We start from the raw sequence: 58,316 nt of genomic DNA, 5'->3' as shown, positions 1-58,316 counted from the left end.
TTTAGAAAGAAGTCATGATTGAGAAATAATTCAAAGTGCGGGAAATAATTACAGTAGAATAATTCATAATGCAGCAAACTGTTCTAACAGGGAACTTAAATCCGTACCGAAGGATCTACCCTTGGATATCTTGTGGACAGATTTGAACAACAATGAAATCACAATATTGTTAAACAGTTCTTTTGAAAGATATTCGATGTTGTTAACAATAATTCTCGACAACAATAAATTATCTGTGATTGAAGCAACAGCTTTTTTTGGAATGGAAAGGTTGCTAAATCTTTCAATGGAAAAAAATAATTTTGACTTTTCTAAATTAAACACGAATGAAACATTTCGTTATCTTGCATCATTAGAACTCTTGAATGTCCGGCAAACTTTTAACGATTTACTACTATCACCATTGACATATCCATACATCGGACACTTGATTAATCTAAGATATTTATATATTGACTTGAGTAACAGCCCGAATTTTACCCTTAGTGATATTAAAAAATTAACAAAGCTGCATGTTATAAGATTTGAGAATTGCTATATATCAACAATGAAAAATACAACTTTTGAAAATTTTCCAGATAACGTCAAACAGATCTATTTTGGAAATGTTAGAGAAATAATTCCACGTATTTCACTAGTGGAGCTGAACTTTTTAAATCCATTCACACATCTTAAGGTGTTGAGTTTGACGAATTTGGATGGGAGACTTTCCGATGTTTTAACAATTTTACATCCTTTCAAACATAAGTCTATGAAAGCAGTGATAGTTAGAGGAATTGGCATACGGCTTGAAACTGTGGTTATACTTACAGAAACAATGGCATCATATTTAAAAACTGTATGTATTGATACGTTGATATTAGCTGAAATAATATTGTTGAAGTTGAACCGAACGCTCTGTCTTCTTTTCAATATGCTCATTGTTTTAATGTTATTGTATTGTCTGGGACACGTTTTCTTTAGTAACGAATCATAATTATGGACAGTTACTTCAATTGCTGCCTCAATTGACTAATCTTAAAAATTTTCGACTTTTCGTATAATCCTGTTAAAGACCAAACTATAAATTACTTGCACATTCAATATCTTAATGACGTAGCTCATTTTCAACCACCATTCCATGGAAGGATTATCTATGAATTACAATCGAAGAATTGGGTAAGTGGAAAACCAGATGGAAGTGACCACTATTTACAATCAAAACTAACCAAGAAAACTCAAGATCTTCCCACTTTAACTATAGCCTTTCCAAGCAAGTTAGAAACTTTAAGAGTGTCCTATTTTTTGTCTGCTGAAGGAGTCAACATCAAAAGAATAATTTTCAAAAATGTGTCTAATTTACGATATCTAGATTTTTCATACTTCCAAATGGATTTTTTAAAAGGGATTTCTTTGGATGGACAAGTAAATCTTGAACACTTAGATGTCTCGGGAATTGATTCTAATCTCCTTCTAGGAAATTCGTTTTTTCATTCTTTTACAAATGTAAGTACACTTATAATGAAAGATACCAATCTTGGTAAAACCTTTCGTGACAGCAATATCGTTTCTGATTTAATTTCAATTGTTAAAACATTTGATATTTCTGGAAACAATATTTGGTATATGAATGAATTTACTTTCAACAGGAGCAAAAATCTCATCAATCTTATATTGACAAACAATATCTTACTGGAAATACCCATTGCAGTTACATATATAGACACATTAGAAACATTAGATATGAGGTTTAATCAGTTGCAATCGGTAAATGAAACAATGCGATCATGGATGGAAAGTCAAAATCAACGAACAAAAAATAAATTCAAAATATATCTGGCGAACAATATGTTCCTTTGTAATTGTGACACAATGGAATTTATACAGTGGATCTTTGAATCAAAGCTAAACTTTGATAGTAAAACTAAGAATTATACTTGTCAACTAAGCAATGAAATTGAGAATGGAAATGGGGAATGTGTCAAAGAGACAACAACCCGACCAAATAAAAAACAACAGCAGAGGGTCACCAACAGGTCTTCAATGTAGCGAGAAATTCCCGCACCCGGAGGCGTCCCTCAGCTGGCCCCTAAACAAATATATACTAGTCCAGTGATAATGAACGCCATACTAATTTCCAAATTGTACACAAGAAACTAAAATTAAAATAATACAAGACTAACAAAGGCCAGAGGCTCCTGACTTGGGACAGGCGCAAAAATGCGGCGGGGTTAAACATGTTTGTGAGATCTCAACCCTCCCCCTATACCTCTAACCAATGTAGAAAAGTAAACGCATAACAATACGCATATTACAATTCAGTTCAAGAGAAGTCCGAGTCTGATGTCAGAAGATGTAACCAAAGAAAATAAACAAAATGACAATAATACATAAATAACAACAGACTACTAGCAGTTAACTGACATGCCAGCTCCAGACTTCAATTAAACTGACTGAAAGATTATGATTTCATCATATGAACATCAGGCACAATCCTTCCCATTAGGGGTTTAGTATCATACCATCATAACATATATGAGAAGAACATAACCCGTGTCATGCCAACAACTGTTTTTAGAATAAATGTGTTTAGTTCCGATGCAAATCCGGTATGTAATCACATAAGCAGCACTACGGGTGCCACATATGGAGCAGGATCTGCTTACCCTTCCGGAGCACCTGAGATCATCCCTAGTTTTTGGTGGGGTTCGTGTTGTTTATTCTTTAGTTTTCTATGTTGTGTCATGTTTACTATTGTTTTTCTGTTTGTCTTTTTCATTTTTAGCCATGGCGTTGTCAGTTTTTTTTAGATTTATGAGTTTGACTGTCCCTTTGGTATCTTTTGTCCCTCTTTTATATTGGCTAGTAACATCTTGCTGGATATACCCCTGGCAGTCACACATATAGACTCTTTAGAAATACTAGATGTAAGAGATAATCAGTTACAGTTGATAAACGAAACGATGCGATTTGGATGGAAAGTCAAAACCAGAGAATGAAAAATAAATTCAATCTCTGTCTTTCGAACAATATGTTCCTTTGTAATTGTGACACTACTGAATTTATACAGTGGATCTTTAGATCGAAGCTGAATTTCGATATTAAGTCTAGAAATTATACTTGTCAGCTAAGTAATGGAACTATTACTGATACAAAGACCGTTTACAACGACTTTCATCGGCTATTTGTTCACTGCAGTAATGGCATCTGGTTAAAGGTTGGTCTGTGGAGTCTTTTTACATTCATAACCATAACAATTATAGTAGCCGTTATTTTTAACTTTAAATGGCAAATCCTGTTTTGGATATATAGACAATTCAAAACAGTTATTCTGCGCCATAAATTTATGTTTTACATTTGTGTTTCGTATGCAGACGATAGTATAGATTGGATTGAAAACGAGTTGATTCCGAAAGTTGACAACTCTTGGCATTTGACAACTTGTGTCGAACATCGTGATATATTACTTGGTGATGCTCATGCTGATGCCCTGGCATATGCTATTGAAACGAGCAGACATGTAATCATAATTTTTTCCAAGAACTATAAGGATTACCCATGGGGAAGATTTGAAATCGAAAGAGCTAAATTGGAAAAATTTACAAAATATTTACAAAAAATAATAGTCATTATGAGAAATGCAAGTACGGAAGATATTCCCCTAGCAGAACTTACAAAATTCCAAAACGACATCACAATAATTGACTGGTGTGACATTGAAAGCACAAATGGATGGGATAAGCTACGATTGACACTGTTTACTGAATACTAAGTACTTCAAAGTTTTACCATTAGTTTTCACCATCATGTTTTAAACATAAAAGGAGTACAAGAAATAAAACAAAACCGTATTTTGTATAGGAATCTTTTGAATCAAAAATTAAATAAATCAAATCAAAATATCACATTGTTGCAACAACACATGTTAACATTATTATTAATAAATCAAAACTTATGGACAAAAGATTAGTGTCACTCTATATTCCATTTAATAGATCGAATAAAATAACACGTATGTTGCCATGATAATGTTTTTGCTTTGATTATTCCAGAATTCCTCTCAGCATATTAAGGACAGTCACAAAAGGGAATTATCGTGCCGCCAGTTTTCTCGTTTGATAGATTTCCATTTTTCTTTTCAGGCCTTTGATTTGCTTTCATGCGGTTTGTGTTTTGTTCATTGTTGAAGGCAGTTGTACGGTGACCTATAAATGTATACTTCAACGTCATTTGGTCTAAGGTGGTTATTTGGTAAACTGTTGATGTAAATATCTTTTGGTTTTATGAGTCTTTGTTTACTCCTTAATTTTGATTGTTATTGTCTTACACGTCTTTGTACTTTCATATTTAAACAGATCCTATATGAATTGCACTTTTCTAGATTTTTATACTATAGTTTAACACGGAATTTCTATACAAATAATTACGACAAAAGGACAAAAGAAAAAAAGGGTTTCCCCCTATTTCATTATCCACATCATTCGATATGAGTATAGATTCTGCGTACTGATGTTGTTTATCATCCTAACAACGTGTTTTATAGTTCTTTCATTTGTCTTTGTCCTATTATTAATATTACTTTAACTGTTGAATGGTTTTATATGATATCCGTTTGACGTGGCTCGGTACTTATACATCTCTTCAATGTGTTTGTATTATCTTTCATTTTTTGGTGGTATGTTTTGTATATGCAACTTTTTGTATTTCTTTGGTTCTTATCACGTGACTCTGTACTTTAAAAGATCCCGTCAGTATGATATTGTTCTATTTTATGTCATTATAATATATTTTTATTATGAATTACAAAATACGTTGATCGACAAACGTCAAAATCATTCAATCGCGTAGTGGAATTAACTATTTGTGGATTCTTATAAATTCTATATATAACTTTTGGACTATTTTATATCTCGGTCTTTTTCTGAAATTTATTCTTACATACTTTTGATTTTTTAACCCTGAATGCTTATATTGCCTATGTAAATTTTAAAATTGTTTATATGACGCCAGACAAACAAATCAATGAAAGATGTATTTGTGTTCTGTTAAATTGTTCCTTTCAAAATTGTTATACGATGATGACTGATGTACCCATATTTTGACTATTTTATTCATTGTGTCTGTTTAGTTAACACATCAAAGTAAATATAACGGAATTTGATGAGACTGTCACCAAAGTGAGAGGGTTAGCCTATAAAACCAGGTTTAATCTACCATTTTCTACATTTGAAAATGCCTGTACCAAGTCAGGAATATGACAGTTTTTGCCCATTCGTTTTTGATGCATATTGTTATATGATTTTGCCATGTGATTATGGACTTTCCGAATTGATTTTTTTCTAAGTTCATTTTTTTTGGGATTTTACTTTTTTCATATGTTTTTGTTGCTTTGTTCGTCAATCTTATCAGTCACGCCCTTTCATATTTAAATTTTACAGTTTATTTTATAGTGTGTTGTTACATCAATGTTCGGGATACATAAAGGATTAAGTGCATACAAACATTTTCAATCTCGCTGTATTCTATATGTATCTTCCCGAGTCTGAAGCGTGTAAATCAATGGTTATCGTTGTTTGTTTTTTGACATATTTGTTTTCCACTTATTGCACAAAAATATATCAGACCGTTGTTTTTCTAATCAAATCGTTAAAAATTTCATTATGCCCGGTATATGGTATAGAGTTTACTTAAAATAATTTGTGAATTTTTAAAGTGACCTATAGTTGTTGTCTCATTGGTGTCAATCATACAATATCGTCTACTTATCTCAATAAAAACTACTCGTCTTAATAAATTAGACTTTGTCAATTAAGACGCAAGTATTGTTTCTGTTTTCTTTAGACCCAGTTAAATCATCACTTGAAAGAAAGCTCCTTATTTGTTGTTGTCTTGCGGTTTTAACTACTTCATGAGTGGAAAAAAGCACGGACGTTTAGAGTCAACTTGTATCTGCTGACATTAATGATGTATGTACTCTGTATAATATACGATGTGATTGAAACAAATTATCTGGAGTCCAGGTTTCGCTCACAATGATAGCAGAATCCTCTGTATTTTAACCAGATTATATAACCATTGAGTCCAGGTTTCGCTCACAATGATAGCAGAATCCTCTGTATTTTAACCAGATTATATAACCATTGAGTCCAGGTTTCGCTCACAATGATAGCAGAATCCTCTGTATTTTAATTAGATTGTATAACCATTGAGTCCAGGTTTCGCTCACAATGATAGCAGAATCCTCTGTATTTTAACCAGATTATATAACCAATACACTACCTCACAATCTAATTAAACTGCGTGGATTTATTTAAGAAAAAAAAATCAGATTAAATTGAATAAATGATCTTTCAATAAAACTGGATGTCATAGTCGTTAAAATTGTTATTTCCCCAATAGACAATTAACACATTAATAAGACATGCATAGAAAATTTGATCTCTTCCTAACTTCAACGTTATCCCATTATTCTATTTTAAAATTTATTATGAACGACTTAAAACCAAATTTACCATCTGCAAATGTCTAGTGCTTCTGTACTTGTACATTTTTTAAAGATTTAAACTGGTACACTTTAATATCACTTTGGGTCTTTCGCTTCTCCTTGGCTTGATATTAATACATCCGTAATGGGTTTCAAATTTTTGAATTCGGTGTTTTAAGTTCCAGATCTGCATATTCAGGAGTGTAAAGAAAAAGAATAAGCTACGTTTCAACGTTAAATTGTCTTCGCTTATATTAATGATTTATCTATTTCTTATGACATAATCCTATCCAACTGAAATTAGTAACTGAAGATCTTTTTTGTTAATCAATATGTTTTTGACATATTAAACACCAGAAGCTTCCAACACATTTTAGAAACGATGTATAAAACATATTTATAAATATCATATAATTCAATGTTATGATTGTTTTTCGTTAGAAACATCAGTGTGCACAGATATGAACACTACTCTTTCCTTCCTTTTAATCTTGAAACTCGAATATTATTTGCAGATAGTATAAGTTGATAAATATTTACAGATACAATATTTGTGATATTTATTGGTAAGAGAAACTTTGAGGATCTTCCATTGTCATAATTCGTCCGAAGAATCTGTCAGCAAAACGATCTGATCGTTGTTTGTTGAAGTCTGAAAATGAAAAAGATAGCTTCAACTCAATACAGATGATTAAGTGATTGTTATAGAACTACCCCTTATTGTTGTAGTGTTTCTGAAAATATGTAAGAAAAATGTACGCACAAGAAATAATTCAATGGAGCAATATGTGCCGGTTTGATAACCTTCTTTTCGGGGATTTCATGTTACTCTGTAGTTTTGAGTTTAATGTTTTGCATATTTTGTTAATTTTTACTAATACATTATGTTTTATTGAATTTTAAAGTGATGTGTGTTTTGGTTTTTTTTTCTTTTGTTCATATAGAATCGTAAGAGAGATAACTCTACTTTAACATAAAAGAAATTATAAATCATGATGGAAAGAATTTTTCTACATAAAAAATAACTGTACCAAGTCAGGAATATGACAGTTGTTTTCCATTTCTTTGATAATTTTGAGCTTTTGATGTTGCCATTTAATAAGGGATCTTGTGTTTGAATTTTTCATGGAGTTCGGTATTTTTGTTATTTAACTTAATAATATGTGTATAAGAACGTCATTAAACAATTAAACTTTTGGGAAAATATCACTCTAAGAAAACATTTTATCCAACAAATAACGGTTTCTCTTTTCCTGACAAACATGCAATGCTGAATAATAAGTCTAACAAAATAAAATTCAACTTGAAATTTTTAGTGTCTAACAGATGAAATTCAGAAAGATATTTTGAAACTTTTTTTACCTAATTTTCTGAATTACATTTTGAATATTTACAATAACTTTTAAAACTATATTCTTACAAAGTTTTTTTTAATCCAAACAAAGATAAATCCTACACATGTTTTTGGAAAATTTAAAATAAACAAAAATAAGCAAAAATAAACAAAAATGACTGTTTTACTCCTAAATAGAATTATATTATTATATTATTATATACGATAATACTTCAGTTGATCTTCCTATCATACAAATTAAGGTGTACAAATAACAAGGAGAGACACACGTATTTTGACGTTTATTTTCTTATAGTATGCAGCTTTTGTTGCGAGCGAACGGTTATATTCAAATGAATGTTTGTACCATAGTTCCATTTTAGGTCCTCATCGATTAAGTCATGTCAATTTCATTTAAAATTATATTCAACGATTGTGAGGAGTGGGTGTATGTTAAGCATGACAAAACAATATTTGTACAGTGTAGAAAAACATGAAATCTATTGATAAAAAAGCTCGACATGCCAGGGTTTTCTCCTTTTCTAAAGCTCGGCAAGCAAGCAAATTATTATTTTAATGATTTTTCTTACACCGTACAAATATTATAGGTTTTATTGGTTCTGAATTACACCGGAACAAAGGATTTGGTAAGATCTTGGTGCAATCTGATCACAATCGCCGAAATAACAGAACTAAAAAATTTCACCAGATCATGCCCGTTCTACAGGACACCGTCCAGAAAAATAGAACATTGTAATGATTTTGAGTTGATAAAGCAGAATCTGTCAAAATTGTAATTTGAAATTGTTTAACATCTCACTCCTTACTATTGATTTTGTGCTTACATTGTGTCATCGATCAAATTTATTCGTTCAGTGTATGTTCACTTGTTTGTGTTAATATGTCTTTTAATTAAGTTAAATAATTTCAATTGATATTTTAAATATTAGATACTTTCCTTATCATTATCAATATCGTAAAAGTTTCATATGGCTTTAAACTAATATATATGCAAGTGTCTGCACATCAATACAACAGCAAATCGAATACAATACTGTAAGAAAATCAATCGATAACGAGTGAGAAAATATAAATGGCATTACTAAAGAACCCATCTATGTTTCCATCAATACAATTATTCATATGTTGGACCTGCTTCAATACTTCATAAAACATTATTTTTCCATATTTGTTTCTAGACATTTTTGTTGATTAGATACACATTTAATACGATAAAGTATTTGTTTAGGTACGGCTTTCTAGTTTTAAAGTTAATTCATTATTATTATTTCCGAAAGTAAACTTGGAATTTACAGACAAGTGCCGTGGAAAGCTTTTTTTAATTAAATAAAGCACTATTCAAATGGATTTTCAGTTCGCAACCACAATTATCTGCTACATTTTGAAGTGTTTTAAAACCAAGTTTCTATAAAATAATGATTATTACTTTTAATGGAAGTCACTATCTGCTTGAATGTGTTAGGGTACAGAATAATGAACTCAATACATAAAGTTCGTGACAAGACATTCCTTGTTTCTATTCACTAGCATTGCCGTGTTTCAAAATTTAATACTGCCCCCTTAACATAAACTAGAGGCTCTCACCTTGGTCTATGTGCATATTAAACAATGGACACAGATAAATTCATGACAAAATTGTGTTTTGGTGATCATAATGTGTTTGTAGATCTTACTTTACTGGACATTCTTCTTGCTACAATTATCTCTATCTATAATGAACTTGGCCCAGTAATTACAGTGGAAAATATATTCTAAAAATTTACAAAAAATTAACAAAAATTTAATGAAAATTGTAAAAAAAAAATGACTATAAAGGGCAATAACTCCTTAAGGGGTAAGCTGACAATTTTGGTGATGTTTGACTTATTTGTAGATCTTACTTTGCTGAACATTATTGCTGTTTACAGTTCATCTCTATCTATTATAATATTCAAGATAATAACCAAAAACTGCAAAATTTCCTTAAAATTACTAATTCTGGGGCAGCAACCCAACAACAGGTAGTCTGTTTGGTCTGAAAATTTCAGGGCAGATAGATGTTGACCTGATAAACAATTTTTTTCCTGTCAGATTTGCTCTAAATGCTTTGGTTTCAGAGATATAAGCCAAAATCTACATTTCGCCCCTATGTACTATTTTTAGCCATGGCGGCCATCTTGGTTGGTTTGCAGGGTCACGCCACACATTTTGAAAACTAGATACCCAAATGAAGATTGTGGCCAAGTTTGGTTAAATTTGGCCCAGTAATTTCAGAGCAGAATATTTTTAAAAAGAATACTAAAATTTTAGAAAAATGGTTAAAAATTAACTATAAAGAGCAAAAACTCCTTAATGGGTCCACTAACAATTTTGGTCATGTTGACTTATTTGTAGATTTTATTTTGCTGAACATTAGTGCTGTTTACAGTTTATCTCTATCTATTATAATATTCAAGATAATAACAAAAAACTGCAAAATTTCCTTAAAATTACTAATTCAGGGGCAGCAACCCAACAACGGGTCGTCCGATTTGTCTGAAAATTTCAGGGCATATAGATCTTGACCTAGAAGATTAGTTTACCCCTTGTCAGATTTGCTCTAAATGCTATTGTTTTAGAGTTATAAGCCAAAATCTACATTTTACCCCTATGTTCTATTTTTAGCCATCTTGGTTCGTTGGCAGGGTCACACCACAATTTTTTTAAACTAGATACCCCAATAATGATTGTGGCAAAGTTTGGATTAATTTGGCCCAGAAGTTTCAGAGGAGAAGATTTTTGTAAAAGATTACTAATAAAATTAACGGTACCAATTTTCTTGCACTAAGATTTACGAAAAATGGTTAAAAATTAACTATAAAGGACAATGACTCCTAAAGGGGTCAACTGACCATTTCGGTCATGTTGACTTTTTTGTAAATCTTACTTTGCTGAACATTATTGCTGTTTACAGTTTATCTCTATCTATAATAATATTAAAGATAATAACCAAATACAGTAAAATTTCCTTAGAATTACCAATTTAGGGGCAGCAACCCAACAACGGGTTGTCCGATTCATCTGAAAATTTCAGGGCAGATAGATCTTGACCTGATAAACATATTACCCGCCATGTCAGATTTGCTCTAAATGCTTTAGTTTTTGAGTTATAAGCCAAAAACTGCTTTTTACCCCTATGTTCTGTTTTTAGCCATGGCGGCCATCTTGGTTGGTTGGCTGGGTCACCGGACACATTTTTAAAACTAGATACCCCAACGATGATTGTGGCCAAGTTTGGTTAATTTGGTCCAGTAGTTTCAGAGGAGAAGATTTTTGTAAAAGTTAACGACGACGGACGACGGACGACGGACGACGACGACGACGACGGACGACGGACGACGACGACGACGGACACCGGACGCCAAGTGAGGAGAAAAGCTCACTTTGCCTTTTAGGCCAGGTGAACTAAAAAGAGCTATTAAAAATCAGGTGAAGTAGTTATCAAAGACACCAGGCTTATTTAATACACCAAAGCATTTTTCAAGTAATGGTTAGTCAATGCATGAACTATAAAAATGAAAAGAAATAATTAATCATTGTGAATGGACCAGTGATAGTTTGCAAATATTTGTGAAAAATAAGTCTTTTGTAGACGAAACGCTCGTCTGGTGCAAACATACAATTTCTATCCTGGTATCTATGATGAATTGGTTTACATCTACTGGGTCGATTCCTCTGATGGTGTAGTTTTTATTCCCCGATGGTATCACATGTATTATCATTGATATGGTCATAATTATAAATTGACTGTTAACAAAACTTAGATTTTTTTTAAAAACTATGGTTTTTCTACCTCAGGTATCGATTACTTTACCTGTATTTAGCAAAACTTTTCGGAATTTTTGGTCCTCAACGCTATTCATTTTCGTACTGTATTTAGCCTTTTTGACATTTTTGGATACGGGCGTCACTGATGGGTCTCTTTTAGACGGAACGCGCGTCTGGTGCAAATATAAAATTTTAATACTGATATCTATGATGAGTTATTTACATTTAAGATTAAAATTGTATCCATAACCAAATATAATGAAATAAAAAAATCATTATAATCTTAACATATACCTGTTCGATCATAGTCGATCGTATATCTCTTATTTTAGCTTCATATTTCTGACAATATCTGGCAGTATATGTCATTCCGATGATACAAGCAGCTCCTACTATTCCTATTACTATCGGTATCAGAACACTAATCAGATACTTTTTATCCTGTAAAAAACAATATCATGTTTAAATGTATATAACAATTTAAAAGGCAAACCAAAAGTTACAATATCTCATAAACAACAATACATGTCAATAACTCAATTCAAAGCTTTATATGACAAACTCCAAGGTATGAGTCTGTTGTGAATAGTTTTTTTTAGAAAGAACTAAGGTGTTCATATGATGAAATAATAAAACATGTTAATGTCTTTACATATTATATTAAGTGCAGCAAACGTGGCAGTCCCTTTTATCCTTAATTAATTAGATCGAAAGTAAGATCTTATTTGTATCTTCACAAAATTTGAAATTAAATACGTGTATAAAAATTGACTGTCCAAAGTAAAGAACGTCATTTGTGGTTGTCTTAGAACAAATTATGCAGTATTTGGAGAAAATAGTGACAATGGCAGATCTTTCATTGTTTTTGTTTAAAATATTTGAGACTTTTGTACACTGGACGATAAAAGACTTAACATCTGTTTGTTTGGTTCCTCAGAGCTCTTCAACTATGTACTTGTTTGGCTTTATAACTATTTTGATCTGAGCGTCACTGATGAGTCTAGACGAAACGCGCGTCTGGCGTATTAAATTATAATCCTGGTAGCTTTGATAACGATTTTGATGAAGACTGTTGTTTGCCCTCTTCAATTTGTTGGTGTTTTTGTGCCGTTGGGTTGCTATCCAATGGACATACACTAGTATCCAAGATATAGAATATTTCAAACCATTTACCGAGCATCTAAGTTCATCCCGTTTGCTTTATTATTAAGGTTGATAATATTCGTTTATGTAATTCTTTTTAAGCTTTCCTGATTGTGATGTTTCTTATATCATATGTATCAGACTTCTTAATCTCTAATTTTGAAGATAATAATATCTTAAGCACGAGATTTTATCATCAAATCTGGTATTCATAAAATTCTGCATGATATATGAACAGATATTATACCACTGGGTATGTGCCGATGTCGTTAGGGGGGACAGTCCCTTATCAAATATCCGCTCATCGTGCTTGAATATTGTCATGACACAAATGATACGATTATATTTATTAATTTCAGTTTATAGATTATTTTTGTTTATCTGTATAGACACCTTTTAGTTTCAATACTTCGGGTTTCTTATGTATTTGCACTAGAAATCCTTTGTCTCAAGGTATTGTGTCTTATGAGTTTATATCATATATTGCAAAATAATCTAAGACAGAATGCCAAACTGTGAAATTGTGATCAATTTGGATTTACAATAATTACTTGTCTGGCGTATTAAATTATAAGCCTGGTACCCTTAATACCTATTTACTCCACTAGGTCGATGTCACTGCTAGCGGACGTTTCGTCCCCGAGGGTATCACCAGCCCAGTAGTGAGTACTTCGGTGTTGGCATGAATATCAATGATATATCATTTTCATAAATCTACTGTTTGCAAAAGTATGAATTATTTAAGGATTTTCTAACCAAGGCATAGATAACCTTACCCGTATTGGCACAACTTTTTTGAATTCTAAGTAAACAATCCTCTCTAATTTTGTACTTGTTTGGCTTTTTAATTTTTTTGATCTGAGCGTCTATGATGACAATGTAGACGACCGCGCGTCTTGCGTTTCAAGTGATAACTATCTTATTTGAAATAGATTCAGCCTTTGATTGTCATACATACACTCACCTTCCATATCAGACTTCCAAAGGGTCCATCCTCTATAGGTACTGAAAAGACATATAAACATAAGAACTTGATTAAAAAAATGGAAAAAATTGTTCGTTTCAGTAGAAACATTAATTTCACGAAAAAGGTTGCAGCTTTAACCAATTGATACTATACAAATATTTCACATACAACATTTTAATCGGTTGATCTTTTTTTTTTTTTTAATTTTCATTTTTTTATTGAAATCTGTACATTTGTTAGTAATGAAAACATCGAATACCGGTACCTTATCCCGGCCTCGTTAATGTTAGCAATAGATCATGTAAATATATATGTGTTAGTATTTGTTAGTTCATTTTACAAAAAAAATATATCAGCTGTAGTTACAATATAATACAACATTTTTCATTTGCAATAAAAAATAACATAATAAAAGTTCAAAAATAAGGACCACAAATACATGAATTCATCATATTAGAATAATCATTTTAACAAACATACAGATATTCAAGATTTTTTCGTTTTTTTAAGAATGGAAAATTTGAGGTTAAATTAATAAATTTAAATTAATCAAAATTTAAAATAAAGAAAAAAAAAGAAAAAATTAATACAGAAAAAAAAATAAAATAAAAATAAATATAATTTTCTGATGAATATTTGATGTAGCTTTTTTGATAGTTCAAAAATTAACATTCTATCATTTTTTTCACATATGAATTGTAATAGGACTTTAATTACAATTGAAACAAATGAGTAAATAGAATCCACAATTTATTAAAACTCTCAAGTTTATTGTTTCTTACTGCTATACACTTCTCTAGATTATATAGATCTTTTAGTACTTTCTTCACAGCATGAATTGATAAAACTTTCTGGAAATATCTTGTATTATAAATATATTGTTTAAGACACAGAAAAATCAGGTTTGAAATTTCACCCTTGTATACATGTGAGACATCACCAAACAAAAAATTCTTTTTGGTGAATGAAATACTTATACCATTAGATAAAAACCATATATCTATTTCTTCTAATAAATTCTGGACATTTTCACAATTCCATAGTACATGTTCTATAGTTTCTATTTCTTCCTTACAAAAATTACATAGCTGGCTATTTATGACATTAATTTTACACAAAAATTTGTTTGTAGCTAATATTCTATGATTTACTCTAAACTGTAACCATTGTAATTTTGTGTTATTAGTAACTGCAAAAGGAAGTTTGAAAATTTCTCTCCATTTCAATTCATTAAGTTCCAAAATTTGATTCCACTTTTTCTCCCCATTAGGAACCACTTTAGGTATTAACATCCAATATATATCTTTAGTTCCCTTTTTCCTTTTTAAAATGGTTTGAACAAAAGAGGGAATAAAAGGTTCTGTGAGCTTATTATCTCCCCTTGAATACAGCTTCTTAGTCTTATTTAATGCTGAAATGATACTATTATACATCATTATATTCCCAGAAATATCAAATTTGTCTTTTATTTCCCCATATGAGAGAAACTTTCCACTATTACTAATCACATCATTTACAAAAACAATACCTTTATTATACCAACTTCTATAAAATACATGTTTATTGTTGATATTTATATTCTTATTCATCCATAATGGACTAGCAAGAAAATATTCCCATGTAGAATTTATATCTTTATCTGCAAAATATTGCCATGCTTTAAATACATCAATCCAAAATTTATTTTTGACATTTGAAATAGTATTTGTTGTGTAACTATTTCCTAGTTTAAACAATTTTTCTTTATCCATATTTGTAAATAAAATAGTTGACCATTTACAGTTAGAACTAAACAATTTTCTTATCCATGTACATTTTAAAGCTATCATAAATAGATGAATATTTATCATCTTTAAACCACCATTCTTATAATCCATGTGTAACACTTCTTTTTTAACTCTATGAACTGGTGAGTTCCATAAAAAATAATAAATAGCATCATTAATTTTCTTAATCATCTCAGCATTTGGGTTTGGTAATGTTAAAAAGAGATGATTAAGTATTGGAAGAATAAGAGTTTTAACCACAGATATTTTACCAATAACTGTTAAGTTTCTTTTAGACCATGTATTTATCAAATTTTTTATCTGATGATACCTATCAGTATAATTTAAGTTTAAAATTTTATCAAGATCAATATCAAAGTTTATCCCTAACAGCTTAAAAGAAGTTGACCCCCATGATAAATCTCTGTTCTGGCATAACATTTCTCTACTGTATTTTTTACTTCCTATCCATACTACTTGAGTTTTTGTAAAATTTATCCTTAGTCCAGAAAGTTTCGCATACCAATCTAGCTCTAATAAAGCTTCTTCCATAGATTCTTCACTTCCATCTAAAATCAGAGAAGTGTCATCTGCAAACTGAGATAGTTTATGTTCAACTTGAGAAATTTCTATACCCTGTATTTTCTTATTACCTCTAACCTTTATTGCCAAAATCTCTGCACATAATATGAAAAGGTACGGTGATAATGGGTCCCCCTGTCTACAGCCTCGTCCAATACCAAAGAACTCTGATAAATTTCCACCCTGAATGACTGAAGAGCTAATATTATTGTAAAGTACTTTTATCCAGTTGATTATGGAATTCCCAAAGTTGAAAAATGTCAGAACTGCTAAAAGAAAATCCCAGGATACTGTATCAAAAGCTTTTTCAAAGTCTATCAACAGTAATAAACCAGGTATATCTTTTTCCTCGGTATACTGCAAAATATCATATATAAGTCGGATATTATCTCCCATATAACGCCCACTTATAAAGCCAGTTTGATCTAAATTGATAAGTTTATCTAAAACTTTTTTAAATCTATTTGCGATCACCCCTGACCCAATTTTATAAACTGTATTTAATAATGAAATTGGGCGCCAGTTCGGTTGATCTTATGCCACTATAAAACTATTTCTTTTGGTCTATGAATGCGACGTATATATATATTAAAAGGAAGTAGTATACTTGCCAGTGAGACAACTTCCCAGTATATGAAAGCGAATGACATAAAAGGAACACATATATGTCAATGTACGGCCTTCAACAATGGGCAAAACACATACCACACAAAGACTATAAAATACCCCTAAATGACTCATGTACAACGTATCGGCTTAATTTGTTGCGATAAAATAAATGAAAAAAAGATTTGATAAATTACACAAACACACATGACATGAAGGCTCCTGAATAGAGAAACGCATACACAGAACGTGACGGTGTTAATCACATCCTCTAATATGGAACACTAGTATAGCAGAACAACATAAGAACAAACTATACAAATACATAATTTGTATAGTTTACTGTGTTTTGCACTGTTGTTTGTCTTTTCGTCATTTTTTTTAAATTTGAAAATGTTATTGTCTGTAAAATTACTTCTTTCTACCTTTATAGCATCTTATTTGATATGTTTTTTTGTATAAAAGTGACATACTGTGATACTTAATCAGCGACTCCAGCATAGCATGTGATCTCATTAGAAATAACACACGGAAACATCACCCAGAGACATGCTAACCATGTAATTTATGACCTAATGGTTCATCTTTCAAAGTCAATTAAGGGAAAACCAAGATTACTTTTGAAAAGTATAAGGAAAAATTAACTCAAAAGAACCGAAATATGAATTCAAGATGTGATGAATGTCTTAAAGTCACCGTACAATGTCTTATATTCCATTTGTCCATTAGTATCACTCGTACAAAAGAGAGTACGTTACAATTTATCAAATTGAATTAAAAACTGATACAAAATGGTTTTTCTATGGATTGTATCATTGTCTTTATATCAATTTCCGCCCTGTTGAGAACAAATTACTTAGAGTCGTGATGGAATTATACTGTCAGTGAAATGAAGCAAACAAATCAATTTCCGACTTACAAGTTATCTTTCCAAACCAGAAGGTGTAATTTTCATTTGATGTAAAAGTTATCAGTTGAAGAGAGGTTTGTTTTTAAATCTCTAAAACTAATTATTGCGATGCTAAGATGATGAAATACATGCTGAATACGATAACAAAAGTTTAATCTGCACATTACAACTACAAAAGTACAATCCTCAATTATAATCATTTGGCTTAAAGATAAGAAGAATAAATGTCATATGGTTTCTCCAGTGGATTGTCTTGATATGCAATAACACTCACATGTTCTATCTTGGCTGACTACGATACCCTGAGGATTGTAAAACCCAGAATGCCATCAACCGAAGAGGAAACAACTTTTTCATTGCTGTACTTCGCTTAAACTATGCCAACACAAAATTTAACGTGCACAAGTATTCATAAGTGTTCACGTTTATATCGCTTAAATGCAGATTTCTATTCAAAAATGGAAGCTGCTGTTGTTACGTTATATTTTGATGACTTTGATGAATAATGATTAAAACAAAATACATACATACTTTAGAGAAATATATAATGCAATTTAATAGAGACTTTGAAAGATCAGGCATCGACAACAAATTCATTAACGGTACAATAACATTAAGATAAATTAAAAGAGAATTGCTTACAAGACACAAGAACCTGTGGCAGAGTTAAAATCGTTTTTAGCACTCAAATCTTTCTCGTTTAATCGCGTTCAGTTGAATAAAAACTGCAACACAGAAACGCATTAGATAAAAATCAGTTCAGAAAAAAACATTCAGTTCCTATAATACTTTTATATAAGACAACATAAACACAGGCACCAGGAAAACAATTCTAATTTATTCTGCACTTAAGATTGCTCAAAGTCAATGAAAGGAATGCATAGCTTGTCGATTGTGAAATCACACTGTCGTTTACTCGATATCGGCGACTATATTCAATAGTCGATTTTATACAATTACGTCATTGACAGTATTAGGATTAACTATAGCTTGTGCAATGAAGTATCAAATGATAAAACTTTAGTGCTGTATATGAAAATATAGAGATATGATGTAGTTTGCACGAGACAGATATTCGTAAAAACACCATGGTACTACAATGTGAACAACAATAGTTCAACGTACGACCGTCAACAATGAACAAACCCCATACTGTATAGTAAGCCCGAATCACTTAATACGAAACAAGAAAAAAGGAATAATAACAGACTGATTGAAGCAAATCGCATTGAAAAGTATAATCACAAAAATACTGAACTCCGAGGAAAATTCAAAACGGAAAGACCCTATTTAAATGGCAAATTCAAATGATAAAACATATCAAATGAATGGACAATAATTTTCATATTCCTTTCTAGGTACAGGCATTTTCAAATGTAACAAATTAAACGATTATGGTAGTGATAAACCAGCGGTGTCAATCAGATAAGTATTCTTAAAAATTGAAAGATCTATTCCACAATCTTCAATCACAAAATTTATAATATTGCAGTTATATTGAAAACTTTGTTTTTCTATGCTTAATACTTCTTTTTTTCATGCTCATTTGGAATTTCGACTACATCATCTCATTAAAAAGAGCTTTTTCTACAAAAAATTTTGAAACAATTTCTTTATCAGGGATCATAAAAACTTTTCTTTCGTAAAAGCACACCGAATACCACAACACATCAACAAAAGGTATCATGAAAATGCTGTACGTTTTAATGGACAACATATTTAATGTGTTTGGTGGGTTGACATTTCAGCAAACAGTCTGTATTCTAATAAGTACTAATAATGAACAACTACTGGGCGATTTGTTTTTGATCTCATTCATGTAAGAAGCTGGATTCATAAAGAACTTTCTCAAAGATAACTTGTAGATGGTGGACTTTCAATACAAAAAAACTCATTTTAATTAGTGCTTGCATATCATATATCCCTGTGAACTCGATGTTGATGATACTTCCGAAAGAATGCCGCTTCATATCTCCATCTGATACCGAATGACATAGAAAGTAACAACTTCAAAATTATTTTTTTTCAAAATGGAAATGAAAATTGTAAAAGTTACGGTATATCGTGATAAAAAAGTTTACTCTTAATAAAATTTAAAACTTATATACCAATAATTCTTTGAAAAAAAGTCCTGAATCAACCGACTTTAAAAGTTTAAATTAATTTTCTCGAAAATTTATAATTTGACAGGCAATTATTGTTCTTTTTGAAGTACTCAGTTTGTACTAAAAAGTTACTGTCTACTGCAATTAGTTATCAAAGGTACCAGCCTTAATGTTTCAGTAACGATATTTTGTCATTTTAATATCTTGCATTTTCTTTTATAAATTGTCATCACGAATCATCACGAATTTAATCAACGAGTTCAAAGGACCATGTTGAAGTTAAGAATTATAACGCGATTGTTTTCTTTAGAGACTGGCATTTTAATCTAAAAGAGGATTTCCTATATGAAGTTCTGTCATGGCCGTATGACTGCTATCTCGCATACGATTGTTTAAATTGAATGAAAACATGATTTCATAATTCTAAAGTACACCTTATTTAAAAAAACAACAACATAAACTTTCTTTAAAAAATCGATGACAAAATACTAGTAGTTAGATGTCAATAACAAGTGTGGTTTGATCCTTACAAGTTACTTTTTTGCAATAAATGTATAAGATGAAGCTGTTTTATTATTATAATTATGTTCTCTATATTCAAATTTCTATTTAAGTATCTTTTAAAAATAGCTAACTCACTATATTAAATTTGATATTCATCAATTTTTATCAAAGAATCTTTCTCATATTCTGAGATTTTAAAGACATCCATAAAAATTAGATTTTTTTTTTGATTCTGAAAAAAAAGTAAAATCACAAAAATACTGAACTTAGAGGAAAATCAATTCGGAAAGTCCATAATCACATGGCAAAATCAAATAACAAAACGCATCAAAAACTAATGGACAAGAACTGTCATATTCCTGACTTGGTACAGGCATTTTCAAATGTAGAAAATGGTGGATTAAACCTGGTTTTATAGCGCTAACCCTCTCACTTTGATAACAGTCTCATCAATTTCCGTTATAATTACATTGATGCGTTAACTAAACACACAATAAATAAAATAGTCAGAATATGGGTACATCAGTCATCATCGTATAACAATTTTAAAAGGAACAATTTAGTAGGACACAAAAACATCTATCTACAAACACATTCATTGATTTGTGTGTCTGACGTCAGAAAATTTTGAATAATTCATTTTAAAGCAGAAAGATCATTTTGTCTTTTTGACTTTTTAGTTTCACAATTTCACGTATCACATTATGATTTATCTTTCCGTTAATAAAAAAAATCAAAGTCTTGGCATTTCAATTAAAATTACCTATACCATGTATACCATATATATTCTTGTTAAATTTTCATTCTTAATTTGTGTATCATTGCGCTCATGAAAATGCCGATATTTTCTAACAAATTGCTCTCAATTTGTATCCTAAATCTAAAATGTAAATCCAGTATAGTTTTTGGCCATAAATAAAGGCAACAGTAGTATTCCGATGTTCAAACTCATAAATCCATGGACAAAAAACAAAATCGGGGTAACAAACTAAAACTGAGGGAAACGCATTAAATATAAGAGGAGAACAACGACACAACACTACGATGTAACACACACAAAAACGGACTAAGCAACAGACAAAATCCCACGTGAATAACAAATATAACATCAAAACCAAATACATGAATTTGAGATCGACAAGTACCGTGACACGTCTTATCGCAATGTAAATTTACACTCAAAAATAAGAGAAAACAAACGACGCAACGTTAAAATGTAACACATACAAAAACGAACTATAATATAACAATGGCCATATTCCTGACTTGGTACAGGACATTTTTAAAGACAAAAATGGCGGGTTGAACCTGGTTTTGTGGCATGCCAAGCCTCGTACCTTTATGGCCATGTGAAATATAACATCAAAATGACAACACAGGACTACAATATAAATAAATTGGAGAACACAATTGACAAAGAATCACACGAACAACAGCCAACAAAAGGCAACAAGTTCAAAATTTTAATACGCCAGAAGTGCATTTTGTCCACACAAGACCTACGTGTGACGCCCAGATACAAAAGTTTGAAAGCCGAAACGAGTACAAAGTTGAACAGCATCGAGGACCAAAAGATCAAAAAAGTTGTGCCAAAAACGGCAAGGGTTTACTGTTAGTTACCAGAACATCCCTATTATTTAGAATAATTTATACTTTTGCAAATTCTATAAAATGAGTATTCAAAAGATGTACATGATAAAACTGAAGTATTTACTAATTATAGGAAACAACTGAAATACATTTACATAAGCAGACATTTGAAACTCAATAGTAGACACATCCGAATAAGTTTAAACCTGAACGCCAAGTGACGTCCTATTTGAAACTGAAAAATGACGAAAAAATGACGTCATTTGAATTTGTAAATAAAGGCAACAGTAGTATACCGCTGTTCAAAACTAATAAATCCATGGACAAAAAACAAAATCGGGTTAACAAACTAAAACCGAGGGAAATACAAATAAAATATACAAACTAAATGACAAATTGAAATCAAAATGTGTCGGTTACATTTGCGTTATTTTGCAAAGATTTGTATTAAGAGCCTACTATACAGTTACAGGGGAGGTCATGAGGTTGCTAACGTAAAATGTTATAATCGCGACGTCAAACTGTTTTTCGACTGTTTTTTTTTTTTTAATTTAAACTGATTAAACTTGAAAAAGAGTAAATGGACAGCTCTTTTTTAAATGGCATAAGGTTTGATTACGGATAAATTTTTTTATAAATTTGATAAAGAAAAAATATCGTTTTCCCCTAAACTCTAAAATTTTGTCAAAAATTAATTATTTCCAAAGAACTGTTGTATATATTAAGAGCATATTCTTCGAACTTAAGCTATTAACATTTTTTTCTAATTTACACACAAAAGGGAAAACTTGACCTCCTTTTTAACATAATCACAAAGTAGTTATAGTAATCTCAGCATTGCCATACTGAATACTTAAAAGCTATTACAATCAGGTTAGAGTAGCTAAACAAAATATGGAGATTACCGGAATTATAATAGTGGATGTTGCGTGGTAGTTTTCAGACAAATACCAATTTTCAAATAAGCTATATGTCAATCTGGGATAACTAGGAAGTAGGTATAACCGATATTTATTAATAAACAAGATCAAAAGTGAAAACGGATGTTTGGCATAACTCAGATAGAAATGAATAAACAAATGCAATTACGTTAACCATTGTACAATTCCCTATAGATAGGTCTTTTTAATTTGACTAGAAACATTTCGATTCTTTATTGTACTTATTTGTCAGTACCAAACAGCGATTTATGTCTTGTTGTTCTATTACAAAAGATACAATATGACACGAGTTGTCTTAATATGAAAAGACTAGCAATGAATCGAGTGTTAACTTAATAGATTTCGCCACAGATAAATCAACTCACATAAAGGAAGTTCTGACCATTTAATATGCATTGGATATCATATCATCTTTGGTAATATTGTGCAGACACGCAAAATGAATATCCTGTAGACGGATGAAAATAACTGATTTATTATGAGGAATGAATCGTTAAATTGCCTTGTCTAGCATTACTTTGTATAGTAATAACTCGTGAAATGTAAAGATGGAAAAACAAAAAATTATGTCGGAGGTTCCGGTCCCCCAAAAACTAAAACGTGGTCTTGATTTTCCCGTTAAAATGTATTGAAATAAAAAATTACCTATCTCCGATTGTTCTATATGATGTAACAGTCTAATCAATGACCAGTGCTGACATCTTAACAAACTTAATAGTAAAGGTAAAGATGTGGTAAGATTGTCACTAAGACAACTATCCAACAGTCTGAATAACGTATATTTAAGCAATTATATATTACCCTTTATCATATGTTTAGTAGTAAATACAGTAGTTTTGCATATGTGATAAATAGCCTGCTGTTTAATCCATATCGCGCAACTTTGATGCGCACCCTTTATCGCATACCCTTTATCGCATACCCTTTATCACACCCCTACTTTTTTTTTTCTTTTTTTACATAAAGTCAGTTTTGGTTTTTTTTTTGCTTAAGAAAAATTTTCCTCAAAATAGGTAAATTTTTTGAATGACGTTATTGTTTGGTATGTGACGTCACGAACGTCGAGTTTTCATATTGTATGTGACGTCACGAACGTCAAGTTTTCATATTTTTTGGCATACTACATGCAACTATATATGAAAAATACAAAACACACAAATTAATACAATAAGAAACAAAATATTTTTAAAACAACAGCACGCAAATTGTAAGGTAACCCAGGTGCTTCGGATAAGTAATTGAGCAGTTCTTTCAAGGCCTTTAATCAAGACAAAAGTAGAACTGAAGATAACCCAGTGCTATGGATCAGAAAACAGTTCATATTATATAATACTCTTCTGTTGAAATATATGATAAAATGTATAATACATGGCAAAATCCGTATCACATGCCGTATCACCCTCGACCAATATCATCCCTCGGGCCTAAAGGCCCTTGGGCTGATATTGATTTTTCGGGATCATACGACATATGATACGGATTTTGCCATGTATTATTCTCTATACAACCGCCATCGTAATACCTTCAACATAGAGCAAAATTCTTATCGTAAAGTCAGCTTAACGGGCCCGACATGACAAAATGTGAAACAATTAAAACAAGACAGCAGTTGTTATTACATTGTTCGTTTCTATAAACGTTGGCATGTTTTAATGTTGAACTTAAGTGTTTTTATTGTTCAGTTGTTTTCCTCTCATCGTTGATGTTTTTCCATCTGTTTTAGTTTGTAGCCTAGATTTGTTTACTCTCAATCGATTTATGCTTCTTTTTGTATCTGCGGTGTACTACTGTTACCTCTATTCGTCAACCTGATTTGGACAGGTTAATGAAAAGTCTTTTTAATTTTAATTTTTATTTTCGTTAAAAAGCATGTTACGAGATATGAACGTCACTTCTACTGGGCTTACAAAACAAATATTGTCTCGGGGTATGCTCAGCCAACAATAGTTAACAAACCCGTGCTGTTCATTAAATGTTAAATTTATAGAATACGAGATAAGATACGATATTTTATCTTCCAAATGAATTAAAAGGGGACATATACATGTCATCACCAAATCTGAAACATTCTTAACAAAATAAAAATATAGATTATATAGCTCAATAGAGGTTTTCATACAGTATCATCGCATGCTCTGTAATTTAACCGATTATGTCTTTTTCCCGGTTGTGACATTTTAACAACATGTAAATTTGCAAATCCACGCACCTGTTTATGATCTTTGAGGAAAACCCTCGTTTGTTTGTTACCTTTGTCTGTCAGATCTTAACATCCGTAGACTACTGTAGCCTTATTTAAATTTAATATGAGTATTAAATGGTCATTTACAGTCATGAACAGATGCAACAGTTTTAGTTTTTGAGAATAATGTAGATTTTAACTGTTTTGATATGAGCGTCACTGATGAGTCTTGTGTAGACGAAACGCGCGTCTGGCGTATCGAATTATAATCTTGGTACCTTTGATAACTATTTTACACCACTGGGTCGATGCCACTGCTGGTGGACGTGTCGTCCCCGAGGGTATCACCAGCCCAGTAGTCAGCACTTCTGTGTTGACGTGAATATCAATTATATGGTCATTTTCATAAATTTCATGTTTACAAAACTTTTTTTCGAATTTTGGCGTATTACATTATAATCTTGGTACCTTTGATAACTATTTTTCCTCACTGCAACCAAACGAAACACGAAAGCGTTTCAACAACGGGCATAAACGGATTTGGCAAACATCTAGAAAGAAATAACCTTGCTCAAGACAGGAGAAATAAATATTTTGCCAGGACAATGCCGGAAAAAACAAAAGGGAAGAAAACAAATGTTGCGCGAATTAAACAAAATCCTTGTTCTTTGTACTGAAAACAGGTGAACAAATATTCCATCTTACAAAAAATCCCCATTTCCCCGAGAACATGGTCGTCTCTTTAAAGAATTGGATTTTTGTGTTTTATTTAGAAGAAACAAGCGTTTCGTAAAAGTATAAGCCTGGTATAATATTGTCTTTAGTTTGTCCTTACGCGCCAAATTATAGAACAGATAGAAATTCTTTCTTAAAAAAAGTAAACAATTTTATAAAAGAAAATTCGATAGGCATTACTCTGTTTGCCGGCGATTTTAATGAAGCGTTAAAGACTTTAGCTAGGAAAAACTTAAATAAATATACAAGTTTTCTGAGCCTTTTAATAGTTTAAAAGTTCTTTTATAGACATTTGGCATTTGTTACATAAAAGCACACAACAGTTTACATGGAGAAGAAAGGAAAAGACACAAGCTAGTAGGATAGATTTAATTTTAATTCTCTCGTTGAATACTGTAAAATTAAACCGGCACTGATTTAAGTGACTGACCATCAAGGGGTAGTTTTAAACTTTAAAACAGGGGCTTCAAAAAGAAGCAATGGATACTGGAAACTAAATAATTCTATTTTAAAGGATATTGAATATAAAAGAACAATCAACAGAGTAATAAATAAGTTCGAAAATCGTATAATCAATAGTGACAGTAGCGATATCCGTCTACTTTGGGACAATCTAAAAATTGAAATTAGAGACGTATCTATTCTATACTGTAAAAGAAAATCGAAATTATCCAGGGAGACAACAAGAAAATTAGAAAGCGAATTAGAACACTTAATGACAATTAGAGATGAACAATTAAACGAAGATGAAACACTAACAAATAATATAAAACAATTAGAGTTACAATTAGACACAATTTATGAATATAAAGCAAAAGGGGCTAAAATTAGACCAAGGGAGAAATGGATAGAACTAGGGGAAAAGAATAATTCTCATTTTCTGGGATTAAAAAAACAGGTACAAGTCAAAAAATCTATTAACAAACTCAGAAATGAAAAAAAAACGAGGTAAAAACAAACCAAGAACAAATTTTAGAAATGATTAAAAACTATTATAAAATATTATATACAACCACGGCTCGAGATAAAGATCTACTGCATAAGTATGTAGGCGATACTGTTATGTAAAGGGAGATAAATGTAGATGACTTTAAAACTTGTGATGGGGAGGTTACTATAGATGAATGTACTAAAGCTATTAACACGATGAAGCTAAATAAATCACCTGGTCTAGATGGTTTAACATTAGAATTTTATAAGACGTTCTCGGAAAAATTAAAAACCATGTTAGTAAAAGTTCTAAATAAGGGACATGAGGAAAAACTTCTTTCATACACACAACGAACATGTGTTCTAACTTTATTATTACAAAAAATGATCCATTATCTTTAGACAATTATCGTCCAATATCATTATTAAATGTTGATTTGAAAATACTATCTCATGTTTTAGCACAGAGACTAAAAAAACTTCTTCCTAAGTTAATTAATGAAGATCAAACGGGATATGTAAAAAATAGTTTTATTGGATTTAATTTACGTCAAATCCAAGATATAATGGACTATGCAGAATCATACGGAATAGATGGGGCTATAATATTTGTTGATTTTACAAAAGCTTTTGATTATTTGGAATGGGAATTTATGTTAAGTGTTCTAAAACATTTTGGTTTTAATGAATCATTCATATCATGGGTGGGAACATTATATAAGGGAATACAGACGTGTCTAATAAATTATGGATGGGTATCCGAAATTTTTGAAAACTCTAGAGGAATCCGTCAAGGGTGTACTTTATCGGCTTTACTTTTTGTTTTATCGGTAGAAATTATGGCCGAGCGATTGAGGCAAACCTTAGACGTTAAATGTTTTCGTATTAATATAGATAATAAAACACACAGTATCAAAATATCACAATTAGCTGATGATACAACACTGTTTTGTAGTTTAAAATCATACATACATGTATCTAAAGCTATGAATATAATTGAAACATTTGTTTCTTTCTCAGGGTTGAAGTTAAACCGTAATAAAACAGAAGGAATTTGGATTGGGGCGCTTAAATACAGCGTAAATAAGATTGAGGGCATACGCTGGACAGACAAACCCGTCAAAGCTTTAGGCATTTATTTTGGTCACGATAGACTTCAATGTGAAAAGTTAAATTGGGAACCAAAAATAGATAACATGAAATCATTAATTAAAACTTGGGAAAAAAGAAAATTAACAATTGTTGGGAAAATATTGATCATAAAATCTTAAATATTACCAAAATTAACATTTTTGGCTTCTTCGTGCAAAGTTCCAAATATTTACTTGAAAGAAATTGATAGCTACTGTTTCAAATATAATTGGGAAGGAAAAAATGACAAAGTAAAAAGAAACACACTTATTGGCGAATACCAAAAAGGGGGGTTAAGAATGATTGATTTTGACAGTTATTTTACAGCACTAAAAGACTCATGGGTCTCCAAATTAACAACAACAAATCTGCCGAATTGGAAGATTATTCCTACCAAATATTTTAACAATCTTGGTAAAACCTTTCTTGTCTTTAAAACTTTAATTTAGATAATATTAAATCAATAGATGGACTTGGAAAATACCCGATTTTTATTTACAAGTAATTTCAAGTTGGTTTAAAACAGGAGGAGGTTTATCAACATTTTCTAATCACTTTTCTAATATTAGAAAACAGATTATTTTGGGGAAATAAATATATTAAATATCGCAACAAATGCTTGTCTTTCCCGAACTGGGTTAAAAGTGGATTGGTGTATATTAACGACATATTGGATCGTGAAGGAAATTTATCCGAAAGTTTTATTTAAAAAAAGTTAATTAATAAAACAAACTGGATTGCAGAGTTTAAGATGTTAAAATCCTGCATCCAAAAGAATGGATGCAAGTTTAAAAAAAAGAAAACTCCGTCAAGAGTATAATCAATATATGTAAGGTTAAATTAAGATGGCAAAATAAACAAATTGAAACAAAAGATATCAACAATAAAATACTCTATAAAACCCTAGTAGATAAAAAATATGCAAAGCCAATCGGTATCAACATTTGGACAAGATATTTAAAATTAGAATACGTACTACATATTATGTCATTTGTATACGATTTTATATTTAAAATTTTAATAGAAAATAAGTTAAGAATTTTTAGATGGAAACTGCTTCAGTATATTATTCCTACAAAGCAGCTACTATTAAATTGGAAAATATCTGAGAACGATAAATGCAATTTTTGTAATACAAAAGAAGAAAATTATTTGCATTTCTTTATTACATGTTCATTTTTGAAAGATTTTTGGGAGAAAGTACATTATCTTCTAGCAAAAATTAATTTTCAAAACAAGACATTAGCAAAACATATAGTATTTGGATACAAAATATCAGATCATGGGTATAACGATTTTAATTATTTCTTGACAATTATAGGTTTTTGTATTTACAAGTCGTACTATGTATCCGAGCAAAAACTGAAATTTTTAGATGTGTATGCTATGTTTATAAAGGAGCTAAGAAGGTTTATGAATGATACCAAAACAGTATCTCAAAATGTATTTTTCATAAAGTTAAAAAGATTGATATAATTGATGGGAAAAAAAATAACGTTTATATTTTATTATATTCTGTGTATTTTCATGGATACTCAGAAAGTATTTCACAGGGATACTTTACTGAAGCTTGGACAATGAAGTAAAGTTGTAACAAGCAATTTGAAGAATAAAGAATATTTATTTGTTGAAAAAAAAAAGAAAACAAAAGTCTGGTATATTGCATGCTTCAAAATATTTATATTTTGAGCCTCAACGTGGGTTTGAATACAAATGAATTATCAAATAATATCAAGTGATTAAGCATAGTGAATTTCTAAACATGTTAAATAAGATAGATTATAAATGAATCAGTATCAAGATTGCAATACATTTACCAACCTAAGCTTAAGTGGTGCATTGGATGGCGATGCTGTACTCGGATTGGAGATTGATGCACAGAGTACTTCATTGTAGCTGTTGAGTGTCTTTCGTCGTGAATAGTAGTTCCCATCTGACTAAAATTTAGCGTCTTATCTTCTTTGTTTAATGTAATTACTTTCGTTACATTTTGATAATGTTCTTCAGATAATGTTGTAAATTCAGATGAGTTTTGCTTCTGTTCAGTGCTTTCTGTATAAGTCCGAACAGAAGTAAAATTTGATTTAAGAAAATTCTTTATTGTAGTCATCATATCCGTTTGATTGACTATAAAATGTTCCTTAGACCGATTAGTTTGTGTATATGTTCCTAGAGGAACTGTATAATTCATTTGATTATTTTTCTCCGTCTGGATCGTCGTTTCGGTTCCTGATTCAGAATCAGATAATGACAAAGATGCCATGGTGTGTACTGGTGTTTCTGTATTAGTTCTTCCTATATTATTAGTTGATTTATTTTTATCACTAAACATATCAAGTTTGTCTAAATCATTCAATGGTTCTTTCACGTAACCGGTATTTCTTTCTGTGTCTGAGTCATCAGTTTTGAATATATTTTCTGTTGTATTCGAGGCGTAAAAACTTTCCCCATTTGACACGTTTCGATCAGATACAGTAGACAATTTTCCTACATGTGACAACACTCCCCGTTCAGTTCTATTTGTATCTGTAATATTCAACAGCTGATACAAGTAAACGTCAGTGTCGTTCAATAACGAAACATTAGACACGAAAATAGTCAGGCATATGAACAAACTAAAATCAATTATTCTTGACATGATAGCTTTCACTTCCATTTCAGGTCCATTGCTCTGAAAATTAAAACAAACTCAGTAAGTACATGTTGTTTTCTGAAACAAAACGAAGTGTAAAGTACACGGTCATAAACAGATAACAACGGTATTACATTTATTATGAATATGAATATTATGTATACGAAGTTAACCCGGAGAAAAATCAGACTAAGCCCAGCTTTATTACGGTTTTGAGTATTTCCAACTAACGTTTATTTGTTCCGACAACATACATATATAATTTAAATCGTGCAATTTAAGAATGACACTGAAATGTATGGTAGTTTATTCCCTATAGTGAAGAAAACTGCTTAATGTAGACCACAAGGAATACACTATTTAAAGCGATAATGTGAGATTTTATCAAATATATTTATTCTGACGTGTGTGACTAATGGATGCAAATTTATTTTTCATTGATTCAAATATTCTATAAATATAAAATCGCAGTGTCAATACTTAAAAATAATACTGGATATCTTTTAAAACAAAGATCCCCATGAAAGTCATGCAGCTTATTTCAAATTGGAGCCATTACAAGAATCCGCTCAATGAGGACATACATTCAGGGTCTTGTGCACTAAACTATCATGGATTCATTTATTTGTAGAATTATCCTTTAGAACTAATCTAATTGTACATTCGTATTTATATTACGCTCGTCTGTAGTATGCTTGTCTTAATCACGCACGCTACGAGTGGGAGGTTATTGTTTCTATACCCAGTCATCCCTAAAAGAAAAAGGAATACCCTTCAATTGTCATTCCCTGCATTCCGTCCATAACATTTAGGAGTAAACTGAAAGTCCGACCTCAGATTACTTTAGAAAATAGTATGCCAGAAAAAGGTGACATGTCTTCAGGGGGCACGATAAATTTGTGAGATAGGAAAGTCCGCTGTTTTTACAAAGCTTCATATCCTATCAATCATATTTTCCTGAATATTTATGATATATATATATTTGCCGATTGATGTAATTCATAGGTTAATAATCTATATCTATTTTAATCACACGAAGATGAGGCCGAAGGGATTGAATAATAAATACGTGTTTATGTCGCCACATATTCAGGTGGCTGTCCCAGTTTAGATACATTGACATTCTACGTCATTGGTAATATCTTAATTTTTTTTCTTTTCTTAAAAATAGCTTGGTGTTTATATAATAATATCATTTGTAGAAGTATCTTTTTGAATATATTGTTAATTTGTTCCAGCTTCGGGCGACAGAAAGTCTACTTAATCATAAATGAGCATTGTGCATGCCAGTCAGAAAAACTCTTTTTAAATTTGATATTATGTGGGTTTTATTCTTTTTTTCATTAACTCAAATCTCCTTCAATATATATATATACTTATAACACTTTGACAAACAATTTGAAACCTAAGCTAAATTAAGTTTCAAATTAAATGCATAAATGCATGTGTAATGGATCGTAATTTTTTTTGATTTGCAGAAAGACGAAAAAATACTATAAATCTGACGCGTCCGAAACTCTGTTCTGGATTTCATTCATCTGGAATGATCAAAGACAAATAAATAAAAGCCAAGTATGTATACGTTCCAAAACACATGAAAAGCTAAATTACCAAAAGAGACCCATACAAATAATAGCCAAACCTATCAATTATAATCTGCATTATTTGCCTAATTATTGTACGTATAATAATTAAAGAAAATATCAAAATCATTAAGGCAATGAGGACATCAACCCTCTCTTATTGTATTTACTGCATATTGCAGTGTTTGACTGACTTTCCATTCTCTGACTTCTACTATTGTAATTTATTCTGATAAACCAAGAACTCAACTTTTATACATGTAGGCGGAAGTTGGAATTTCATGATCTAAAATGTATTCTCACTGTAATTGGAAGTTTTGTGAATATTTTGATACTAATCCATTTTACGTAACAAAATTGATACACAGTTAAAGTAATGTCTGATTCATATCTTTAAATGTTTTGTCTATGTCGAGAAATGGACAAAGATGATAGTTTGAGAATCATTATTTGCGATTAAAGGAACAATTTCAATTTTCCAATTGCGTTTTCATTTCTATGTAGCATCATTCCAGCAATTATGTGTGTGGAATATATTTTATTTTGATATTTTGGCGCATGTTTTTCCTGTCACGATTTTCTTTCTCAAAGTCATCTTTTCAAATTATTTACGGACGCCATCACTTTTTTCACTGATGCCACAAGTATTGTCCAAGTGTCGTAGAAACAATCTAAATCTTTTGTTTCTTTGATGACTTTACCGAGTCCGACAAATCATTGGACTTTTAATTAAAAGGACCAATTCGATGAAAATTTGAAATACTAAGGCTTTTGTAACTAAGGAATATATTACCTTAGCTGTATTTGAAAAAAAACTTTTAAAATTTGTGGTCCTCAATTGTCTTATCTTCGTACTATATCTTGTGCAAATACATAATTTTAAACCTGGTATCTATGATAAGTTCATTCACTAGAACAGCACAATATTTAAACCCGATCACTGAGTTTAACCCATGATTTAAGTAGGGTATAAATCATTTAGAATTTTGTGGTTATTGATCGCATTGGCAATCCTACCACATCTTATTTTGTATGTATATACTCTGTCTGTTTTATAAGATAATTCCTTTTACTCTGGTAAATAACACATCAGACTGCTATTTGACTCGAATTTTCAATATATATTTTTTTAATTAACCGGTCCATGTCTTTCATTTACACATAATTTTTGCAGAGACCCGCCAAACTATTTGAATGTCATCAAGTTATGCATAACGAGCGATCTCTATTTCCAATTTGAAAGAAGTACATAGGGTTTTATTGTACATTTGAAAAGCTAGTTTCGTAGTTAACAATCGATGTTTTGCCAGTTTTACTTTGTAATCTACCTTGCAGCTTACATTGTAATGGAAATTATTTCCGGGAATTCATGATTAGTATTTTACTTGGTAATACATTTCGTTGTGTAATTACACTAATGCTTAAATGTACAGTCTTAATTAAAGAACATGCTTTCTATTGGAATGTTAAATAATTACAATTTGACATGTTCTCTTGATTGAACTAATCCATTATGTTATATAACCGAAGACTATAAAGGCATGGTACTAAAAGTATGAATTCCTGTGAGAATAGGCTTTGTTCACAAATAATTTAGAAAAAGATATATTATAATGTTGCCATCAAGCTATATTTTTGTGATATACACATGTATTGTCTAAATAATATCTTTAAACGCGCCATTTTCCTCGAAGCACGTGGGTGTTTCGACAATAAATCTCACTTCTGTAATGCTAGTGATCAAACTTTGTCAAAATACAAAACCTAATATAAACGCTGAAGAGAACCAAATAGACCACAAATTAAAGATAAACCCGGACTTTAGAATTAAAGATATGCATGAGTAAAATACTTTCACCAATTAAGAATAGTTTTTAACAATTTTACAGCAATTTTTGTTAAAATAAATTAGCGATTTCATGGCGTTGTCGTCAGTTTACTAGTATTTATGAGTTTGAGTATCCATTTAGTATCTTTCGCTCTCTTTATGAATAATATATAGATTAATGCAGCGTCCACACATTCCCGATTATGGCTCATGTTTGATATTGCACAGTGCTAAGACTCAAAAAGTGTCGCAGTCGTATACATTCGTAATAGATTCATACGGTACGAAAATGGTCCAAAAAGGTCGGCCAAGCACCCCCGACAGTAAGGGCGTCCCGTAACATTCGGGGAAACTCAGTCGACTTCGATCTTGAGAAATTAATCATTGCTGTTTTTTGTCGATTCAGTCAACATAGCATCCAGATCATGCCGAATGCGAAAATTCTTTGCCGAAAACCGTTCAGAACAGTTCTGTAATTCGGGAGTATACGTGAATTGATAGAGTTATGTTATTATTTGTACTTTGTCATACGTTCCTATTTGTTAATTTTCCGTAACAGTTGTTGAATCGTTTGACGTATTTAGTCTGTTCTTTAAAAATCAACTATAACTATACACTTTCCTGTGCACGTTTGTTCACATTCCTTCAACATGTTTTTTCCTCGTACTTTCTATGTGCGATGGCAGAGGTTCTAACGACATGTCTCGTAGTGAGGGTCACTGCATACGGGAAAATAACAACAAATTAGCGTACAGGAACACATAATTCCGTAGCACTACATTTCTGAAGATGTTGAACAAATAGAGGATTTTCTTTTTCTAAAACGTTCACGTTCACTTTTTCTTTTGTTAACTTTGCCATTCAAGTATTCAAAACGGAAATCCTTAATTAAATGGCAACATAAAAAAATCAAACACATTCATTTTTTTTGATAAATTTGAAGTATCATATGACTATATAAGAAGAAACAAATGGAAGCAAAAAAGTGAGTATTAAAACGGAAACACCTTCGGTGCGTCGACAGAGTTAGGGTCTGCTGCTATAATTGCGTCATCCGTCACGTTAAACCACGCTCAGCCAAAATATCACAATAGGGAAAAGACACAATCGGTAAATTCAGTTTTAATTTTCATCCTTTTTGCTGTTAACAGTTTACACTTTTTAGTGTTCAAGATAATTGCCAAAATATCGTCTTTAAGTTCTGGAGAGACTCGTCCGATAATTTGTTACATTGACATTTTTGTAGATTTTGTACTACTGTTATTCTTAAGATAATATAATAAAGAAGAAAATTAGTAAAAACCTTTTCGCTCAAGGTAAAATAACAAACTCCTTTTAGGATAAATTTGATTATTACGATGGAATGCGCAGTAACTGAATCTTGTCTTCCTCAGCATTTAGCCAAGTAAGATTTTCCCTATCTTAGGGTCTCAAGATATTAGACGAATAAATTTTTACTGGTATCATCCCAGATATCATTCGCCTAAGTTTTACGAGGAATAATGATTGAATGATACATAATTATTCAGTGAAAAAGAAAGACATCAGAGAGAAATATCTTTTATATGCATAATCAAATTAATTTTAAATTAATACATATAAGAAAATGCAAGAAGAATGTGTCCTATATTTTTTTGTATCAATATAAAGTATATGTTGATTACAGTCTACAGCGTGTCACTGTGTGTCACATAATCAACTCACCCTTTTCAATTAATTCTACGGAAACCAATAACTCAAATATGTCATGATATCCCTTTGAACAAAAAAGCTTTCTGCTAGTTAGACAGATCAAGAAATTATATTTATATAACATGAGGAGATATTGTATGGTTGTCAAAGAGACAACTTTCAACCAGAGTTAAAATGAAGTGGTAGGACGTAGTTATAGAACATTCTACGGCCCTTCGTTTCATAATTTTCGTTAATATGTTGTTTACCATAAACAGTTTAAAAAAAAGTTTTACCAGAAATACAAAACATTAAATAAGTACTTCAAAAGGCTGATTACAGAATCTGTTCAAACGTCTTAAACATACTACATATTTTCTCAAAAAACAAATTATCTTTTAGATTTTGAATAACAAAATCGTTTAATATATGAGTAGTATCTGTCTGCTGCACAGAACATTCAATAATTTAATCAATAGTCCTTATGTTCATTTCCTTTGTTTAGGTTTGAACTGGATGCAAAGTCATTTTAAACGAATTCTTGCTGATCAACATGTTAGGCAAACAAGTGTTTCTCCTGAGAGTTGTCCTAAAATTGTTAATGTTTTGTGATTTTCTGATGTGTCTTTATTATTACGTTTTCAATATGAACCATTCAGAGAAAAACAACATAATACAGATTTTTCAGTGGCATATGCATCTGCTGTCACCCACAAGAATCCAACACTGCACAAGTCATTATCAAAATTCATCCCCAGGACACTCAAGTCTGTGTCCACACTTGTAATATAATGAAAATTATTGAACCAATGAGTACATTTACATGTATACAGGACTTTTAGTGCATGTCTGGGTTTTTTTTATCATTTATAACTAATCATTAACAAACAATCGACAAAAAATAATCCATTCGGTATGTGTAAATCTAATGATTTTCGGGATTTTCTACCGAATTGTCCCAAACGTGAACTCCTTAAAAAATAAAAACAGACTCACTGAAAAGAGTACGTGTTCGAAGCGTTCCCATTTATTTACTTATCTTTTTCATAACAGCTGATACTTGATTTGGTGTATTAAAACTTGTCTTTCAGAACCGCTTTATTACTTTCTTTTTTTCTGTTGCTGTTATTTTTTTCCCTCCACCTTTACGCAGTGCGAATGTCGAATTTTTAACTAGAAGTGCCATGTTGAGGTACTGCATAAGGAAGGATGTTAGTGAATTAGACTAAATTTGAACGATCATCGATTTTAAGTATAAAAGAATAGCGTACACAGTTTTTTGTAACTACTCTCAGAAATTCTTCCTTGATTTGTACCGAATCCGAAGTCCGATCCTAAATCTATATATTTGCATCTGTTAGTAACAGCTTTCCGGTAATTGTATTTTGTCTGCTACAGCCGTTAATTTCTATACGAAACTAGACATTAAAAAGGACGAGTGTGTGCTTGTTGAAAAAATAGTTTATCAAGTATAATTGGAATGTCAGTCACTTCGTAAGGCTGTGTGTTTAACAGTACTTTTTATACCGATTTCCTAGTGGAATATTATGCAATACAAATGACAGATCCATCAGATATGTTTCTATTTCGGTTGATTTAAGTATAAACATTATTAGGAGACTGAAGGCAAGTGCTGAGTCTCTTAAACGATTTTCGGTACTTATCCATCTTCGGATACATTTTTTGATGGGCAATAAGAATACGTATATTATTATTGATGTCTCTTTTGAAAACAAGGGTATGCATACGGTGTATAGAAGTATGGATAATAGGAGTGCAACACTAAGTTTATTTAGAAGTGTGACATCTGAATTTGTTCGCCTAGTGGATAAAGAACTAGTCGAGAAAATAATTCATCATCAATACCAGGTTTAAAATATTTACGGCAGACGCACTTTCGTCTAGACAAAAGACAACTCATTGACGCTCAAATAAAATAGACTAAAATGGCCAAATAAAGTACTAAGTTGAAGAGCTTTGATGACCCAAAAGGGTGAAAGGTTTTACGGCTATGGAAATCTATTTCTTGGGTAGACAAAAAATGAATACCAGCTTACGAAAGAACAAACGAAAACAGTAACATCAAGCATTGCTATAAGGATAGAACTGATATATATTCCCCAACTTAAATGACTTTTCTTACCATTTGCATTTTTACGAACATGTAGGCCTGTTCATGCAAATTTCTAATGCAAATCGTTACCTCTAAAAGTGGGTGATTTGTTGCATTAGTCGAGTCCTAGTAAAGTGCTTACATTAGAGAGAAATATCTATTATGAACTAATAACTAGATCAATAAATTTTTGACTAATTATGGTTTCTTTTTGTGTATTTCGTATCAGTTTATCTTTAGTGTGTCACTGGAAGTCACATAATCGAATTATCAGTTTCAAACAATATAATGGACCAATTACTCAAATATTTTACGATATCCATTTGAATATAAAAGGTTTTCTTGGAATTAGAAAAGATCAAATAATTATAGTCGTTTCGTTTGTTTTATTAGTCTACTGAACACGGTCACCATTTTTCTTCTGATTTAGAACTTACTTCGACTGATACATGAGAATGCGAGACAACGATCAAATATTTTGAAATTTTAAGAAATTCTTGATTTGCATAGAAAACTTTATATTAGAAAAACAGTGTAGATTTATACGAATGAAAGATAAATCGTTTGTTCACTAGAAATGTATATTACTTTATATTTTCGAATATTTTATGTGAGGGGGGTTGCTGATCAATTGAGTATGTGTATGTGTCTGGTGCTATTATAGAAAAGTTCGTTTTAACACCTGTACGTATACATATCTTTGAGCTTTTGTAAGCATATATATTATGCATGTATGAACACACTTTTCTGTTTTTTTACGAAAAAAAACTTTTAAAAAATAAAATCGTTTAATATATTATGTTATAATTTGTATTTGTCATACGCAAACAATATTCAAATATTTTTGCCAGTTTTCTTTTTTTTCTTCTTTTATTTTAGTTTTTAACTGGTTTATCTTATATTATATTTTGAATTAAATATAACAAGTCATATGTAACTGCACTCATTAATTCTTTCTTTATTTGCACTGAATTGTATGTCTAAATGTACTTATATTTGTATTTGTTAGAAACAGTTGCTCGTAAATTGTGTTGTGTCTGTTACACAGTCATTTACATAAAAAAACAAAATTCAAAAGAAAAAGGTTTGTGCTCTTGGTGAAAAAACAGAGATTATCGGCTATAATTGGAATGTCAGTCACAACATATGGTGACGAAGACTTTATCAATAGAACAGTAGTTTTGCTGATAACAATTTCCTTCTTCAAAATTATGCAATACTACAAACAGTTCCGTCAGATTCACTTCTGTTACGATTGCTGTGTATTGAAACCATAATTGGTGACTGTAGACTTTCAAATACTTTTTATTATTACTGACTATTTTTAAAATAAGTGTAACAAAGGTATTATTTACAACATTTAAAGAGATGAGTAAAAAGTGAAATCACAAAAATACTGAACGACGAGAAAAATTCAAAAAGAAAAGTCCTTAATCAACTTGCAACATCAAAAGCTCAAACACATCAAACGATCGGATAGCAAGTTGTACACTGTTCAACACAAGGGTTATTTAGAAGTAATAACTTTTGAATGTTTCGGAATCTGAAACTTTCTACTTCGTGGTAAAAGATCAAGTTGACGAAATTATGTTTATACCAACTTATAAAAAAGCAGAAACAAAACAGAGAACCATATATTAGGATTGATATGTATAAATAATCTTCTTTTTACACGACTATTCTTTATTAGCAATTATATACATGATCGTGTCTACTTCCTATGTAGATTTGTTAATTTATGAACAAGTAAGAGCTTTTGTGCAATTAGTCCTGTATTTGAAAAGTGCCTGTAGTGTTTGACTTATTCGATTGGAATATAAATTGGAATATTTACATTGGTTTACCTGATTTCAGAATTTCTATATATGGAAATAATACCATCTATAACTCTTTATTTTTACAAAATGTTTGTATTTTATTTTTACCTAAGTATGAATTACGTAATTGAATTTTGCACTTGTCATTTAGGAATGAAACCTATTTTTGTTAAAGGTCTTTTATCATTAGCGAAACTGCAAAGTCAACATAAGTGTAGGTTTTCTTTACGAAAAAAAAAACACCTTTTAACAGCTGAGCATACATACAAAAAGTTAAATTACAAACATGCCGAACTCCATGGACAATTCAAATTGGGAGGTCCCTTATCAAATGGCAAAATCATCAACCGAATGGAAAACGACTGTCATATTCCTGACTTTGTATAGACATTTCTTTATGTAGAAAATGGTGGATTAAATTTGTATTTATATTTAGCTTAACCTCTCACTTGTATAACAGTATAGTAATATGAATGGAAACAAAAACTGACAAATTAAAAAAAATATATCATAAACTATTGTATTTGAATTTAACTTTACTTGTTTAAACCGAGTTTACGATTACTTGCAAACACTGCTTCTATAAACATTTAAATAGGAAAATCAAATATGTCATATTTTTAAATGACAGAAAAGTTAATTTGTACACTGCACAATGTGAGATGGCTAAAACCCATCCATATGCTGTAAGCATTTTGATTCGAATTCATATCATATTTGGAAAAAAAGTTACAAATACAATTAAAAAATGCGTGAAGACGATACCATGTTGCACTGTCCTTTCAAAATCGTACAGGAACAATCAAATGTATAACATTTATTTTCTATGTTGTGTTTTCTGTAATATATTCTTTGTTTGTTGGTATTTTAGCCATGGCGTCGTCAGTTTATTTTCGACCTATATGTTTGGATGTATCTTTGGTATCTTTCACCTCACCTTTATCGCTTAGAATACAATTAAAAGTCTAACCAGTAAGGATTGGCGTAAATTAAACCGTCACATACTAAAGCAATTACAATGAAATGATCTATTTAAATTATCTTGCATTAGACGCAATACAAAAACAGTAAATCACCTGTTTCTATATCTTCTTAATAATAATAAAATAACATACATAATTCCTCACCTAATACAGGTTCTTTCCACAGTTTGTAAAACCAGATCCTGCGTCAACTAATATATCGCTAGATTCAAATTTGTCTTTAAAGTTTTTATTAGGGCAAATCTCTGTCACAAAGTTAAAGCATCCCTAGAATTTAAAAATATATAAGTATTATTCGGAACAGATTGCATTATATCTTATTAAAAGAAACAAATTAAAATGTCTAAAATATTAGATTCAAACCAAGTTCAAACTTATGACTGCAAGCATTGAAACAAACGACTTATTTTATATAAAAAAAAAACGGTATTCAAATATTGAATTTTTTTGAAGTGTACAGGGAAATATCCTTTAAAAACGGAAAAGCCAGGAATTATGATGCTATGTTGGTATCGTAAATTTCAGTAGTTTTTTACCATTGAAAATAATTTTTATATTTCTGACGCTTAAAAATATCAAAAATGTGATCACATGCAGATGTTAACTCACATAATAGTATACAGACTTAATTGTCAAATAAAAAAAATAAAAAGCATGTCGTAGAAACAAGGAGGTTGTAATATATGATTTACAAAGGCAACAGTAGTATACCGCTGTTCATTAGTAATAATTCGATTTAGCAAAAACAAACCCGGGTAACCTCTTGCTCGGAAAGAGTTTTTATTATAATTTACCGAGCTTTGTTTGTAAAATTGTTTACTGCACTGATAAATAATAAACAACCAAAATTATATAAATGATATGAACTAAAATAACATTTGCAAATATTCCGCAAACATTCGTGACTGAATGTTGATACCAAACCTAACAATCAAGATTTCAGTTCGTCAATTTTGAATGTAAGGGATGCTAAATATAACTGATAAAATATTTAAAATTGGCGTGTTCATAAGTAGGGATTGATTGAAATGCATATTAACAACAATCGCAATTGTCAACCGTCTCACTGACACTTTCCAAGAAAAGACATATAATCTGCGCAAGGTGCCTCAATGTTTTTTTTTTTACTATTGGTTAGCTTATACATGTGTCTTTGCAATGTGATAAACTACAGCTGTCAGAAACATAATTGTTTTTATTGCACCGAATACCATGGCATTTTTTTATGTAACTTTTGAATAAGTATAAATTTGAATAGTCACGTAAAATATAAGGCAGCTCCACGTCTTGTTTTATTCATAGCAATGCTGAAAAATCATATAAAAAAAAATGTTTGTGTGTTTAACTCCAAATGAACATTTGGTCTTGAACCTGCCTAAAAGTGATTGAATCAAACAAAACTATATTCATTCGATACAGAAATCATAATCTTTTATACCTAATATCTGCTGTTGTGCATAGAGATAGATTCATACGGTAACGTCATTAAAAAAATATACAAAAACAAAAGAAAGTTTGTGAAAATATTTTGCGACTCAGTAGAGAAAAAGGTATAAGGACATTTCAGTCAAGTTTATATAAAATCAAAAAATAAAAGCATCATTTTTGTAAAAAAAAAAATTAGCAAGGCGCAGAAAATGTATATAGATTTTAAATATGTTTAAGTTTTTTTACAATAAAATCAAGTGATCTATAAAAGGATTAACTTACTTATGTGTATTTCCCTAGCATCCACCATTTACTTATGATATACATCAACATTAACTCGAAGATGTACATGAAGTAAGATTTTGAGGTAACTCAAAATTTGTTTATTATGTCATTATCAATATATAATTGAATTATCTATATGAAGCAAATAAAAGGTACGACTAACTATTGTCCATTTCACTATTAATCTGTCATGTACTTACAATATAAATCCAATAATTTTCCTTCATTACATCTTTGTATTGGAATTCTCACTAATAACAGAGCATCATCGCTACAATACAAGCACTTAAAGCTAGTTTTCAATAAAGCCAATATCTGTAAGCCTGAAAGATTCTCCGTTTCTGTTATTGGTAGCGCTCAGCATAAGTTTGTCGAAACTAACCTATAATGAACTTTTCAATGAATGAAAACACTTGCGTCATTTTTGAAATGCAAAACTAAATTGGAACATCTATGTTTCTCTCCGCAACCAGAAAGTGTTCGGACAAAGATTTCTGAGATGATTATTTGTTACTCCAAAATACGATAATGATACAAAATACAGTTACTATGCGGTTGTGTGTTTTGTAAAAAATATAAGTTGTTTTAATGATTTCTTTGTACTTTTATATTCTTATTTAATAACCTAACAAATGGTTGTAGGCATATATGTATGAATATAGCATTCATTTCCTATTAATATTTGGTATTCTTTGCTACTACGTTCTGGTTATGTATTTTTATTGGAAAAGAGAGATTCTAATTTCGTCGGTTAAAATTGACCATAGATCGCTGCTCTGTAATGGATTGTTACCCTTTTTTCCTTCATGTTGCTGTATTCATTACTATTCCCAACGGGTGAAGTTGATTTTGAAAAAGCTCAGGTTTATAGATAATAAAAAATAATAAAAAAAAGACAAACAAAAACCAAAAAGCAGGCTAATGCCGCTACAAGGCAGCACTCGCACCCGCAAAGTGGAAAGGGATTAATATAAGTTGCAAAACTTGTTTCCCAATCCGCTATAAATAAATATGTTTTAACTAAGACAAGCTTAAATCAACAAACATTAACCATAATTGACTTTTACGATTAGTACTGATAATTTTCACAAAATATTGTGAAGGGGTTGACGGCTTGAAATTGAATATTTTGTCCGAGAATAGATAAGTATAAGACACTTTTCTTCTATTTTCTATTACAGTTGTGGCTGCTGCAACTAGCTCTCTCCGGAATTTAGTTCCTGTTGATCAATCGTTTGTGTAGTGTTTTTATTTACTTGTGTTTGTCTTTTCTCGCATTTGTTTTTTTTTAATCTTCTTTGTTCCCTCTGATTACTATTCCTGCCGTCTGCCTTGATATATTGATTGAAACAAACATAGATTGTTTATTTTAATTGCTGTAATGAATCAATGATTTTGAATAAATAAAATCTTATAATCATCTACATTTTTTTCTTTCAGATCCCTGAAACAGCTGAATGACGAGGATGGATATCATGATTCGAAGATTAAAAAAGACACAAGTACAAAAAAAAACAGTCAACCTGACAGTCTTTGTTCAATAAAGATTTTGAGGTACACAATATTGTTTGAAAATATAGGGTTCCAATATAGTAAAACGAAAATAAATCACGCGATGCATATTCAAAAAAAATCTTAGATATATTTATTTATATCCCCCGAATTTGTATTAAATCGTATTGCAAGTTTTCTGTATAGTTCACAAAACGTCACCCGATTTGGTCATGTGCTGCCGGATTTGATTATTTAGTACTGTTGCTTGTGAACAAAGTGAAAACAGTATAATAAGTGAGGAAAATGGAATTACAGAATTATTCCAATGGCCATTAAATAGTTGTTCTTGTGTTTTGTGAACTGTTGTATATTTGATGGTATTTTCTTTTTAGCCATAGCGTTTTCAGTTTATTTTCGACTTATGAGTTTGAATGTCCCGTTTGGTATCTTTCTCCTCTCTTTTATTGCACATCCTCCAAATGATCCTTAAACACGTGTTAACAGGATAAACACGATGGATGTCACTAGATGTACAGGAACTGCTTACCCCTTCGGAGTTGGGTGTCTTATTTGTGTTTTGAGAACTGGGTTTTGTCTTGTTCATCTTTTGTTTCGTCATAGTTATTGGTTTTTCTTCAACTTGTGATGTCTGATTCACTCTTTTTATTTGTTACCACTTTTGTATCCCAATGAATTCTTTTTATGCAATCTCATTCGAAATACTTCTGCAGGCTGGAATATATGTCAACTCGATTCAAAGAATATGATTGATTACCCTGTGTATGTTTAATCCTAACATTCGATATTTAAAGATCCTATTGGTATTCATTAAATTCAGAAAATAATAAACGTTTTACCAATTAAATTGATATTCGTTATTTTCTAAACAATGTGTTTGTCCTTCGAGAATTTTGTTATGCCAGTTATGTAATAAATCACTTTCGTCAGCTCATTAATAAAACCGATTTTAAGATCTGCTACGCGAAAATAATAACTTAAACAGAAAACCTTTAAAAACCCATAGATATTCTGTTTTCCTATTTGTGATAGCATTAAACCAGCACATTAGGAGTTCTATTACTCGAATAAAATATTTGATGATTGCATGATAAGTTAATAATTTGCTAGTTATATTTGTATTATATAATACTGTTTACAAGAAAGTGATTTTTAGTTCGTTTAGAGTACAACAAATCAATAAAAATGATTTTTGGCCTGCTTGACTTACCAACCACATGTTCCGTTATCCTTCTCGGCTCCTGGTCCGATCGTTTTGAAAAATGTATTCGTAAATTTCTACATAGTTTGGTTGTTGTTTTTTAACTTTTGTGACTGAACTTGTTCTTTTCTATGTGGTTTGCATCAGAATATAAGCCATTTTTGTTAATTTCTGTTATTTCAAGATCTTGCTTCATATAAAGTCTGATGCTTGGATTTTGAAAATTAGTCATGTCACTGTGTAGAAAGCATTTGATAGAAGTCGAAAAGGTATGGTCTTCGTTAAAATAAACGATACAGTGTTTTGTTAGTATTCGTATGATATGATTAAATATTGAACTATGATTTATAATTTACAAAAAATTAAGTCGTGCTATACTGTCTTTTACGAAATGCAACTTAACAAAAAGTAAATTAACAAAATTTTCGAACTCCGAGAAAAATTCAAAATGGAAATTCCGTACGAGAGTTTACCATAGCAAATAACGCCAAACGGACATCCCCAAAAAACAGACCAAACAGTCAAAGTAATATATTACAAAGACAAACTAAAGAATATTATAACACACCACCAAGATGATAAACAAGGTCAGTACCTAGAATTTATACTTCAAGACCATCGTGTATTATATGTGAAGATGACTGTTGCTTGTCGTCTAAATCAATTTTACTAAAACACATCCGCGAAATCGCGGGCATTAGACCTTGTGAGGTTTTGTGTCTGAGAATTTCAGTAAAAGATTTCATATCTGGAGAATATCAAAAAAGGTATCAAAATTCATAGGTACATGGAAACAGTTTTAAGTCCTTGTTTCCAAATTCCGTTATTTTTTTCTGTTAAATTCCATTGTTTTCGCGTTTCTGTATACTATGAACATACGTATACTATAAATAAAGTGTATTTGCTATTAACTATCACTTTCTTCTCCTAGGCGATCACTGCTATATTATATGGAGAATCTCTATCAACGCAATGATTATTGTCCTGTCCTCGAGTACTCTTATGAAATATATGTGCAAGTTTAAAACCGGAAGTCCTGTTTGACTTACATTTAAAAGCGAAATTGCGGACATTTTAAATTTAAGCTTGGTTAAAGGTATGTTAACTTTTTAAGGCTTAATTTTTGTTAAAAAAATATGTATGGAGAATTTAAGAAATGATATCAAAAGTAATATAGGTACATGGAAACAGGACAAAATTTCTAAGCCCTCTCTTTTTTTTCAAAGTCCGTTATTATTTTTTTTCTGTTATATTTTTGCGTTTCTGTATACTTTGAACATACGTATCTATATTATAAGTATTGAAGTGTATTTAATTTTCTATTAACTATTAATTCTAAAAAGTTTCTTCTCCATGGCTATCACTGCTATATTATATAGAGAGTCTCTATATATTATAGTAGTATATGAATCATAGTATACATGGGGAGGATGCAGATAAACGTGAAAATAATTGTCTTGGCCCCGTCCGAGTACTTATGAAAATTGTGTGTAAGTTAAAACCAAGGTATAATAGTAGTGGTTCTTACGATCTTAAAACCACGATATTGACAACGCTTTGATTGGCTTATTCATTTATCTTTTTTTTTTTATTATCTACGATTGGTTATCAATGTTAAAACCGGTCGTCATGTCTGACTTAAAAGTCGGTTTAATGACGGAAACTGACTGCTATATTGTATAGAGAGTCTCTATATATTATAAAAGTATATTAATCATAGTACACATGCAGATAAACGCAAAAATAATTGTCCTTGCCCCGTCCGAGAACTTATGAAAATTATGTGTTAGTTAAAACCGAAGTATAATAGTAGTGGTTCTTACGAAAAACCAAGATGTGGACAACGCTCCTGGCTTGTTTATCTTTCATTTTTGTTATCTACCATACGATTGGTTCTCAATGTTAAAACCGGAAGTCATGTGTGAAAGTCGGTTTGATGACGGAAGCAATATTCGGACGCCTTAATTTTCGTTTTTCTCCCAAAATAACCCAAACTGAATAGTCATAAGGACGGATAACAAATGCGACTATGCAAGGTACCTATAGGACGCAGAGGCATGATGATTAATTTATTGTGGGAGGAAGAGAAGCGACACACAAAATGAGGTCTTCTCGTTTAATATAGATAGTATTCTTTTTTAATTATTTTTGTATCTTTTTAACCATTTACTGTCTTGTCCATTTTTTGGGAGAATATCCTTTTAGCATGGCTCGATATTTATTCATTCGCCCTTTGTATTCTTGTCTTTCAGTTTTGCATAGGATCTCTATCTATATGCCATTTTGTTTTTCTTTGTGGGCATTGTTTTTATTTTTTATTTTTATAGTAATTAAGATACAATGTTGACTGTTGTGCCCCAATTTTTTATATTTTTATCTGTTTGCTTTGTTCACACAAATTGTTGTCAATATGATGGAATTATATGCAACTGGTATACAAGTGTTAGGTTTGCTAGCTATAATATTTCCAACATTTTCTCCATTAGTAATTAAGCCATCAAAGAAACCAGGATTGTATTTGCATCAGATGCGCGTTTCGTTTACAAAAGACTCACCAGCGACGCTCCAATAAAAAAAGTTAAAAAGGCCAAATAAAGTACGAAGTTGAAGAGCATAGAAGAGCAAACTTCCAAATGTTTGCAAATACGGAAGAGTTAATCTATTCGTGGGGTAGAAAAGCCGTAGTATTTAAACTATTCTAAGTTTTGTAAAAATTTAATTTATAAATATGACCATATACATGATAATTCATGTCAACACAGAAGTGCTGACTACTTGTCTGATAAAACCCTCGGAGAATAAAAACTCTACCAGCAGTGGCATCGACCCAGTTGTTGTAAATAAACTCCCCCAAAATACCTTAAAGTTTTGCCAAATACAGCTGAGGTAATTCATTACTGCGGTAGAAAAGGTAAAAAAAGGTAAACTCAGGAATGTGACAGTTTTTTTTTTTCCATTCGTTTGATGTGTTTAAGCTTTTGATTTTCCCATTTTATAAGTGATTTTTCCGTTTTGAGTTTTCCTTGGAGCATGTTATTTTTTGTAATTTTTTTTTTTTTCTTTTTCAAATATCTAGTAATAGGTGATAAAAAGCTAGCTAGTATATGTTTACTTCAATGGAAATGAAGATTAGTTAAATTTGTTTTTAGCTATTTCTCAAAATTGGTAATTATAAGACACCCGGCTATCTTTTAGATCTGATCTCCCATTGAATTCAAGATATTCTCCAATATAGTACGTGAAATGCAAAAATGATATTGACAATCCTGCACGAACGATTATTCATTTGAAAAGCTATATATCATCAACAAACTTTGGGATAATATCTCGGACCATATAAATGGACTTAAGTCTTTTAAGGCATTTACGAAAAACAATTAATTGTTCCAATATATTAATATATAGGAAGGAGGATTGGTAAAAAAAAATCATACGAGACTTCGCACTGAAAGAGTTTCTTAGAAAAATTATTAATCAAAATAGAATTAAAGTCATATGAAACCTCAAATTAAAAAAAAAACCCAGATGCATATGTTTTTTTTATAACAAAATTGATAGTTTTCATTATTTGACTTATGTGCATATACCTTTTTCAGATGAAACATTCTTTAATTTGTCCACATTTTGAAGAAGTTTACTTTGCTTTAATTGATTGCTTCCAGGAAGCTATTCGCCGACATATTTTTCGTACGCAAGTGACCTTAGCGTGACCCTTCTCGTAAAAATCCGTTGATCGCAATACACATGGATCTGTCACTGAATATAAACTATTATCTGATTGTACATGTTATACATGTGGTTAATATCCATGCTTATTTGTTGATTGTTACAATCGGTGAAGATCGGTAAAACTACGACTTCAAAACACGATAAATAAGGAGCTGTCATATTTTAACATCATAACAGGCAGTCAGGCAGAGAGAAAAAAAGACGATTACACGATATATTTGCGTAAAAATGACAAAATCGTGCACAGAAGAAAATGTTTATGATAAATGCATGCTTTGGTTCACGAATTGGATAAACATTATTTTTCACCAGTCACTCGTTTCATATGACTTTAAGAAACAGATCCTTAATGACAAAAAAATTAAAAGTCTTCGGAACATGTCTTGCTTATATGTACAAGACTGTGTAATCAACTATTTGCTAACCTTTCAGGCGCTGGTCAACACGCATGCAGAAACAATTTCATCACTGGTGCCGATTAACACGCATGCAGAAACAATACAATAACTAGTGTCGGTTAACACGCATACAATAGTATATACTGGTATCTTGTGAATAAGGACAATACCTTTATTGATGCTAACTAACACCGTTCTACTAAATATGTGTCAAACTGGAAATTGATAAACTTGTTTACTTGTACCAAGATTTTAATTTGAAGTCGAACAGTTTTGTAAACGTGAGTTTTAAGAAACCATTTTGCTCGTTTGGTGTGCATAAATTCGTATGGTTTTGTATTTATAACATATTGTATAACTATGTAAACATAGTTTCCACCTAGACTTATAACCATTTTGCAATTTTCATTTCATGAACATTTCAAGCGTTTGATCATCTATAAATAATGACAATTTATGTAAAATCATTTTTGTAATGGGAAAGTAATTTGTATAAGTGGTTATGCACTTGTTTTCCAATCTATCTTTTGAATTGTATTTTGTTTCTAAATAAACAAAATATTGTCATAAAAATTTAACGACACTATTATTAATCCAGTCAATCCAAACAGGAACGGTTTCTAAGCTCAACAAAAAACATTCAATCTGTCATGTAAATAAAAAACTAGCATTAGACATGATATTTCAAATTTGAATTCCGTTTAAACCAGACCTTATTCTCTTTATCAAGAACTGGTAAAGTAAAATTTGTTCTGTTAAAATATCAATGGTTTAAACCAAAGACAACAGCATTTAAACCCAATAGATGGTATAATATTATGAAACTTTTATTAATTATTGAAATTTCAATACATTGGATCATGTCAAACAATGGTAATACTGATTAAATCATTCAGTTTTCTGCCAATAGGTACCTTTTCCGGTAATACAACTAACTGTGTATACAAGACTGCACATCAGCTTCAATCTAAAAATAGTGCATGGTGCATTACCAGAAACAAAAAAGAAATTCTTTTTAAATTCCACTTTGGTTCAGGTCAAATGACATTTTATTTCTGTTCACCTTGTTTTAGTTGATAGATTTAATCCAATTATGTATTGAAGTCCAATTCTTAATTGTTTGTTCTAGTCAAGCGACAAATTCAATATCAAGACTTAACAGTGAACTATTTGATTTAGGCATATGATTCTCTTGTTTCTAATCCCAATGGTACTCTATTTAAACCGAAAGCAAAACTTGTTAATATTACTAAACATAGAGGTATCAAATATTCAATGTTATTTAATGTCAATGGCAATTTAAATATGAAACGTAATTATTACTCAAATCAACTTTGCAAACAAGAGTTTTCAATCAATATTACCAATATGTTCCATAAATATGCGCCTGACATTTCACATACCTACACTTAACTAAACATATTTAGAAGGAGTAGGACGACGAAGCCCTTAATACAGTCCTAACAAATTTATTTTGCAACAACATAAATGGTACTATGTTTTTCTCACCAGATGTGAATTTTCACATTAAATATATCTTCAGTAATGCTCGAAGCAAAAGTGTTTGAACTTCAAAATTTATGTTTAAATATGAGCAGCTTATAAACCTAAAATGACACAAACGTATAGCTAAAGCCGGACAAGAAATATAGATTCCTACACTGCAACAAGTATAAAACGATATTTCTCCACTCGAGACAGTTAAATTTTATTATTTTTAAAAGCGCGAGGCTTGCCGAGCTCTTTCAATAACTAAAATTTAACAGTCGAGAGTGGAGAAATATCGTAATACACGAGTTATAGTGTAGGAATCTGTTTCTCTAATGATTTTTATTCTCTTTTTCAAAGATTTTCAGAAACTTATGTTCTTTATATACGACGTAATCAGGCATGGTCGCCTTTTTTCATTACGTCACAATAGGAAAATTCAGAAGAAAACAAAACATTTAGACGTCATAATCAAATTTCGACTAATCATTTGCCGAGAACAGATTTTTCACTAGTGAGGAGAAATATTTTTCTCACACCGGTCAGAAAATGTGAAAATAGCACAAAAATAAGAGAAATATAAACTTTGCATTAGGGAGATGTATTCTTTAATCTTAGATAATTTCAAAACTTTTGTAACTGAACATTTTGATAAAAGAGGGACGAAAGATACCAAAGGGACAGTCAAACTCATAAATCTAAAACAAACTGACAACGCCATGGCTAAAAATGAAAAAGACAAACAGAAAAACAATAGTACACATGACACAACATAGAAAACTAAAGAATAAAAAAAAGAAGATAACACATGTTTGTTTATATGCAAGTGCCGAAGAACTGGTTACTATGCTGACGATACACCCGGGAACTAACAGTACACTAGAAAAAGGATCGACCCAGTAATAGAAATAGCATTAACGGTACCATATTTGCTGCACCGGATGCACCTTTCAAAGATAAAAGTCTCGTTATGAGTGCCCAGGGCCCAAACTGTTTAACATGTGCATGCGATAGATTAATCGCTTAATTGAAAATAATTTCAAAAATTTGGTGTGTGATACACACAAATTCAACACAAAGTTAAAACATTTTAAGTGCATTTCTATGTAACCAAAATATTGTAAACGTTGTGTGGCGTTTGTTGTTGTTTTTTAATCGCTACAAAAGTAGAAACAAATACATCGTTTAATCTGTGATTATTGACCCTGTTTGAACTTTCAATAGTGCATGCACATGTTGTTGGTAAACAAACTAAGAAAAAAATACATCGTTTAATCAAGGTGAAGTTAGAAACAAATGTAGCGTTTAGTATGAAATTCAAAACAGTGTAGCTGTGGCCATTGATTGACCCATCAAAATCATCCATTGACTGGGACAATTTACGTGAACGTTTGTCTGTAACAACCACTGTTCATGACGTACCTACGATAGACATTTAAACTGTGGGGTCAACAAAGGTTTCTTAACGCCTTTAATTATAAAATAATTCGAAAAATTAATCAGGAATAACCTTTGTGTTTTGATTTATATAATTGATATAAATCAAAATATCGTGTTATTTCTGATTAATTTTTCGAATTACTTTATTTAGGTGTTGAGAACCTTTGGTGACCCCATAGTTTAAGTGTCTTTAAAAAGTACATAGTGAGCATTGGTCGTTACATACAAACGTTCACCTAAATTGTCCCAGTCAATGAATGATTTTAATGTGTCAATCAATGGCCACAGCTACACTGTTTTGAATTTCATACTATTCTAACAAACGATGAATGACAAACTAGACGCATTTTTAGCGAGTGCATATTTTGTCAAAGTGTATCATGTGTATGTAAACTTTGCAAACGTATGTTAGAAACAAATGATCAAAACATGTGCGCGCTTAGTCGTTTGCACCGTTTGTGTTGGAAAGAAATGCACCCAAAGTAACTTCTTTTCTCACTGTCATGAAAATATGTGGTATATAAAGCATTATGAACAGTTATTTCCAATAACCAATAGCTGATTTGGCTTTAAATACAGTATCCCTACAGACAAGTGAAACGTTGTATTGACAGCTCATTGATTATGTACCACGATTTATGTCAAGACCAAAGCCTTGTTAAGAATCTGTTCAAAGCATAAATATTGTAATTCATAAGAACAATATTTTATTACCGCAACACCTTCGTGAGAAGGACAACAATGATGTGAATTCGGGTAATTTTTAATAGACTTATATTTATTATTATCAATATTTTACTTTCTTTCTGTTTTCCTAATTATTGCAAACACAGACAGAATAATATCATATTATGTGGAAATGATACAGACGTGTACGATAAACTTTACGTAAAAGGAAAGCTGTTGTGACTGGTAACAATATTTATTCATTTCCGACACGAGTTCTAAAAGTACAAAACCAATTAACTACTCAGCACGGTTATCTCACCATTTCTTTCATCAACGTGAACACAGTCGCATTATATGAAATTTGAAATACCACTGCTAGCGCTGGTTAATACGCAAAAAAGGACACAGGGTTAACATACAGCGACAATACCATAGTACACATGCATAAACAGCACCACAACTGTTGCTAGTTAACACGCGCATAGGATAACCATCTTTACTAGTTTTCAGTTATACGCGTGCAGGAAATTAACCATTACTTCGCTGGTTATCATTTATTATTTCTAGAGCTGGTTATCACGCGGTTACGAACAATACTATCACTGGTGCTGGTAATGACGCGGTCACGAACAATACTATCACTGGTGCTGGTTATCACGCGGTCACGATCAATACTATCACTGGTGCTGGTTATCACGCGGTCACGAACAATACTATCACTAGTGTTGGTTATCACGCGGTCACGAACAATACTATCACTGGTGCTGGTTATCACGCGGTCACGAACAATGCTATCACTGGTGTTGGTTATCACGCGGTCACGAGCAATACTATCACTGGTACTAGCTATCACGCGGTCACGAGCAATACTATAACTGGTGCTAGCTATCACGCGGTTACGAGCAATACTATAACTGGTGCTAGCTATCATGCAGTCACAAGCAATCTATCACTGGTGCTAGCTATCACGCGGTCACGAGCAATAATATCACTGGTGCTGGATATCATGCGGTCACGAACAATACTATCAATGGTGCTGGTTATCACGCGGTCACGAGCAATACTATCACTGGTGCTGGTTATCACGCGGTCACGAGCAATATTATCACTGGTGCTGGTTATCGAGCGGTTAGGAGCAACACTATCACTGGTGCTGGTTATCACAATGTTATGAGCAATACTATCACTGGTGCTGGTTATCACGATGTCATGAGCAATACTATCACTGGTGCTGGTCATCAAGATGTCATGAGCAATACTATCACTGGTGCTGGTTATACCGATGTCATGAGCAATACTATCACTGGTGCTGGTTATCACGATGTCATGAGCAATACTATCACTGGTGCTGGTTATCACGATGTCATGAGCAATACTATCACTTGTGCTGGTTATCACGATGTCATGAGCAATACTATCACTGGTCCTGGTTATCACGATGTCATGAGCAATACTATCACTGGTGCTGGTTATCACGATGTCATGAGCAATACTATCACTGGTGCTGGTTATCACGATGTCATGAGCAATACTATCACTGGTGCTGGTTATCACGATGTCATGAGCAATACTATCACTTGTGCTGGTTATCACGATGTCATGAGCAATACTATCACTGGTGCTGGGTGTCACGATGTCATGAGCAATACTATCACTGGTGCTGGTTATCACGATGTCATGAGCAATACTATCACTTGTGCTGGTTATCACGATGTCATGAGCAATACTATCACTTGTGCTGGTTATCACGATGTCATGAGCAATACTATCACTGGTGCTGTTTTTAATTGTGCAGGAATGATACATCATTAAGTATGGCTAACAAGAAATGGGATGAGTCCAAAAACCAATGCCGATTAACACGCGTGCAGGTATTATTTCCTCTATGAACAGACTTATAAGTAAGCAGGAATGACACATTTCTAAAGCTGTCATACAGACGTTAAACAAAAAGCTGACTGATTGTTTACAATATTGAACACTAAATCTATCATAATGCTTTTAGTATGATTGTACATAGTCACTACAAAACACTTTATATTTCTAACCAATTTCTTGTCATATCTGCTGAATCTGCGTAAAGCAAATTATAAGCAATTCAATGATGACATATTGAATTCGATATATTTACAACTGATGCTTATTCATATCATTTGCTAACATTCACTTCAATATATATTATCAACACAAGTAACAACACATTAAACTTCATGTTTATGTGAACACATCTAACGTCTACGTCATGTTGGTCTCTGACAGGTATAGTTGCATGATGGCCATCATTTGCAATCCTACCTACTCTCCTTACTTTATTTTATACCCTTGAACGATAAAGCAACATCGAACATGATCGCATGCCTATCTAGAAAAATACTTATGTACTTAAATATTTATTAAAGTATGTTCGAATTTTATTTCAAAGACAAGTACCTTTGAATATAAAGTTAAAGCTAAAAGGATCCAAAGACGTGCTGAATGCTGTATATTAAGCACTTTATTTTTTATAAAGAGACTGTATGTTGTCTTGTAAATTTCTTATGGTAATTGTTGTATTTGGGATACTGTATCATAGTCTTTCCCCCCACATTTTTAACATTATTTCTTTATACATTGTTATAGATAAACAAAAGCGAGAACGGTCTGTGAATTTCTTGACCGTCTGTTTTTCATTCTATACTTAACTGTTGCATCTGTGGTAATTTGATGGTATAAATTACACCTGCCTCTAGTTAAGTTTTGCACTAATGTTATTAATTTCAATTAATTGAAGTTGATCTTTACAATGCTTGCGTGTTGTTACAATAAATAGGTCTCTGGAGATGATTGATTGTCTTTTCATGTAATAGTATCGACAAAGAATGACACTTTATGTAGAAATGACCGACGTTATCTGTATCCAATGTCAAATACCAATTCTGTATTGATAAAGCTTATATTTCAAGAATAATCACGTGGGTGGCCTACTTAAACAAAGTAGGAAATACTTCTAGAAAACCAACATAACATATATCTGTGTTAAGAATTATTCTGTATATCTGCATTTGCGTCATCATTGAGTATATTATTCTCGCCTTTGAATAAATGCATATGTTTTTGTTATTTTGGAAAACAAGTTATTTATGGAAGTTCTAGGACAGGTTCTGTTTTATTTATCATCATCACCCTTTTAAAAGACTTATGTGGAGGTGTTTTATTACAAGACACATTGTATAGACATTAATCATGACTATTCCTGAAGACAAGACTGTATATGATGACTCTATATATTTTAGGGTAAAATGTGTCGTCGGGTTGGTTACTGTATAATTAGCATATGCTCTGTATCTCCTATCTTTCATACAGTTACATACGGGAACACACATGTCTTTTTTATGTCTTTTGCAAATAAACTTGATGAACATCAATTAGTTTCTTTATCTCCATTTCATATGTAATGTTATGTGTATTAAGATAGTACTTTAAATAACTGTAGAGGACAAGACCTGTAACATCAAATAAATTGAACATAAAGGAAATATGAAAACTGAAATGTACTATAAAACTTTGCAAGGATGAATTCTCATACATGTGTGATCGCAAATCACAGAATCCAGTTTGTTAGATAGGCCATTTGAATTATGAAATCTTTTTGACTCGGATAGTATACCTGAAAAAACTCACAATGCATACTTGATAATCATCAGACGTTTTAGTCTCCAGTTTGCCTGAACAAATGTGTACATTCGATCGTTTAGAATCAAGTTTGAACAAGCTTCTTGTATACTTATTGTATACCAAATTTCATGATAACCTGGACAAACTCATAAAAATTGTTGTACATCGATCTAATCTTTGAAAAAAACCTCAAAGATAAACCAAGTGGAAAAATAAAGGCAACAGTTGTATACCACTGTTCTATAGTCATAAATCGATAAAACAAAAAACGAATCCGGGTAACAAACTAACACCGAGGGAATCAAATATAATAGGAAAATACGACAAAATCACAACAAATTGAAATTACTTCATTGGACAAAAACTACAAAATCTGATTTCATTCAAATGCTCTAAACTCATAATTTTTAGGAAATGAGAAAAGGGACATTTTAGTTTTAAAAAAAAAGACCTACACAAATATGAGTCCCATTGTTGTAATTTAGGTTTCCGATAAATATGACAAATATCTGTGAAAATGAAAAGTTACACTGATATACTCTGGGACATTTTGACTCCAGTTGGAGGAATACCAAATGAAGTTTAAAGGTGTGTATTTGTTGTAGGCACAGCAAATAAACGTGTTATCGATTTTTGTGCACGCAACTATTTCTGGAACAAAGTGTCATGGAAAATACAATCATTCTTTTTTTACGCAGAATTATTTACAAGGGAAGAACTTCAGTTTTGGTCCCTAGAGGAACAAGCATTATTGAATTACTTATAAGCAAAGGCATCCGTATTCTTAGCACTACAAGTTTTGATGTGCGTTCATACTGCCCAAAGTTTGTTTTGCTTGATTGAGAACTATCGCGTTAAAAAAAATAATTGAAATGTGATTTACTTTGTGGTTAGTTTTGAGAACTCTAATTATTTCCGACTTTTGAATTTTTGAAAAGTTTGTTTTTGTTTTTGTTAAAGATGGTCAATAGTATTTAGAAGATCAAATGAATAGGACCTACAAAAAAAGTCAAAGAACAGTAAAAAGCGTGACAGATATTTTCGGGGCATCAAAATAAAAACAGTCTGAACAGATTAACTAAAACAGTCCTAAGTTTGTTTTTTTGTCGAAATGATTACAGTCTGTTTTAATATTAGAGTCAAGACATAACAAGTTTCGATAACACATTTTGGATATTTCTTGAAAACAAATAAGAATGATTGCAGAAATATTGTAAACAGAAATCTTAAAAACAAGCAGATATGACACAAAATAAATATTTCTATGGGTGATTTTTTAAAGAATTTTTCGCATCCATTCTTTTTGTAAGTATTTAATCCATATGACTGTTTCGTTACATCATCAGGGGTGGTGTTCTCGAAAGTATCCTTAGATTCGTCTGTAAAGACCCATCTTATACCAATTTTAGGATGGACTTAGGATTTGTTTAGGACACTCTTAAGTTGTGTCTCGAAGCTATCTCTGACTAATCTTATGTTAGGACGTCCTAAACATATCCTAAGTCGAAATATTAAATCGTTAAAGTATTTTTTTGATAAACATTTATTAATGACGAAACTATTTAATAAAATTGTTTACGAATTTTATAATAACATGTACAGAATTAAATGCATAATTACCAATGTAATTATATCAAAGAGGATTGTTATTTAAACTGGAAAACAATTTGTTTTGGAATGAGAATTTTAATTTGTAGTGTAACCGTATCGTGAAACACGAGGTTCAAAGTTTAAATCATGCACAATTTCTTTATATACGAGTTAATAACCGATGGTGCGTTTCAGTTCATGTTCACTTTCACGAAAAATAATGAGCAAAAAGCGAAATTCAAACTTTATTATGCTAGGATGAAGATAGGATGATCTTAAGACACCTTATTGGGTGTCTTAAAGTAAGGACGAAAAATGAGATATATCATAAGTTAAGAGAGCTTCGAGAACACGACTTAGGACAAAGACTTGTCATAAGATAGACTTAGGACACGTCCTGATCCTAAGATAGTTTCGAGAACACCACCCCCGGCTGTTACTCGTCGTTAATCTTTAAACAAATTGTATCGTTGCGAAACTCTTTATTGTAGCACAAGGTTTATCCTAGGTGGTTTTAATTTTTTGTTTTGCGTATATGTATTTGCAATTTAAATGCTTTTAACGAACACAAAACAATTTTCCAGTACTTTAATTATTAAT

General features: G+C 31.2%; 2 protein-coding genes across 4 annotated transcripts; both read right to left on the bottom strand.

Moving 5' to 3' along the window:
• Positions 1 to 7,008: 7,008 nt before the first annotated feature.
• On the bottom strand, positions 7,009 to 42,518 carry LOC139517215 (uncharacterized). 3 transcript variants are annotated; one of them, XM_071307972.1, is made up of 6 exons: positions 42,236 to 42,518; positions 40,467 to 40,589; positions 29,517 to 30,366; positions 13,711 to 13,751; positions 11,898 to 12,044; positions 7,009 to 7,115 (listed from the first exon to the last, which is right to left on the bottom strand). In XM_071307972.1, the coding sequence occupies exons 3-6, from the start codon at positions 30,349 to 30,351 to the stop codon at positions 7,059 to 7,061; spliced, it is 1,080 nt and encodes a 359-aa protein (XP_071164073.1). In that variant the 5' UTR covers positions 30,352 to 30,366; positions 40,467 to 40,589; positions 42,236 to 42,518; the 3' UTR covers positions 7,009 to 7,058. The 3 variants fall into 3 exon arrangements, with proteins under 3 accessions (XP_071164073.1, XP_071164074.1, XP_071164075.1); XM_071307973.1 differs by lacking the exon at positions 42,236 to 42,518 and adding an exon at positions 42,033 to 42,188; XM_071307974.1 differs by lacking the exon at positions 40,467 to 40,589 and having other exon boundaries at positions 42,199 to 42,518.
• Positions 42,519 to 53,399: 10,881 nt separating this feature from the next.
• On the bottom strand, positions 53,400 to 54,278 carry LOC139515398 (uncharacterized). The gene has a single exon (XM_071304968.1). It carries the CDS (start codon positions 54,276 to 54,278, stop codon positions 53,400 to 53,402), a length of 879 nt encoding a protein of 292 aa, XP_071161069.1.
• Between the last annotated feature and the right edge of the window lie 4,038 nt (positions 54,279 to 58,316).

This window comes from Mytilus edulis, chromosome 3, assembly GCF_963676685.1.
Source record: "Mytilus edulis chromosome 3, xbMytEdul2.2, whole genome shotgun sequence".
NCBI lineage: Eukaryota > Metazoa > Mollusca > Bivalvia > Mytilida > Mytilidae > Mytilus > Mytilus edulis.
The sequence above is the reverse complement of the archived record's forward strand: the minus strand, read 5'-3'. Positions and strand labels throughout refer to the sequence as shown.

What these genes read in the sequence shown, in the direction of transcription:
- LOC139517215 (XM_071307974.1), bottom strand. Translation starts at nt 30,351, where the DNA reads ATGGAAGTGAAAGCTATCATGTCAAGAATAATTGATTTTAGTTTGTTC. An exon ending in AATGCACCACTTAAGCTTAG is followed by an intron (nt 13,752 to 29,516) that starts GTTGGTAAATGT and finishes ATGTCTTTTCAG; the next exon opens with TACCTATAGAGGATGGACCC. An exon ending in TTGGAAGTCTGATATGGAAG is followed by an intron (nt 12,045 to 13,710) that starts GTGAGTGTATGT and finishes TGTTTTTTACAG; the next exon opens with GATAAAAAGTATCTGATTAG.
- LOC139515398 (XM_071304968.1), bottom strand. Translation starts at nt 54,278, where the DNA reads ATGTATCATTCCTGCACAATTAAAAACAGCACCAGTGATAGTATTGCT.